Source organism: Taudactylus pleione, unplaced genomic scaffold, assembly GCF_031769625.1.
Source record: "Taudactylus pleione unplaced genomic scaffold, aTauple2 ptg000006l, whole genome shotgun sequence".
NCBI lineage: Eukaryota > Metazoa > Chordata > Amphibia > Anura > Myobatrachidae > Taudactylus > Taudactylus pleione.
The window spans coordinates 26,320,884-26,392,972 of record NW_028284409.1 but is presented as its reverse complement, the minus strand read 5'-3'; the positions used below and the strand labels follow the sequence as shown (position 1 = coordinate 26,392,972).

General features: G+C 44.1%; 1 protein-coding gene across 1 annotated transcript; it reads left to right on the top strand.

Moving 5' to 3' along the window:
- Nucleotides 1-15,105: 15,105 nt before the first annotated feature.
- Nucleotides 15,106-59,080, top strand: ZC3H12D (zinc finger CCCH-type containing 12D). The gene is made up of 5 exons (XM_088457630.1): nt 15,106-15,419; nt 17,879-18,018; nt 36,201-36,435; nt 37,706-37,812; nt 57,802-59,080. The coding sequence occupies exons 1-5, from the start codon at nt 15,106-15,108 to the stop codon at nt 58,854-58,856; spliced, it is 1,851 nt and encodes a 616-aa protein (XP_088313756.1). The 3' UTR covers nt 58,857-59,080.
- Nucleotides 59,081-72,089: the final 13,009 nt, after the last annotated feature.

The following is a 72,089-nucleotide window of genomic DNA, read 5'->3' as shown; positions in this document are numbered from 1 at the left end:
GCACGCTGAGCCTTCAGTGCTCTGTTTGGCGTCCTGGATGTCACCAACTTCAGCGATGCCACTTGCCACTGTGTCTATGACAAAAATATTAAGTTGTATTAAGTAGACTATTACTAAGGAAATAAATACAAAGAAAAGCCTGTAGTGATGGAAAAATAAAAATGGTTTTACTTATACCACTTTCAGACAGAAAAATCCCCAAAACCCGGATTTTTCCCGTATCTTTCAAACCAGGAAGAAGAAGGACTCGGGAATTTGCTCCTAACCCCCTTTCACACAGCACATAATTCCCGGGAAATTCCTGGGTCAACCCCTTCACACAGAAGTCCGGGTACCTGGCGACCTGTTAACCTCCTGGGTTAATATGGAAGGAGTGTGCAGTGCTTAAACTAAAAGCATCTGACAGCTCCTTAACGCCAGCACACACAGCGCAGACGGCCTCCAGGAAGCAGGGAGGAGAAGTGCTGTTTATACAGAGGAGCCGTCCAGAGGGGAGCGCAGTGAGTATGATCACATGCACTTTCCCCGACTCCTGCCCCTCTGCCAGCGCTGGTTTCAGAGAGCGCTAGAAGCGCTGCTCAATGATATGCTTCTCCCCTCTCCCCGCTGATGAGCGCGACTAGCGGCTCCTTCTCAGCGGGGCGAGCGCAGGGGGGAGGTGATAACAGCGTGGGGGCCATTTTACAGTCCCTCGGACTTGAGAAGAAATGGGGCGGAGCCTAATAGCGCGGGCTCCCTGGTCTAATTAACTTGGCAGAGGCTGTTAGAGCAGCTTGGAGCCGCGTTTTTAACCTGTTGTTTGCCTGCATCTCTCCACTACAGGTAGTGTGCAGGCACATGCTGAAGGCTGATTCTCCTGTCTACATCCCTGGCAAGAGGCTGTGAGTAACACTGGGGTATCAGTGCAGGGAATCTAATCTGTGGGAGGGGGTACCTCTTCCTCTGTGTCCCAACCAGCCTTCTGTTTTATTTCTCATCACTGCTGTGTGTCTGGGTGACTGTTGTTTATCCATGTCAAACAAAACAAAAGCGGCTCAAAAGATATTTGTCTGTTTTAAGTGTAACAACAAACTATCTAAGCCGCATGCCGCTGGGTCCACGTTATGTGATGCTTGTATAACAATTGATCCACCGATGGCTATTCCTGACTCAGTTGCTCCGCCGTGGGCCGCTGACATGGTAGGGGTTATGTCAGACTTAATGTCAGAGTTAGCTGAGGCACACAAGTCTCAACCTCCCTGGGTGGCGGGGCTAACTAAGTCTCTAGACACCTTGGTACAGGTTATGGGCACAGCGGCATCCGCACCCTCCACTTCCTACCAGAGACCGAAACGTACTTTGATGACTGTTCTCCAGTCAGAGGAGTCGGAGGAAGAATTCCTTACTATGGATACCGAAGAAGGGGAATTGGAGGTTGCGTTACAGGACGACAGCCTTCAGGAGTTAGAGTCCACCTCTCCCGGGGTGGAATCTTTAATTTTGGCGGTCAGAATTTACCTGAGGATATAATTCCTCCATTACAGGAGTTTGAATTATTTAACGAACAACCGAAGAGCTCTGCAGTTTTCCCATTCTCGCAGCAACTTCAGCAACAGCTCTCGGTAGCTTGGAAACAGCCGGATAAGAGGTTCGAGATTCCGCGCCGGTTTTCATCTAGTTACCCTTTTCCTTCATCCATGATGGAGAAGTGGGAAAACCCTCCTCCAGTAGATGCATCTGTCTCCCGTCTCTCAAAGAAAACAGCACTCCCAGTACCGGGAGCTACAGTACTAAAAGATCTGTCGGATCGTAAGTTGGAGACAACGTTAAGATCTATTTATACAGCAGCGGGTGCTCAACTCAGGCCCACACTTGTTACCGCTTGGGTTATCAAGGCGGTGGTTTCCTGGGCCGATCAATTGATTACAGGATTGGTAATTCCAGAGCAGAGTTACGTCTACTAGCAGACCACATCCGTGAATCTGCAGTTTACATGGGAGAAGCTTCAAAGAATATCAGTCAGATTAGTGCTCGCATATCTGCTTCGGCGATTTCGGCCCGCAGAGCCCTCTGGCTACGCGCTTGGCAAGCTGACGCAGAATCCAAGCGTGCGGTGGAAAGTCTACCATTCACTGGCGAGATGCTATTCAGGCCGGAATTAGACAAATGGATATCCCAAGCCACAGGGGGTAAATCTTCTTTCCTCCCGTCAGCTGCACCGGCTCCCAGAAGAAATTACACGGGACCTTCGTTTAATTCCTTTCAGGCGACGCATTCCTTTCGTGGTAGGACCAGAGGTGCGCCCACGCAACCAAGAGGTGGCAGAGGTAGAGGTCATCCACACACGGTTGCTCGTAGACCAGAGCCTAAACCAGCTGAGAAACAAGTGGCATGACGGTCTTCCGTCCCACCTGGGACCATCTGCAGTGGGGGGCCGCCTGCAAAGATTTCAACGAGTTTGCAACCAGACTTCCATAGAACCATGGATCCGAAGACTAATTACCCTGGGGTACCGAATAGATTTCGAGACTTCCCCCCCACCTCGCTTCTTCACTACAAGTCTGCCAATACAGGCAGAAAGAGCCAAGGTTCTACAGGAGGCTATCCAGTCTCTAGTAGTATCTTCTGTGATAGTTCCAGTTCCAGAACTTCAACGACGTATGGGGTTTTACTCAAACCTGTTTGTAGTACCCAAGCCGGATGGCTCGGTCAGGCCCATCTTAAACCTAAAGTCCTTGAACCGGTATCTGAAGATGTATCGTTTCAAGATGGAGTCTCTAAAGTCAGTAATAGCGAGCTTGGAACCAGGGGAGTTCCTATTATCCCTGGATATCAAGGACGCATATCTCCATGTTCCCATTTGGGAACCACACCAGGCCTTTCTGCGTTTCGCCATTTTGAAGGATCATTATCAATTTCGGGCATTGCCGTTCGGGTTATCCTCGGCTCCCCGCATCTTCACCAAACTCATATCAGTCATGATCGCTCTCCTTCGGTCATCAGGAGTGAACATAATACCTTATTTGGATGATCTGTTACTCAAGGCTCCATCGGTGCCTCTTCTATCAGATCATGCCTTACTGACATATCACATTCTAATCCAACATGGTTAGATAATCATCTTCAAGAAGTCGAATCTCAGTCCGTCCCAGAAACTTGTATTTCTGGGCATGATATTGGATACGAAATCTCAGAGGATTTTTCTTCCAACAGACAAGGCCAAGGATATCCGACTGTTAGTTCAGCTGGTCCTCAAAACAAAGACTGTGTCAGTGCTTCTTTGTCTGCGTCCCATGGGGAAAATGGTAGCTGCTTTCGAGGCACTACAGTTCGGCCGGTTCCACTCCAGGGTGTTTCAGCTGGACCTGTTAGCACAGGGGTCAGGGCCTCATCTGTTCCTACATCGACAGATCCGTTTGAGCCCGGTTACCAGAGTAGCCCTTCTTTGGTGGACACATCCAGCAATCTGTTAACGGGAAAACTGTTCGGCATGTGGGACTGGATCATCATAACCACGGATGCCAGCCTTCGAGGATGGGGCGCAGTAGTCCTCGATTATCACTTTCAGGGTCGATGGTCCCCTCTAGAACAGAAGTGGCCCATAAATGTGTTGGAACTCAGAGCGATTTACAATGCTCTGTTAGAGGCAACAGAGTTGCTAAAGGCTCGTCCGGTAAGAGTTCAGTCCGACAACGCGACGGCTGTCGCTTACATCAACCGCCAAGGAGGGACTCGGAGTCGCATGGCTATGCGAGAGGTAACTCGGATCCTCCGGTGGGCCAAGAATCAGTCAATAATCCTGTCAGTGGTATTCATTCCGGGTGTGGACAACTGGGAAGCAGATTACCTAAGTCGACAGGATGTCCATCCCGGGGAATGGAAGCTTCATCCAGACGTGTTCAACGCGCTGATACGTCGATGGGGATGTCCTCAGGTGGATCTCATGGCATCACGATTGAATTGTCAGCTTCCAGTATACGTGTCAAGAACTCGAGATCCGCAGGCGGAAGCAGTAGACGCTCTGACAAGTCCATGGACCTACGACTTTGTTTACCTTTTCCCTCTGATTCCACTTCTTCCTCATCTTCTAAAAAGAATAAAACAGGAGTCAGCCTCTGTAATTCTCGTGGCCCCGAACTGGCCTCGGAGAAGTTGGTTCTTGGACCTTTGGTCCCTATTATCAGACGATCCGTGGCCCCTTCCTGTGCGCCCGGATCTTCTACAGCAGGGCCCTTTCATACACCCCAACTTAGTGCAGCTCAGTTTAATGGGGTGGCTCTTGAAACCAATATCCTAAGACGTAGGGGTATCCCAGACGCGGTTATTCCCACCATGCTATGCGCCAGGAAGCCAGTTTCGGCTGTGCATTATCATCGCATCTGGCGTGCTTATATCTCATGGTGTTCTAGTCGGGATCTTCCATCTAGGACATTTCGCTTATCCCGGTTTCTGCTTTTCCTTCAGACAGGTCTGGATTCTGGCCTTCGTCTGGGAACCTTAAAGGTGCAGGTTTCTGCCCTTTCCATTTTCTTTCAAAGGAAATTGGCCCTCATTCCTGAGGTGCAGACGTTTCTTCAAGGGGTCTTGCGCATGCAACCTCCTTTTGTACATCCAATTGATCCTTGGGATCTTAATCTAGTTCTTCTGTTCCTTCAGTCGGCCATGTTTGAACCTTTGGAGGAGGTTGATCTTAAGTACCTATCTTGAAAGACGGTCATCCTCCTGGCTCTCGCTTCGGCTCATAGGGTTTCGGAATTGGGGGCTCTTTCCTATAAACCTCCTTACCTAGTGTTTCATGCGGATAGAGTGGAACTCCGGACGATAGCCGCTTTCCTTCCTAAGGTTGTGTCGGCTTTCCATATCAATCAGCCTATTGTGGTACCATCGTTGGTGGAGGACTCTGGTTCTTCTAGTTAGGGCTCTCCGCATCTATGTTGAAAGGACTGCTTCCCTTCGTAAGTCTGAGTCGCTTTTTGTCCTGTATGATGCGGTTCGGAGGGGTTGGCCAGCGTCTAAGCAGACTTTAGCACGTTGGATTCGGCTGACTATTCATCAAGCTTATGTTAGTGCTAACCGTCGGCATCCTTCGTCAATTTCGGCTCATTCCACACGTTCTGTGGGTGCATCGTGGGCGACCGGTAGAGGAGCATCTATGTCACAATTGTGCCGGGCGGCTAGTTGGTCTTCAGTTCACAAATTTGATACGTTTGCCTCTTCAGCGTCCCGTTTTGGCCGCCTTGTTCTACAGGCGCCACAGAGCACTCCTGCCCGTGGGGATAACTTTGGGACGTCCCCAGCGTAAGCACCTCCAGTGTCCCCTAGTGGATGAAAGAGAAAATGTGATTTTGGTACCTACCGGTAAATCCTTTTCTCTGATTCCACAGGGGACACTGGACGCCCACCTCTGCGCTCTATGCCTGCCTGTTTTGTTCTGTATGTTGTATGATTCAGTTATTGTGTGTTCTTCTCTCCCTTTCACTCCGCTTGTTCTCCACCTCCTCTTGGTCTTCATTTTCTAAACTGAGGGCTGATGGGGCATAGAGGGGGAGGAGCTCCACACTTCTAAATTGTAAAGTGCCAGCTCCAGCTATCCACGCCTCTATACCTCAGCGTAAGCACCTCCAGTGTCCCCTGTGGAATCAGAGTATAGGATTTACCGGTAGGTACCAAAATCCCTTTATTGCTGGAAAAATTGTCTATATATTTTGTAGATTTGTTTCCTAATGGGACCATTGCTTTATACTGTTATGTAATACATAGAACAGTGTTATCTGGTCAAACCAGTTATGATACACTACTCTGTCTAGGTTCATGAACAAATTAACTTCTGAAACTGTTTTTTTTTTTTTTTTAAACCTAATGAAAGTAGAACATTGCACGGTAATGTATGCTATGTGTCATAATAACAATAAACTATAATCAATAAAATACTAATGTTTTTAGCACATTACTTGTGCCTTATTTTGTAGGTTTTGCAGTAGGAAACAACATATGTGGCTGATATAGATACTTAATTAAATATGTTGCTAACACTACTTACCTGCCAATAATCCCTGAGCTACAGTATAAGGAAGTAGAGAGCTAAAACCTTGTTGGTCAGGCTAATTTGTGTAGCACACTTGTAAATATTGTTCCTCAGTTTCCTGGTACAATTCATGCAGAATGTTTTACATTTTAATGTGCTTCTTCCACAAAATGTCTATCTTAGAGAGGGGTTTGGATTACAGTGAAGATGCATTGGCATACTGTAAGTATTACAGTCTTATTAATCTTCCCTTATATTTTTAAGTTGTGTTATTATAAATATTTGCTATCACTGATTAGTAGATCATTCAAATACTATTCTGCTCTGGAGGCAATCTGTAGATTCAAAGGGAATGAATGCGCTAAAGTATATTATATATGAATTTGAAATACACTATATCAATGATATGCAGGTGTGCACTTCACCTGTTGAATGCAATATAATTCTTCCTTGCTATTACTAAATACAGATTACAAGATCCTTGTGTCAATAACCAGTACCTAAGATAGCTATAGAAGAACCTGACTAGTAGAACACTTGTACACAGACAGAATGAATGCCTGTTGGAGTTTAACACTTTCAGGGAAATCAAATAAATGCAACTGCCTCTAACTGCAAAATATGAGCCTTCAAGGATACTTTATGGCTGGTTTTAGCGGAGCCTGCAACATAGCATTTAAAATTTCTGGTAATGGAAAGAGGCATTGTTTATTTTAACAAAATGCCTGCAAGTGACTACTATGAACCATATTCAGTTATATAATGCTATTATATCATTGTCAGTCTAGCAGTTGTGCACTAGAGAGGGTGGGAAGCATTGCTCCCCTCAGAGCTCTTAGTGCTGTCAGACTGGCATAGAGAACAGGCCCTTCTGCTCAGCGGGATTTTTCTGTCCTCCCTGAGCTCGCCTTAGGACACCTGCGTTACGGTTTGACAGGTGCACTGCCCCAGTCAAACTCCCCACCTGCCACTGTCCCCGGAGCTGGTCCAACTCCTCCAGCCCTACCTCTGCACTACCTGAGATGAGAACATTTCATTTCCACATAACAGCAGGTCCTATTCTGCTGGTAATGAGCGCCCACATGTTGATGCCCCCATCTATCCAAGCCCACAGCCACTGTATGATAGGAGTGGTCCTGCCCCCTCACACCTGCTTCTGTGCTGCCTTGTCCTGCCCATAGCCCAATGGAAATAGACATAGTGGGTCTTCCACTTCTCCTTACATCCCGCCCCTGCTTGCTCCTGGAAAACAAACTGTTCCTGTCTCACCTTCCCAGGTCTAACTCAGCTTAAAAGGTGGGGAGAAAGTGTGAGGGGCACAAAGAGAAAAGCAAAGAGAGAGATATATTTTGAATAGGCTGAAGAGTTGGTGGAGACAGTATAAACAGAAGATAGAATAGGGGGAGATGGGAGATAGAGAGAAGAATAGTGTGCGATAAGTGAATAGGGAGAGGCAGAAAAAAAAAGGGTAGATGGGGGTGTGGTCTCATAGAAGGGTGTGTGGTCTTGCTGTGCTCACATCCCATGCAGCCTCATTATCCCCTTATGTCTCTCCAGCCCCAGCACAGCTTCTTCTTTCTTGTTTAAAAATATTTGTAATAAAACAATTATCTTTTTTCTTCAACTGTATGCTTCTTCTGTCTTCTTCTGGGCACTCCTTTTCAGGCTCTTGATGTTCCTCTCTATGTGTCAGGTTCTTCTTCAGCCAACCGCCATTACAAATCCTCCGGCTATCTTCTCTCATTATGGCCGGTACACACTAGACAATGTCTAGTGTGTACCGACCTTGTCAGCGTCGGGACCTGGCGGGGTTCCGGCAGCGGCAGGTGCGTACACACTTGCCGATGCCGGGAGCGACGGAGCGACAGTGGGGCCGTGCTGCATTCGCCAGTATGGCTCCCACTAACAATATCGCTGGAGCGTGCATCATCAGTGACACACTAGACGATGTGCCCGATATGTCGCTCCGATCCACTGGATCGGACGACATGTCATCTAGTGTCTACCCGGCATTAGTGTAGTGCATCTGACATTCTATAGGACACATTCTCCCCTCACAGCAGAGCACCCCAGGCTCTCCCCTCACAGCGCCTCCCTCCTCTCACTGCAGAGCACCCCTCACCCATCACAGCACTAATCACTGCACAGCATCCCTCACCCATCACAGTACAGCACCCTCTTCCAGCACATCACAGATCACAGCACAGCACCCCTCTCCCAGAACAGTACAGATCACAGCACCCCTCTCCCAGCACAGCACCCCTCACACAGCACAGCACAGCACCCATCACAGAACCCCTCTCCTAGCACAGCATGGATCACAGCACCCATTACCCAGCACAGTCAGTACCCCTCACTCAGTACAGCATCCCTGGCCTCATTAATTATGCACCCCTTTCCCAGCACAGTCAGCTCAGCACTTCTCATCCAGCAGAGCACCCTGGCCTCATTAAGTATGAATGAATGAATATTGTATTAACTAGCTGGTGTATAAATAATGGTACTAATGTGCTGGGTTAGAATCACAAAATAACAGTTCCTGCATGGAAAGATTCCAGATGCTTCAGATGAAAAGCGTTTAGACACACTTTGCTAGTTAATAGCTTGATTTGGTAATATTGTAGCCGCTAGCCTGCAAGTACTGTGGGCCTGCTTCAGACCCGGTCGCAAGCACTGAGCACTCGCAATCGGGTCGATGGTGGCCCAGAGCGCATGCGCACGACGGAGCCATGTTGAGTGACAGCACGCCCCCTTTGGTGGGCGGGCCGGGGGTGGCTGCCCAAACAGAGGCGTTCTGGAGCTTGCTGCAATGAGACCCTACTACAAGGGTCTCGTCGCAAGCCCGATGGTCGCGATGGTCTTGACCATCGCGACCATCTTCCTGGCCGTTCGCTATAGCTGTGGGTGGTCACCCACAGCTATGCGAGCGGCCAGGAGGCCGTTCTAAAAAAAAATAAATAAAAAAGACCGCCCCTGATTCAGAGCTAGCGCTCTGTCAGAGCGACCAGCTCTGAATCAGGGCCTGTATCCATTGAGAAATCCACAATAGACAATCTGAAGCTTGTAAAGCAAAGGCAGTTAATAACTTGTGGTATACCCAAAGTGTTATCCCGTCGGGCACATAATAATAGGAACAAGATAGGAGTACTGACCGGTCTCAAGATCTCAGACGGCTAAAAAATAGTGGTAGCGTTGTTTTCTCACCAGCTGTACTGTGGAGAATGCTGACCAGGTCACCCTTTTGTCCAGGAATGCTGACCAGGTCTTTTGTCCAGGAATGATGATGTTCGTCCATGTAAGGTGACGTTTTGCCTCGTTCTGAGTTCCGTTTTTTTGGAGGGAAAAATCCGAACTCCACGTGCAAACTCGAACCTATCCGAGCCTGCACATCCCTAGTTTAATGTGTACTGCGTTAAGTGTCACGGTGCTGCCGTGCAATACTTAGCTCCTCAGGGGTGATACTGGTTACCGCTGTATATTACCTGCATTACCACTGATATAGCCAATGCTGTATACTGCTGTCACTACAGTGTGTGTTACCAATAGACCTGCAAGCCTCATTATGGACCCACTGTGGGTGGACTAACCTCCATTTCACTTTCTGCTGGTACATATTGTAATCACCAATAGGTCATTTCAATAAATGGCAGCACCCAACAAAGAGGGGTCCACCTCTCTTAGACAATGGATTAATATAGATATAGATATCAGGTGCACTCAACTGATTGGAATTTGTGTTAAAGAAAACTAGTCTTAGACTGTAGTGTAAAAACAAAAACCAATTTATTGATTTGTACAATATCTAAATCTATATATAAAACAGGATAAGTGTGTTTGACACCTGTGTCCTATTATTCCCTTGCTCACTTCGGGGGGGGTCAGTTTCTCTGGCAGGGATCAACTTTCCATATGATCTGTGCTATAAGCAACTCTCATACATTCCCCGAAAAGATATTAAGCCGTCTTCAGTGAGTACTAAATAAACAATCTAATATACAGTATATATGAGGTACTTCTCTCCTTGTTTCACTGTGGGGTGTCAGCGTCTCCTACAGGAATAGCTCTCTGTATGATCTCTGCTTTGAGGCCTGGGGAACGTGTGAAAAAGGCCGTGGGGCATGCTGGGAGGGATCCGATCGGATCCCTCATAGCAGCGCCATGCGGTAGAAGCCCATAGGCTTCTATAGGGTAACCGTAGCAAAGCCCCAGAAGAATGATGCATACGGAAAATGCGGTAAACAGGGTTTTTACTGCATTTTCCGTTTAGTGCATCCTGCCCAAAGTCATGGGTCTTAAGGCAGGATAGAAGAGCAGAAGGGCTGAGCAGAGAAGAGAGTTGAATGTGGCAAATAGCCATTGGGGTGAAAATAAAAGGCTTGAAGATTTGTTTAGAGAGCAAAATGGCACAGATGTAAGATAAAACAAAGTGAGAGAAATAAATGTTAAAGGAAGACTTCTTCTAGCAGCACTGGAAGGAGGACTTTTGTCAGTAACAGGTCATTTTGGGGTTTAGTGGTGGCAGGCATAGTTGTGCCATAGGCTTAGGAAAGAGTGCAGGTATATGAGAGACAGCCCAATTTTAAGATGACAATAGTGATTCAAGTGTGGAACAAAGGAAAACAGGATCAAAAATAACAAGATGTTACTGGGCACATGTGGATATGATTTACAGGACAGTGGAAGAAGTGGGGAAAGGCTGAAGAAGGTTGTGGAGCAGAGAGGGTAAGTCTTAAAAATCAGAGTTAGAAAAGAGACAGAATAAGATGAAATCAAGGAAATGACAGCAGCAGTGGTTGGGAGTGGAAGCTCACTGGCAGAGGCCAAAAGTAAGAAGAAAAGGAAAGGAGTTTGGCAGTGGCTTAGTCAGTGGGGTTATAAATAGTAAAATACATATCACCCAGCATGAGGGAGGATGACAAGTGAGGGAGAGGGCAAAAAAATGGCTGGGAAGGTGGTAGTTGACTGCAACATGAAGGTGGATTGGAGGCTAAGTGGACTTTGAAGGGAAAGAAAGATGGCAAAGGGGGACATACCTGTAAGTGCAGCCAAGAAACAGTAGGATACTACGTATGCTGCCTGAGTGGCTGCCGTTCTGCAAGCTGTGATTGACTCGCGGCCGGCAATATGTTTAAAATGCTGCCGGCGCTTTCACCATGCCCAGCTGAAGCAGGCACAGCTGCCTCTCAGGCCCCCCTCTCATTCGTTGATGGCCTTTCATTAAATATGGGCGATCGGTGAACAGGAATAATGGGTGATCCGGTACACCCCCGGACCACCCCCCAGTTTTGCCTATGGAGACTAGGGGATAGAGATAAAACAAATTTGTGGTCTCCCTTATCTAGACTCCATTATTTTTGGTCATTTATTAAAATGGCATTTACAAACACTTCCAATACTAAGAGTCAGAGCTTCTATTAGACAGCCACCACTGTTTATGAAAGAAAATATAGTGTCATTGTTAGATTATATTACCATTGACCTAGCTCCTATGGCACAGCAGCCATACGCCACATAGTAGTGCACTGGTGCATAGTACACTGTCAGTGGCACAAGCAAGGGGGGTTCTGAGTACCTAGACCCCCCCCTGAATGGGGCCGACCCGGCAAATACTTTTAGCTAGAGCGTTGAGCAGAGGACTTACAGAGTGCTGGACATGCCCCCAGAATGATGAAAATGGGACAAGCCCACATCAAGGTCCCTCTCTGCTTTTCTGAAAAATTATGAGGTATGTGATGGCCAAAAATATAACTGGGATGAAAAATATATAAGGAAGATGATAGGCATAGAAATATACAGCATCATCACTGCTGGAGAGGTAGTTGAAATCCCTCTGTCGGTATGCCGGTGCTCTGAATCATGGCGCTAGCATCCAGATGGTAAGTAGTGGGGTTAGGGGTTAGGCACTAGGGGGGGAGGGTCAGGCTTAGGCACTAGAGGGGAAGTGTTAGGTGGTTTAGGCACTGGGGGGAGGTTAGGTTTAGGTTGCGGGGGGGGGATTATGGTTAGTGGTAGAGTTAGGATACTTACCAAGAGGTGTTGGTATCCTAACCCTGATGGGATGGCGGCATCGGAATTCTGACCGCTGACATCCCGTACCCAACCCTACTGCTGTCTTTTGCAGTAACACCTGGATAACAGTGGCTCTGGCAGTTTGAATAAAGGGATCAGATCCCTTTCATTGTCATATGGGACAAACCAGAATGTCAGCCACTTATTAAATAGAGGCTTATGATTTCCGATTTCCTATTATATTGGGTATGTTCACTCAGAACTGGGTACAGTAATCATTGCACATTACTTTCTGTATACAACATTTTCATTTTTGCAACTATTTGAACACTTCCTTGATAAAAGGAAATTCACACTGCTCTGATTCTTCTTATTAAATTTGATGCACGACAAGGGCTGTTTTAATCTATATGGTTTATGTATTGAACATTACACATATATTTCTGAATATACTAACAGGGGTAAATTTACAAAATACGTGTTTTTAGAAGTAGAGGTGTTGCCAATCAGATTCTAATTATTTTTCTAGCAGCTTCTAGAAAATAATAAAATTTGATTGGTTGCTATGGGCAACAACTCCACTTCTAAAAGCCTGCACATTAATAAATTTACCCCTAAGCATCTATTTAGCGAGACTTTGTATTCGTTGTGTTTTGATGCCTAATTTGTACAATTTTTTTCTGCCATTATTGTTTATTTATTAATAAATGTGATATTTTTATACTATATATGAATATGTGTGATGTTGGTTGCACAGCTATTATTATGTAGTATCCTATATCATAAGATTAGACTAGAAAAAACATTGGCAGTTTGTTGTTTTCTAGCAGAAATATCATTTGCATGTCGGTAATGGAGAGTTAGGTAAAGTGTGTGTGATCTTTGTCCTGCACAGTACATGGATACAGGATTTTCATTTTTATGTTTGCTATTGTTTATTTATGCTGCTAAACCTAATCCTGTTATGGCATGTGGATTGTCTGGCTGCTGTTTACTGGGATCTAGGGTCACCTTGATACAATATGCACAAATTAATTTTCCATTCAAACTTTGCTATATGAAAAACATCATTAGCATGTAAAAGAATATAAAGACTAAGGGCTCTATTTATTAACATTATTTTGACTAAAATAAAGTGAAAAAGGGTGTTTTCACGCCCTTTTCACATTATTTTAGTATCACCTGTAGTTATTACAGGGCAATTGGAGTAGAATTAGTAAAATTCTACTCCAACCCCCAGTATCACTTATTTTTAGTAAAGCAGATCGCATTTCCCATAATTGTAATGGGAAATGTGATCTGTGTGCAAGTTAGTAAAAATAAATTGTAAAAAAATACCGGGGGAAGCCCTGTGATAATAACGCCACCTGGAGGTGGCGTTATCCAGGGTCTCCCCCGGTTACCGGGCTCCCACTCTGCTCTAACGGGGAGAGCAGAGGCGGGAGCCGGTACCAGTAATCAGCTATGTGGTCTAAGTAGACCGCAAGCTGATTAGTGTAAAAAAAAAAAAAAAAAAAAAAAATTAAAAATTTTTTTTTTCCTTACCTGAATCCAGGGACCGGTGATCAGGCCTCCGGTGATGGCTCCTCTCCGGTCAGCTGGTCTCCCATAGTACACTGGGGCCCGGTCATCAGGTGATTGGGTCCCAGTGCAGTATGGGAGATCACCTGATCGGGAAGCCTGGAGAAGATCACCGGAGGCCAGGAGGATGCAGGTAAGTGTAATGAAGGGAGGAGGGGGGAGGGGGGGTCGCGGGGGGTCCGCGATCGTGGGGGGCGGGGCTTAGCGCCGGGGGCGGGGCTTAGCGTCGGTGGGGGGGGTAGTAGCGGTGGTCGATCGGCGCATGCGCGGGCTCTTAGTCGCGGTATTTTTTCCAAAAATACCGCGACTAGAGTGCGTATGGGATCCGCAGGGACAGAGCTTTATCGCAAGCTCTGTCCCTGCAAGGGATTTATAGTAAATCCCTGTGATATTGCCTGAATTCGCAATGCGAATTCACTCGGTAATATCACACTACAATCCGCATTCAATATGCGGATTGTAGTAAATAGAGCCCTAAGGGATTAATTTATTAGGTTTTTCCCCAATAAGAATAAATCATATCACAATGCCTAGATCTGTTTTATCATAGTTATTGCACCTTGCACCTTTCTATTGAAAAGTCTTTAGCTGCTAACATAATTCAGTGGTGAAAGACCCCAACTTCCAGATGGGGGTTACTGCTCATGCATTGCCTTTTGGTAGTCCATTAGCAAATGGTAAATTTGAAGCTTTAACAATGGGAAATGGTAACTATACTAACATCATCTGAAGATGCTGTTAGCTGCCAGGTAGCAAGCTCTGAAAAGCTGAGCTGTCCCATAAATATTTGTTAGCTATAGTGGTATCTGCTGTTTACAATGTAAATGTCAAATAGATCAATCATATAGCTGGTACCACGATTTAATAAATAGCTCTAGTCTTACAATTACCATTTTTCCAGTGAAAACTCACTGTAGTTAAGGTTTGATAAATAAGCCCAATAAGTAAGCAGAAGATGGATTTGTGATTTCTAAGACTTTGCTAGTGAGTGATAATATACAGTATATATATAAAAAAACATGGCCTGAATGTGTTATCCAGCTATGAATTGTGATTACAGTGAGCAATACAATGAGTAAGTGTGCTCTGCATGTGTCGTTACATATTATTGTTTTCACATTGCAGCAGACAGTAGTAAAAACTTTATTCTATGCCAGATCAGCAACAATGAGTAACAGAAAATCCCCTAGTTTAATATTATTTCCTGACATGCAGTAAAAAATAAAAACAGAATGAAAACATGTAATTGGTTCTCTGGTACTTACTGTTTCCAAGCTGCTATAACTTCCAATGTTCAGTTCTAACACCATAACATATCCTATTGTGAGCTAAACTACAGAATATCACAATTGAACTTGATCAAATTATTTGTAGAAATGTATTTGAAAACAGAATGACCCAGTCCTAGAAGATGGATTTCCAGCCTTGGTTGAAGCCAAAAATATCCATATATATCAGAAACTGTGACTGACAAGGATACAGGCAAATTGGTGGGAGTCCAACTCAACAACATGGATGAACAAAGTGGAAAGCTGGTTTTCTTTCAAAAGCTTGGTTACAATGAAGAGGATATAAAGAGGGTTTTAGAAAAGCTCGGAGAGAAAGCATTGGATAATGATATTTTGCAAGAACTTATAATAAAAGGAAAAGGATCCCATATGGAAAAAGCTATTGTGTCCCCCAAAATCTCCACATTAAGACTGGTGACTCGTGGGTGCAACGGCACAGAAGAACATGGACAGGGAAATAATAGAAAAGAGGAGTCAACTAATGCATCCAATAATTTAAGACCGATTGTCATAGATGGAAGTAACGTTGCAATGAGGTATGAGTTACAGTAATCTATCATTATGGAATATCTTAGTACATTACAATGTAGAGATGCACTTAAGAGATTCTAGAGATTTTAAGCATTTACTCATTTAAAAATGGAAACTAATATACATTTAAATATACTAAATAATACATATTTCTGCATTTTCTTTTAGTGTTGTATTCTGTCTGCTGATATTATATAGTGATGACAAGGGAATTAAACAGGAAGCTTAATGGTTAAAGCAGTTTCAGGTGTCTCTATGGTAGTCACTCTGTAATCATGTGATGCTTTAACAAAAACATAACTATCCTTTTGTCTTCATAGGTTTGGGTAGTGAGCTGGATAGTATTAGTTTATGTGCCTCATTCTAAAGGTACTAGGTTTAGTATTGTCAGAAATGGTTGCTCCAGGACAGCTTCTTTCTTGTGATTTGGAAATATGGAGGATACATCGAGGATAAAAGTGGAGTGCGCCGAAAGTAAGGTTTAATAGAACATTAAAATATTTTAATATCAATCTTATATTCCTAAAAACTCAGTCTATTTGAGTTTGGCACCCCAAACTCCAAACTGCATCCATTTGGAGTTTGGAATTAGGAAACTGTACCTGGTTTTAACTGAGGGATAAGTTTCACAAAATTAGCTTAAAAAGAGGAAAAAGAAAGTAAAAAGAGGAAAAAGAAAGTAAAAAGCAACTCATTAGTGAAGCATTATGTAAACTTAAGATTAAAACACTTCAAGATGACATAAATTACTCTGTACAATTTTTATTAAAGAAAACAGTTTTTTCAATAGGGACTATTTTAATAATATTGGAAGTATCTGAATAATTATTAAAGAAATCCTAATGTTTATCCTAGAGGTTTCTATAGTGTAGTGAGGTGTGGTGAGGTAAATGGCTGGGGAGGCACTGGCTAGTATCAGAGCCAGATTTACATATACATATATGAACCCGTGGGCTCATGTGGGCATTATACAGATGTGCAGCAGTATATAGTGCTGGAAATTTGGTGTGTTTTGATCAGGGACGTGCAGAAAAGGTATACAGGGGAGGCAGTGCCTCACATGTCATATACTTTTTACTCCAGAGTTTTGACTATAAAAATTATTAGAATAATTCAAAGAAGATATTTATCATATTTTCTTTGATTTATTCATATAATTTTTATAGTCAAAACTTTGGAGTATACCTAAGTATGACAGGAAAGGCTCTGCCTCACCTGCCCGCACATCACTGTATGTTTGCCCATATATTACACAACTTTAATAGAATACCAAACTTATAGATTAACCTTTGAGAAAAAAAGTCAAATCATATTTATAGTTATCATTAAGGATTTTAAATGACAAAGCCCATGGTATTCCACCACATGAGCATTATGTGGGGCATGTAAATGTATGTGGCAGTCTTTATGAATATGATAGATATGGGGTTATATAATATGCTAAACAATCAGCTCCGTCTATACATTGTGTGTTGCACACCTTTGCTACTATAGCACAAATGTAAAGCATATATTTTTTTAATGAACCATACAACATGTTTGCGTGGTGCACTTAGGAAATACTTGTGGGCAGTATTGCAGACTTGTTTTTTCCACCTATAATGCAGTACCTGGTACTTTCTTAGTCACAAAATTACATGTTTTCATCAATACAGCTTTGTCATAAGTATGGATCACTATGCATGTAAGGACCAAAACAGAGTTGAACTCAAGTAAGCCATAAATGCTCCCATATTGTGCACAATCGATGTGTATATTCATCCGTGTGCTGAGTTGTAGGCATCTCTGTATCCAGACCAAGCCTATCCAATCTTGATTTGATAGCAGTCATGGGCCCCATAGCAGCTGCACCCCTTGCACCTATGGTAGTTACACCCATGGCACTTGCCTTATCCTTGGTGCAAGAGATCCATCTGAAAACAGGCGCAACTGCACTTCCACATAACTCCGCATAACCAACCATTCTGTTGGCATACCCTCACAAAACGCCCCATTACTTTAGCCACAAGTGGAGATACAACTGAACTGCTTATGGCTCTGAACTGCGCATAGTTGCATACTCAGTGTAAAAATACGCAAACTCTTTTGACATTGTTCAATTCTATATCAGCCCCGTAATCTGCAAAATGATCCATGTTGACTAAAAGCTATTTGGTACCTAAGGAAGCCCCAGTTGTTTCCATGATGGTCCTTCTTGTATACAATAGGTAAAGCTATGGTTACAAATCAGGTGCCCCATAATATTTAAAATAAAAAATATCAAATGATAAATACAGTGCTAGTAATATTTAATTTATAACATCCTGGTTCATAGTGCTCTCTTATGTTGTGGGCTTTGAGCAAATGACTGTCAGATGTTGCTATTACATGCAATTTTATTTGTTGCCCATGCCTTACTGGCATAACAAATAAATGGACATAAATTAGGCCTAAAGAATAATGAAGTTATCCATCTTTCTTACAGTCATGGATGCAAGAAACTGTTCTCATGCAGAGGTATAGAACTTGCAGTTGACTGGTTTAGAAGACGAGGGCATAAATACATAAAGGTGTTTGTACCTTCATGGAGGAAGGAACAGTCGAGAAATGAGACCCCAATATCAGGTACGAAAGCATTAAAAACACAGAAAGGGAACATAAGATATTCTCCATCGATGGAACAATCTTAATGGTAGTGGTCTTGCCTGCAAAACGCAATCTAGCAAATACAATTACGGCAGAAATCTTATTAAAAAGCATATTATTAATATATATATATATAGGTATTTTATTGTGGTTGTTATATAGATTGTCTTGAAAAAGGTGCATATCGGGCACCAAAACGTCGACCATTTATTTGATATAATACAAGCTTTTGAAGACAAGTCCCAGAATGCTGTCCTTGTGTACTATATATATATATATATATATATATATATATATATATATTGTGATAAGGTCAGGGTAGCGGGTCCCTCTCCGTGGGTAGATGGACACACCTTACACACAGAAGCCAGGAAACAGCACTCCAGTCATGGATTTTCATGCAAGCTGGACGGTGCCAGTTTTTATTGTGCAATTTCAACAATTTTATAAACAAAACATAAAATAAAACCTAGCTCGGCTGGGCACTAACTAGACAGCAAGTTCCCTATCTAACAGAACACTAAACAAAATCCCTGCCCACAGTACCTTCTGGTTTACAGCCAACAGTGTCTCAGAGCAAGCTAACCTGCGGCCTGCTCTCCCAGGTATGAGACACTCAGCTACAACTGAACACAGCTTAAATCAGCCAGTTCCAGGTGTAATCCCTAATGAGCCTGCTACCAGGCTGAAAGGCCCAAAACCTGGAGTGGCCTGTGGATGGAGCCCTCCCTCTCCTCACATCCACACCCCCAGGACCCAAACTGGCTTTTCCAAAAGCCAATACTCTGGTCTGTTTACAAAACAGACTTCTCCTGGGGTTTTTTAGAACACATAGGCCAAAACCCTAGGACAAACATACGTGCCATTGACCACTTTACCAGTGCTTCTATCACATATCCCCCCTTTGTTTTGACTTGTGGGGCGGAACAATTGCAGCCCCCAAACAATGGACACGTGACAAAGCATCTGCATTGGACAACTGGGTTCCAGAAATTTAAAGGTTTGTAATGGCAAGAACCATCTCATTATTCTCGCAGTACTGTCCTTGTTTTCCCATATCCACTTCAGAAGCGCATGGTCAGTGATCAATCTGAACTTCCTTCCCACCAAGAAGTACCTGAGAGTCTCTAACACCCACTTTATGGCCAATGCTTCTTTCTCGACTAGCAAAGTTTCTTTCATGTACATTTAATTTCCAGCTTAAGAAGAAAATCATCTGACATATCGTTTTGTACAACAAACTCTCTGTCAAAATCAGGGGTAATCAGAACTGGTTGGGTACATAACGCTATTTTTTAACTCCTGGAAAGCCTTCTCTGCTTCAGGACCCCATTCCACCATGACTTTCTGTTTGCCTTTGGTAAGGTCAATCAGTGGGACTGCAATGGTGGCAAAATTTGGTATAAACCTCCTATAATACCCAGTGATCCCTAAGAAGGCTCTCACCTGCTTCTTATTCAGGGGTCGTGGCCAGTTTTGTATTGCCTCGATCTTATTGAGCTGTGGCTTTATCAAACCTCTGCCAATGGTGTACCCTTTACTTCTTCCATCCCCAGACAACACTTTTTTTGGTTGGCTGTCAAACCTGCCTTATAGATGGAGTCCAACACTGCTTGTACTCTGGGCAAGTGAGACTGCCAATCAGGACTATGAATGACCACATCATGCAGATATGCAGCAGCATACTGTCTATGGGGCCTTAAAAACCTATCCATCATTCTTTGAAAGGTAGCAGGTGCCTCATGTAGCCCAAAGGGCAACATCTTGTATTGAGACAACTGTCTTTTCTTTGGCGTTCTCAGTTAACGGCACTTGCCAATACCCTTTGGTTAAGTCAAGAGTAGTTAAATATCTGGCTGTCCCTAGCCTTTCAATTAGTTCGTCCACCCTAGGCATAGGGTAGGCATCGAACTTTGACACACTGTTCAATTTCCGGAAGTCATTGCAGAAACGCACACTCCCGTCGGGTTTTGGAATGAGCACAATGGGACTTGACCACTCACTATGCCCTACTTCAATTACACCCAACGCTAACATTTTATTAATTTCCTTCGATGCTGACTTTCTTTGGGTTTCTGGTAACCTATAGGGCTTTAGGTTAACCTTAACCCCTGGGTCAGTGATTATGTCATGTTTAATGACTGTGGTTTTCCCTGGTAGGTCAGAAAACAGCACCCTATTTCTGATCAGAAATTCCTTAACTTCCTGCTGTTGACTAGTTGACAGGGTTTTTGCCACTGTCACTTCGGGTACCATGGGCCCAGGGTTTACTGGAGGGGCTCAGATGGCTGACAGTGCTGCTCTATCCTTCCAGGGTTTTATAAGATTTACATGGTATATCTGTACTGGCTTTCTTTTCCCCGGCTGGTAAACTTTATAATTGACCTGACCCACTTTTTCTAAGATTTCAAAGGGTCCTTGCCATTTAGCCAAAAGTTTACTTTCTACTGTGGAAACCAACACTAACACTCTGTCCCCAAGAGCAAAGTTGCGTAAGCGAGCATTGCGGCTGTATACCCTCTGCTGTGCCTGTTGGGCCTGTTCCAAGTGCTCTCTTACTATCGGCACAACAGCAGCAATTCTTTCTTGCATTTGACAAACATGCTCAATAACTTTTATACAGACTGGACTGCCCCTCCCATGTCTCTTTGGCAATGTCAAGTAATCCCCTTGGACGTCTCCCGTACAATAAATCAAAAGGGGAACACCCTGTGGAGGATTGGGGAACCTCTCTTATGGCCAACAGCAAATAAGGTAACAAGTAATCCCAATCTCTACCATCTTTGTCCACTACTTTCCTTAGCATGTGTTTTAAAGTTTTATTAAATCTCTCCACTAACCCATTGGTCTGGGGATGGTACACAGAGGTTCTTAACTGGTCAATTTTAAACAGGCGGCATAACTCCTTCATGATTTTTTACATAAATGGGGTACCTTGGTCAGTCAGGATCTCCTTAGGTATACCCAACCTGTTAAAGACTTGGACTAATTCTCTAGCAATGGTCTTGGTTGACATATTGCATAATGGTATCGCTTCTGGGTACCTGGTAGCATAATCCATTATCACCAGAATATATTGATGGCCCGGGCAGATTTCATTAATGGCCCAACCAAATCCATAGCTATTCTTTCAAACGGAACCTCAATAATGGGTAATGGAAGCAGGGGACTTTTGAAATGTGGCCTTGGAGCATGATACTGACATTCAGGGCAGGATGCACAATAGTCAGATATCTGTTTATGGACCCCGGGCCAAAAAACCTCTGCACAATTCGCTCAGTGGTTTTCTCTAGGTGGCCTGCCATTATACAATCATGGGCCAGATCTAACATTGTTCTTCTGTATGCTTTGGGTACTATTAATTGTTCCACAATATCTTCCCCCTTCTTAGTCACCTGATACAACAAATCCTGACATACTGCCATGTGAGCATATGACAAAGGACTATCGGGGTCTATGGGTTTACCATTGATCACCTTGACATTCTCCCTGGCTTTTACCAGAGTAGGGTCATTTAACTGCTCCACGGCAAAGACCTCTCTTCTGACCTCTAAATCAGGCAGATGATCAACTGGCTCAACAACACTACCCACCTCAGTGGGAGGCACATCACTTGACGAGCCACAATCACACTCCGCATTCTCTTCTTCGCCAATCATACTAGAAAAAGGGAACATCTCTGACTCTGCTACTAAGCCAGTAACCCTCTCAAATGAGTCAGGGCGATTTACCTCTGTGCAAAATCGGCTTTCCCATAACTTCCAGAAGTGAGCAAAGTCTCTCCCCAATATTGCATCGTACATTAAGCCATGTACTAAACCCACACAGACTATCGTGGAAACACATAATGTCTCAATGTTCACTTCTGCAGTAACATAATAGCGAGTGTCCCCATGTATGCAGGTCACACCACCAGTTTTCCCCTTACACTTCAAGGGGTTCACCAGCTCCGCTTTCACAAGTGTCACCAGGCTACCAGAATCTAACAGAGCCTCTACACGGTTGCCTTCTACAGTAAGTACACACATGTACTTATCAGTCTCAGCCCGGCGGTCGGCAGTACAGGCTGGCTGTCACGCTTGGCGCTGGGGGAGTGGAAACTCTGGGTCCAGGTTGCAGGAGGAAACGAAGGCAGGGGGCCTGGATATATGTTCTCCTCATCCACAGCTCTCGAGTGTTGATGAGACCTGGGCAATGGTGCGGAGTCTAACCCACAGGATGGTGTTCGCCAGTGACCCCTCCAATCGGGATTTGGGCTTAGCTGCACCCTGTGAGCAGGTCGCGGTCCTTTGACCAGGTATCCGAGCTCAGTGGGAATTGGAGACACAAATAACCGTGGCCCTAATAAGAGATGCCTAAGGTTTAAGGCACTGTGGAGTGATCCACAAACAACGTAAAGAAGTCTGGAAATACTGTAGCACAAAGTTCACTAGTGACACGTTTAGCACACAGGCAGATATGGTAATTCACTGTTGTATGAAGTTCACTAGAGGCTCGTTTAGCACACAGGCAGATGGTAATTAACTGTTGCACCTGGTTCACTAGAGACTTGTTTAGCACACAGGCAGATGGTAATACACTGTTGCATGAAGTTCACTAGAGACACGTTTAGCACACAGGCAGATGGTAATTCACTGTTGCACAAGGTTCACTAGAGACACATTTTAGCACACAGGCAGATGGTAATTCACTGTTGCACAAGGTTCACTAGAGACACGTTTAGCACACAGGCAGATGGTAATACACTGTTGCAAGAAGTTCACTAGAGATACGTTTAGCACACAGGCAGATGGTAACTCACTGTTGCACAGGGATCACAGTAATGTCTTGGCACACAGGCAGAGATGGAACACACTGTAGAGGAAATAGAATGCCAGGAACCTGGACCGGAACTCAACTAGGGACTAGGAGACAACCGTTGTTCAGGCAGTTTGCAGAAAGGTGGAAGCAGGCTATATACCCCTCAGAACCCTTTGATAGGTGCACAGCGATCAGCTGACGCTCACCTATCCCAGGCCAGAAGTACAGTCACATGGACCGACTGACATGGCGGCGCCCATGCCGGGAACCCCGAGTCCAGACACCGGACCGCACGCAGTCCCCTACGCATGGGGAGAATGCTCAGCGTCCTCTCAGCCGCCGCGCCAGCTGCCCGACCGCCCGGGAGATCAAAGGAAGCCGGCGAGGAGGTAAGGCCGCGCTGATCCCCAGCAGAGCCCTGACAGTACCCCCCCCTTTCAGGGTGGGCACCGAACACCCCATAGGCTTATTTGGAAATTTCCTATGGAAGTCTCGGACCAACCGTGGAGCATGCACATCGGAAGCCTTGACCCAAGCCCTTTCTTCGGGACCATAGCCCCTCCAATCGATGAGGTATTGAAGAGTATTAAACTTAAGGCATGAATCCAAGATCTTCTCCACTTCAAACTCAGCACCCTGTAGAGTCTGTACTTGAGGCAATTTGGGAGGAACAATTTGAAATCGATTGAGCACCAGAGGACGTAAAAGAGAAATATGGACTGAATTGCAGATTTTCATTTGTGGAGGAAGTTCCAACTTATACACTACTGGATTGATTATCTTAATGATGCGATAGGGGCCAATAAAGCGTGGAGCAAGTTTCATCGTGGGTACCTTCAAACAAATGTTCTTGGAAGATAACCAAACCCTATCCCCAACTTTTAAAAAGGGAACAGCCAAACGTTTCCTATCGGCAAATCTCTTATAATTCTTTGAGGATTCTACCAAGGAATGGTGAATCTTATTCCACAGGGTTGAAAATTACTCAATCTCCTTGACTGCTGCCGGAACTTCTACCGCTGGAAGATGTTCGAAGTCAGGGACTCGGGGATGTCTACCGAAGACAGTGAAGAAGGGTGTGGACTTGGATGATGAATGATACTTAAAATTGTGAGAAAATTCTGCCCATGGTAGAAGGTCCACCCAATCATCCTGAGAAGATGATACAAAAAGCCTGATGAAGGTCTCAAGTTCTTGATTAACCCTTTCGGTTTGACCATTCGTCTGAGGGTGGTATGCTGAAGAAAATTTTCATTTAACTCCACATGTATTGCACAGGGCTCTCCAAAATTTGGCCATGAATTGGACCCCACGATCAGAGATTATCTCCTTAGGGAGACCGTGTAATCTGAAGATATCCCGGATGAATATTTAGCCAATTGAGGAGCCGATGGAAGACCAACCAGAGGAACAAAATGTGCCATTTTTGAGAAGCGATCCATGACCACCCATACCGTATTGTGTCCCTTGCATCGAGGTAGCTCGGAAATGAAGTCCATAGAGATATGAGTCCATGGGGCAACTGGAACCGGTAATGGGCGTAATGGACCCATCACCCTCCTGCGAGGTGTCTTATGCTGCGCACATTTAATACAGGACAGGACAAATTCTCTGACATCTCCCTTCATGGTGGGCCACCAGTAGGAACGTAGTAGGAATTGATACGTTTTAGTGATTCCTGTATGACCAGAAAATAACAAAGCGTGAGCCCATGTCAACAGTTTTTTACGTAAACTGGGAATAACAAAAAATTTTCCCGGAGGCGGAGAGGATATCTGTGTAGGAGCGAAAACAATTGGATCAAGAATTGGACGGATCTGCGGATGGTCCTCTTCCTCTACCATAGTCATAAAAGAACGGGAGAGAGCATCCGCTTTTTTGTTTAAAATGCCTGGGCGAAATTGAAGCCTTAGATTGAACTTGGAAAAAAAAAGAGACCATCGGGCCTGCCTGGCATTCAATCTATGAGCAGTTTGTAGATAAGTTAGGTTCTTATGGTCTGTAATGACCGTAACTGGAAGTCTAGCTCCTTCCAGAAGATAACGCCATTCCTCTAGTGCCAAGCGTATAGCTAATAGTTCCTGATCTCCAATAATATAATTTTTCTCTGCGGGAGAGAATTTCCGGGAGAAGAATCCGCAGGGGTGGATCTTCCCATCTTCAGCGATCTGAGACAATACGGCCCCAATTCCAACAGAGGATGCGTCCACTTCTACCGTAAATGGTTGATCCAGCTGAGGCTGGCGGAGAATTGGGGCTGTGGAAAATGCCATTTTTAATTTTTTAAAAGCTTGTATTGCTGGATCAGGCCAAGAGGATGGGCTGGCTCCCTTCCTTGTGAGAGAAGTGATAGGAGAGACCAATGTGGAGAAATGTGGAATGAACCTCCTATATTAATTTGCAAAACCCAAGAAACGTTGAGTAGCTTTCAACGAAGTAGGCTGAGGCCAATCGGCAATAGCTTTCAGTTTATCAGGGTCCATTTGAAGAATTTTTCCAGAGATTATATGCCCCAGGAAGGGTACCGAGGTTTGATTAAAGAGGCATTTTGACAACTTTCCAAAGAGACGATGATTTCGGAGACGAGACAACACTTCTAGTACATGCCGATGATGGTCTTGTAAGTTTGTAGAAAGAATTAAAATATCATTGAGATAAACTACCAAAAATTTATAGAGAATGTCCCGAAAAATCTCGTTGACATAGCCTTGAAATACAGCTGGCGCGTTACAGAGTCCAAAAGGCATTACCAGGTACTCGAAGTGTCCATCCCTAGTATTAAAAGTGGTTTTCCACTCATCCCCTGCCTTTATCCGAATTAAATTGTAGGCCCCGCGTAAGTCTAATTTGGTGAAAAACTGAGCTCCCCAAACCTTGTCGAAAAGTTCGGAAATCAGGGGTAGTGGATACCGATTCTTTATCGTTATTTGGTTTAGGCCCCGATAATCTATACAAGGGCGGAGCCCTCCGTCCTTTTTCCCTACGAAGAAGAACCCTGCTCCAGCAGGAGAGGATGACGGCCGGATAAATCCTTTAGCAAGGTTGTCCTTAATGTACTCTGCCATAGCGGTAGTCTCAGGAACAGATAAACACGGCCACGAGGAGGGGTCTTCCCCGGAAGCAGGTCAATAGCACAATCCCATGGTCGATGTGGAGGGAGTTTATCTGCCGCTTGTTCGCAGAATACATCAGCGAACTCCTGGTAGGGTTCTGGTAAATTGGAGTGAGAGGGACCCACAGAGATAGAGGGTGGAGAGAACATCTCGGATGGACAGGTAACTGTGGTTAACTTACGCAAAGGAACCACCTTAATCAAACACTTCTGTAAACAACTTGATCCCCAGGACAAAATTTGCATCTTATTCCAATTGAACACAGGGTTGTGCTTTTTTAACCAGGGTAGCCCCAACACCAGCTCATAGGGAGATTTAGGTAACACAAATAATTCCAGCCATTCCTGATGAAGACATCCAATCTTGATGGATACTGGATGGGAGAGAGAAGAAAGAGATTCTCCTAGCACTGTTTTACCATCTAAGCCGGAGAGTACTAGTTTATTGGGTAATGGAACGACAGGAATACCTAGAGTCCGAACGAGAGTATCTGAAATGAAATTGCCTGCTGCTCCGGAATCAATTAGAGCTTTAACCCTCTTTGTCCTGGACCCATGGGAAAGCGACACTGGTAGAAGACTGTCTGTTATTTGGGATGACTTGGGCATAACCCCTAACTGAATGCTCCCTACTTCAGTCAGGGTCTCGCATTTCCCGCAAGCAGAGGACAATTCTTCAAAATGTGGTCGGGAGCAGCACAATAAATACATAATTTATTTTGGAAACGCCTGTTGCGTTCTACAGCTGTAAGCTTGGACTTATTGACCTGCATGGGTTCTTCTTCACTACTAGGAGAGAGAGAAGACTGGTTCACAGGAGGAGTACGGACCTGAAAGTGTTCCCCTCTGCCTCTACTAGCCCAGCATTCCCGATGGCGAAGGTCGATCTTGATGCAGAGGGAGATGACATCAGCAAAGGACTCCGGTAAATCTCTGGAGGCCAACTCGTCCTTCATCCTTTCTGATAGTCCATGGAGGAAGGATGCCTTGAGAGCTTCCTCATTCCACTTTAGCTCAGATGCCAGAGTTTGAAACTGAACTACATACTGACCAACAGATCGGGTCCCCTGGCGCACACGAAGCAAATCGGATGAGGCTGAAGTGGAACGGCCTGGTTCATCAAAAATCCTTTTAAATGCTGAAACAAATCCTTCATAATTTGACACAATGGGGTCAGCTCGTTCCCACAGGGGAGAGACCCAGTCCAGAGCAGCCCCGGTCAACAGGGAAATAACATATGCCACCTTTGCTCGAGAGGTGGGGAAATTCTGGGGGAGACATTCAAATTGGATCTCGCATTGGTTAATAAACCCTCGGCACCGCCTGGGATTACCATCAAATATCTCCGGGGTTGCCAACTGGAGACGAGATTTAGATCCCGAAGCCCCTTGAGGCAAAACAAGTGGAGGGGGTGCAGCGGCTGCAGCTGGTGGTACCGGGAGAATAGATGCCAATGTAGTTTGGATCGAGACCAGCTGTCTAGAGAGCTCCTGCAGGTACTGGGCCACTTGCTGTTGGGCTGCCTCCTAGTTATCCATCCGAGAGGCCAGGTCCTGAAGGGACCCTGTACCTTGGGACCCAGCAGCTTCCATTGTGCGGCCTGAACAAACTGTCACGCTTGGCGCTGGGGGAGTGGAAACTCTGGGTCCGGGTTGCGGGAGGAAACGAAGGCGGGGGGCCTGGATATATGTTCTCCTCATCCACAGCTCTCGAGTGTTGACGAGACCTGGGCAATGGTGCGGAGTCTAACCCACAGGATGGTGTTCGCCAGTGACCCCTCCAATCGGGATTTGGGCTTAGCTGCGACCTGTGAGCAGGTCGCGGTCCTTTGACCAGGTACCCGAGCTCAGTGGGAATTGGAGACACAAATAACCGTGGCCCTAATAAGAGATGCCTAAGGTTTAAGGCACTGTGGAGTGATCCACAAACAACGTAAAGAAGTCTGGCAATACTGTAGCACAAAGTTCACTAGTGACACGTTTAGCACACAGGCAGATATGGTAATTCACTGTTGTATGAAGTTCACTAGAGGCTCGTTTAGCACACAGGCAGATGGTAATTAACTGTTGCACCTGGTTCACTAGAGACTTGTTTAGCACACAGGCAGATGGTAATACACTGTTGCATGAAGTTCACTAGAGACACGTTTAGCACATAGGCAGATGGTAATTCACTGTTGCACAAGGTTCACTAGAGACACGTTTTAGCACACAGGCAGATAGTAATTCACTGTTGCACAAGGTTCACTAGAGACACGTTTAGCACACAGGCAGATGGTAATACACTGTTGCAAGAAGTCCACTAGAGATACATTTAGCACACAGGCAGATGGTAACTCACTGTTGCACAGGGATCACAGTAACGTCTTGGCACACAGGCAGAGATGGAACACACTGTAGAGGAAATAGAACGCCAGGAACCTGGACCGGAACTCAACTAGGGACTAGGAGACAACCGTTGTTCAGGCAGTTTGCAGAAAGGTGGAAGCAGGCTATATACCCCACAGAACCCTTTGATAGGTGTACAGCGATCAGCTGACGCTCACCTATCCCAGGCCAGAAGTACAGTCACATGGGCCGACTGACATGGCGGCGCCCATGCCTGGAACCCCGAGTCCAGACACCGGACCGCCCGCAGTCCCCTACGCACGGGGAGAATGCTCAGCGTCCTCTCAGCCGCCGCGCCAGCTGCCCGACCGCCCGGGAGATCAAAGGAAGCCGGCGAGGAGGTAAGGCCGCTCTGATCCCCGGCAGAGCCCTTACACTGGCTTTGCAAAGAAAGACCCCTGCAGTATACAAGAGCAGTATCACATTGCGTAGGTTCAGAGATAAGTGGACAATAAGCTGCAATATGGCCGAAGCCACCACATTGGAATCACTGAATCACATTATAATCTAGTCTTTTACGAGGAAGGAACCTTCCTGGCCTGGCTGGCCTGTCTCCAGGTTCCTCACCCTCAGTTTTGGGTACATTCCATCGCCCAGCACCCTTCTCCCCTGCAACAGTCTTACCAGTGCCGATGGGAGTGCGCCGATGCACCATCAGGGCTCGGTGGGGCACACTCATCAGCTCCTCAGCCGCTACGTACCTCTCCACCAGTTTGACTAGCTGGTCTGTGGACTTAGGGTCTGCATGGCTCACCCACTTGCGCAGAGACACAGGTAGCGATCGCAGATACCGGTCCATCACGACTCTTTCCACAATCTGTGGTCCTGTCAGCATCTCAGGCTGCAGCCATTTTGTGGTTAGATGGACGAAGTCATGCATCTGTGAGCATGGAGGTTTTTCCATTTGGAACTCCCAGCGGTGGACTCGTTGGGCCCGAACAAATGAGGTGACTCCCAAGCGGGTTAGTATCTCCTGTTTTAACTTTGCATAGTCCTTGGCATCATCCAGACATAAATCATAGTAGGCCTTTTGTGGTTCTCCAGACAGGAAGACTTGCCCACTGCTCTTTAGGTCACTGCTCTATTTTGGCAGTTCTTTGAAAGGCCGTAAGGTATGCCTCCACATCATCACACTGGGTCATCTTTTGCAGAAAGTGACTGGCCCGTATGGTGTGAGTGTTAGTAAGAAGAGCAGGGGAAACATATCCAGACCGGACTACAAGCTGTTGTACCACCTCTTTTATGGTCTGGCTGTTTTCCGCTATGGCCTGGCGGGTTTCCTCGATGGTCACTTGTTGTAGCCTCTGGGTTGCCTCCAAGGCCAATAGTTGCACCTGGGTGGATTCCTGCTGAGCTCTGGTAGCTTCCTGCTGAGCCCTGGCAGCTTCTTGCTGAATTTTGTTCATTTCCTGCTGAGCTGCCGTAGCTTGGAGCAAGGCCTTTACAACGTCCTTCATGTTGTCTTTAGCGGTCGGCTGAAAGCAGAACCTGGCCTCTCTGAGCATCTGCTGATGCCACCCTCATGGATTCCACAACTTCATGTCTGTCCCTTTAAATTTTAAAGGAAATTTTTTTTTTCTTGCTGCAATTTTAGTGTGTGATTGCCCGCATTCTCCACCAATTGTGATAAGGTCAGGGTAGCGGGTCCCCCTCTAGATGGACGCCACCTTACACACAGCAGCCAGGAAACAGCACTCCAGTCGTGGATTTTCGTGCAAGCTGGATGGTGCCAGTTTTTATTGTGCAATTTCAACAATCAAATAAACAAAACATAAAATGAACCCTAGCCCGGCTGGGCACTAACTAGACAGCAAGTGTCCTATCTAACAGAACACTAAACAAAATCCCTGTCCACAGTACCTTCTGGTTTACAGCCAACAGTGTCTCAGAGCAAGCTAAACTGCGGCCTGCTTTCCCAGGTATGAGACACTCAGCTACAACTGAATATATATATATATATTCTAAAAAAATCACTATGGCAAACTATAAAAAGCAGCTTGCTCAGTATCCTTTTCCTTTGGTTTATGTTTTCAGACTGCTAATAATGCTTTAAAAAAACAAAACATTGTAGTCCAGCAGCGCTGTATATTGGAATACAGGGCTGCTGGACTAACATTTTTTTTTTTTTGTATTTAATGGCAACTTGTTGAACTGTGCTCATGTTAGAAACAGCTGCGGTAATCAAGGAGTGCTCTGTGGAGAACTTAATAATACAGGTTCTTGCTAATAATGCTTGATTATGCTTCAGATTTTCCCTCAGATTTTCCAGTGTCATGAACTGCAATGTAGATATCCTCCAGAAACTGAAAAATATCCCTCAAGGTACTTCAATCCCCCTCTGGTATTAAGTGGTCCTTTCCTATGGCCTTCTCTTTCAGGGCATTCAGTGCCAGCTCCACTTTCAGGTCAATGAGTACCTGGTACAACTGTGCCATTCTTCCAGTCACTCCTTCCAATCCTGAAGAATAAAGTTCCGGCTGTCAAACCGAAGCACATGACCAAGGGCAGGGCCCATGTTGACCAAAGCATGGGTCATGGGTTGTTGTCATCAGACATGATACTGCTAAATACACATAAATGTAAGAGCTGGAAGGGTCCCTTAAGGGTACTTGTGTTCCAGTTGTTAATGCTCCGGAGGACAGTTTCTGAGATCGACCTGCCCAGAATGGCAAGGCAGAGGATATGATCAAGAATGTCTAGAAGAAAGGACAATGCATAAGTACGGTGCCATTTTCGGCCGCAATGCCCTATCAGTTCGATTTTCTACCCAGTAGTTAATATGGAACTAAGTGGAAATCATCATTGGCACTTTTGGGCTCAGTTGCCAAGTGTTAACCTATTGGTACTGAAGATGTGTGGTTTGGTTCTCAAGAAATCTGAATCCACCTGAATTTTCATGAATCCGGACAGATCCGAGTCGCGGTTCTAATCTCCTCAGGAGATCCGGATAAATCCGAATCGCAGTTCTGATATTCCAGCGATTCGGCATTCAGATTTTAAATCTGAATTTCGTGTTTTGGATTGCAAATATTACATGATTTTAGCTGTTTAATTTTTTTTTAAAATCTAGATCCAAAACACTTGAGGGTGGTTTTGCAAAACCAAAACACAAAGATGACTTCAGATCCATAACTAGCACACATCTCTAATTGGTACTGGTATACCAGATGGAAAACCGCAAGCCTTTACCAGGGTGTAAGTCACACTCAAGCCCAGAAGAGGAGAAAGACATCGAAGGACAATACGATCACTAAATGTTCTTGCCGGGTTTACTCTTGTCACTTTGATACGCTTGCTCTCTTACAGATACATGTAAGTAGACAAATACTACCGTGCATGACCCTAACTTAAAATAATACGTATCGCAGGGCTATGTAGCTTACTTACAATAAACAGGGCCCTCAACTCACAAGTCTAATGTAGTAAAATAAATAAATAACATAACCATGTCCATGTGGTGTGTAACCTTATCTTACAGCAACTCTTATAAATTTAACCTGCATGGACACAGACACAAGGCCTGATTCAGACCCATTCACTAAGCTGCGGAAGCTCTCTAGGGGCGATTATCGCACATTTGCGTCAATATATGCATGCGCAAACCAGTCTCTATGGCCGGGAATTGTGCGCTTGTAGTACACAGACTGGACGCTAATTTGAGTGACAGCGCCGTTTGTGGGTGGTAACAGGGGAAGGTGCTTGTGAACGGGGGAGTGGATGTGTGGACGCAGGCGTGTCTGGGTGTCTAAACAGCGTTTTAGGGGTGTGCATAATTAGCAAAGAAGCGTCATTGTACACGTCACTTAGTTGTTTATTAGCCAGCACTGATCGCAGTGCTTGCGGTGGGGTAGGGTCTACCTCAAGCGCTGCGTGCAGCTCCGATGGGTCTCGATGTTACTGATTAATCAGACACTTCCTGAAGATGACATGTGCTAAGTAAGAAAGGTGGGCAGCTTTATACCGGCGTGTGTTTGCTCTGCCATCGCTCTCTAAGGCATGGAGGGCGTCCTTCCACCAGACAGTGCGATCGTGGCATTTGCATACCCGGCCCCTTTTTGCTGCATAAGAGCGCAGCTTAGCGTCCGAGTCTGAATCAGGCCCACAGTAATAAAGTAAATCTCTAACAAACAGTGTATGAGTAACCACAGAAGAAAATTGAGTTACAATTGAGGGGCATGGCATAATAACCTGGGCCTAGTGACCATGTTCACTTAATGAGGGCATGGTCCTTCTGCCCGCCTATATCGTGTAACAGGGCGTAGTGCATGACAGCTCTGGTGGTCTAGGGGGATATATAAATAAGTACTGGTGGCCCCAGGCCACCTACCAGTACCACAGGGAGAGGCTGAGTGTGGAGCTTCTCACCACTGCAGGCCTCCCCAAGGCATTCAGCCTTGGCTTTCACCAACTGCCACCATCCTCAATGCTCAGGTGTCACTTCCGGGTCTTCAATTGTTGCCCACACAGTCTTCTACCTTTAGTGTGCAATATTATGGCCTCTTCCCCAGCTGTTTGTTGGAATATTTCTTCAAAAGAAGCTTCCACTTCTTTCTCCTCGGCTGAACTGAACTCTTTGCTACTGCGGCATCTGATATAAGATGCCACTGTAGGGGGAAGCTATGACGCAGCAAGCCGCAATTGTCTCCCTGTGAAAGCTTGTGATCGCCTGATCAGCTGTGAGCTGCAATTGACTTCGGGTTGAAGTCAAATTCAAAACAGTGAGCGCTCATTGGTGGAGCTTGAATCTCACCAGATTCAACCTCCACCATGCTGAAGAATCCTGCAACATCACTGCCCAACAAAGATCCAGCGCTGACCTCCTAACCTACAGATTCTCAGATATACTTGAACTGCAATTGGCTCATGGCTGGCGCCAAATTCAAAACAGCGAGTGCCTATTGGTGCAGCTTGAATCTCTCCAGATTCAAACTCAACAAAGCTAAGGAATCCTGCAACGTCATCGCCTGACAATATCCAGCATTGGCCTCCTAATCCACGGATTTTTGGATGTCCCTCATCATTTCCTGGGGCAGGTGAGTGTTGTCTTCAGCCATACTCACCTACCTCATCACACAATACATGGTCACATGATGTAGTGAGCAGAAGGGATGTGAAATAAGCACTGTTTTCACTCTGACATCCGCTCAGATCTGTCTGAGCCTGCATCTGTGTAATGAAATTCAAATGTTATACCCACAGACACAAGAACAGTAAGAAATGAAAAAAAACAACAACAAAAAACATAAAACAAAATAAGACACTCCACAAAACTTCTTGTGTATTAAAAACGAGTAATATAGCAATGTCCTGGATGGTATTTTAGGGGGTGGCGTCCCACACCTCTAAAATTTAAGTTATTATGATTATGAGTCTCTTAGTTTGGCCTTAAGAAACACAGACAAGAATCCTTAGTTGCAATTCATAGTTAAAAAATTATAATATATATATATAAATATATATATATATATATATATCTATGAAGTCTTGATAGATTTTCGCTGGTTTTATATGAGAGGGGTACCTCTACGGATGTGAGCGGGGGAACTGTAAGTGTAACAGTATTGGGACTCCGGACTATGCTGCCCACCTAGGGGACAAGCAAACAGTGTGTAACCTATGTCTAGTTATCATCCTCTGTCTCACTAGAATGCAGCTGCAGCCTGGGGAGGGGATGTTCCTACCTTCAGGTCCCTATAGGGGACTCTCCGCCGGGCACTCCCTCCTCTAACAGAGTCTTACCTGCTGTTTCTTCTCCATATGTCCCGTTACCTGCTTCACTTTGTGTTCCTGTCCTCTCAGCCCATGGTAGTATCTAGATTCCTTTCGCAGAGAGGTCCCTGACATCATCAGCTACTGTCCAAGATCATTCCCTACAATCCACGTGGACATAGAGTGGGAAGATATTATCTTGCCCGAAGCGCGGCGAGCGAACAAGTTTCTTCTTTAGGTAGACTTTATGGGCATGAAACTGCACTTCCGCCCTCATTGCACGTCACTTTCAGGTCCCTAGCGCAAAGGGGAAATAAGCTCAACACTCAGCCCACGTTGGTGTTCTCTGCAGCCTCCGATGCTTTTCTGTTTTGCTCTTCCGGGTCCCGTTATATCAATAACGTGACCGCGTCTTCGCCGGCTGTCAGGGGTTAGAGAATAGAGCCTCCGATTGAATTTCTCGGGTTAGCCCAGAAAGTTCTATGTAAATGAAAATAACGAGAGTTCTTGGTATGCTCCTCCTATGCGTATCAGCCCGTCTGGGCCTTCGTCAGGGAGATTCTCCCTGACGATATTCCCATTTTCCACCATTTTATTCTAGGCTAGGGATAAGCTAAAAATATATTTCTGCAGTGAAACGTTGCTTTGCCCCTATCATGTTTGTTCAAACCTGGAAATTCCCTATCATTTGTGTTGTGCCTGTACTTGTCCCTAATTATACCCCAACCGCAACACAGAGCAGAATGAATTGACACCTTTGTTGTACCTGCTCCATTTTATAGCCTATATAATTCATGGAATGCATAATTTACAAATTACACAAAAAGAGCCCAGGCGCTTATTAGAGTTCTAAAACCTTACAATCTCCAATCGACTGAATGAGGTAGTCAGCCTCATAAGACGAACAAAATGAAAATGAAAGCCTACAAAATGAACAAAAGCAGTCGTGGAGATGAAAGAGTAACAATTAAGTATTCAAGTCAATACAATACAGATTAGGGGCCTGAATTATTTTTTATTTATAAAAGATAAATCACACATGTGGTCTAGCATGTACCACAATAAAAACGGGATAGTTACCCGATGTATAACAATACATATAATCACAGTAAAAACAACACTGATGATCTCAGAAAGAGATTATGATTGCATTGTTCCTCCAACAACACTAAATTGTGCATGTGTTGCTGTAATGATACAATCCCCTGATATTTAAAGGGCTGATATGGCAGGATATCTTAAAGCAGTAGTATGCGGGCTCCAGCACATTGCAAAAAATGAAGAGGGGGATATGTGCACCCCAGTACCTCCCCGTTACTGCGCTCAACCTCGACCAGCGGAGGGCAACTTAGTTGGTGTACGGAGGATTGTGGAAAAGTACTGTATGTATTGGGTGTACCTCCGTGCTGTCCTATCTGCTCCGGCAGAGTGAACGGACAATTCCCTGGGGCTCCCCAGAGCGTACATCGTGCTCCTGCTCTCCAGAACCAGCGCCGTCAGGTGTGGAATCAATCCCGATTGATTCCACACCTGACGGCGCTGGTTCTGGAGAGCAGAATTGTTTTTGTGGTACATGCTAGACCACATGTGTGATTTATCTTTTATAAATAAAAAATAATTTAGGTCCCTAATCTGGTGTATTGGCTTGAATACTTAATTGTTACCCTTTCATCTCCACGACTGCTTTTGATAACTTACAAATAATGCCGGAAGCAAAGCAGAACTGAAATACCTTATCACTGTATATATAAATAGAAATAAATAAATAAATATATATTTGGACCCCACCCTTCCTTATAAATCCTGCATTTCCAGGTGGGGGGGTGGTGGTGGTGGTGGTGGTGGTGTCCCTGTATATATCGGGTCCAGCAGCTCTGAAAGTGGCCTTTCAGTGAATGCAGTGTGTTTTGGTGCATAGAACAGGCTCCAATCAGCAAACTTCAGACTTTGAAACATATATGAGCTTGTTAGCAAACAATTTTAAAATTGCACACTCAGCGCTCACTAAACTGAAGTGACTTAAGTTGCAGGAACATACTCCACCGGCAGGGAACTTGGCTGTCAAGCTGCAACACCTCTTATTAATCTTGTGGGAAATAAAAAATACTCTTGTTTGTGTATAATTTTTTGTTTGTCTACCATATCTTTATTAGACCAGCACATACTTGATGAGCTGGAAAAGGAAACAATTGTAGTTTACACTCCGTCTCGAAAAATTAATGGCAGGAGGATTGTATGCTATGATGATCGTTATATTGTCAAATTGGCCTATGAGAAAGATGCCATCATCGTATCCAATGATAATTACCGTGACTTACAAAGTGAGAATGTTGAGTGGAAGAAGTTCATACAGAGAAGACTATTGATGTACTCCTTTGTGAATGATAGGTAGGTATAAACAGAATAACTACTTTTTAATAAACTTATAATTACAGGAATAAACAAAACCCAAAACAAATAGAGTATAATTGGCTAAAAAATGAAAGTGTATATTCAGGGGAATATAATCCACTTCTGGAATATTTTCCACTTTCTCATGTTAGTTGTTTTTTTTGCCTATGTCACCCATAGAGCTTATAGGTTGTATTAAGCCAGGGGTGGGGAACCTTTTTTCTGCCGATGGCCATTTAGATATAAAGAACATTATTCGCGGGCCTGGTGCAAGCCACGCCCACACTGTGTGACATCACATGGGGTGGGACCACAATTGCCGGTGATTACAGCAATGCCCGGAGCATTCTGAGGATGCTCTGGGGCGCTGTAAGACCGTGTGAAGCATCATAAGGACTCTCCAGGCAGCACTGCTGCATAGATTCTGGCTGCAGGGTGCCATTCTAGACCACCATGCTAGCCAGATGAGGCTAGCAGAAAAAACCTCAGAGGGCTAGACCAAATGATTCCGAGGGCCTTATACAGCCCCCGGGCCTGAGGTTCCCCATCCCGATATTAAGCTGTCTACACACTGATGGATATTGGTCAATCAATTGATCGACCAATATATCTGGTGCCCGTTGGCCAATGTGTATCATCTACAGATATATCTGCAGATAACTCAATCTGCAGATATATCTGCTAGTTGTGTACCCACCTTTAAACTCTATCTATTATCTGACCAGGGCAATAATCTGCTGCAGGGTAAATTTGACAGTTTTGGAAGTTGATAAACTACATTGATTGTACAGGAGATTAAAGAAAATCCAGAGCGCTATACAGTACTTGGAATTTAAGGACATTGCTTAGAAGACTATTGCTTACTTCATAGTTTGGGTTCCGTGAGACTATCAGTGAATCTCTGCAGTAGCAAAATATCTCCTTTGATCCTTCAATAATATTTAGTAGCCACCTTTCTTTTTACTGGCTATTAAGTCCTTTCATATTATGGGAGATGTAACCTTAGAGAGAGATAAAATGGAGTATATGTCCTTAGCAACCAATCAGCTTCTAACTCATTTATCTATAAAATGAAAGTAAGAAGTGTATTGGTTGATATGGGCAACATCTCCTTTTTACCTCTCTTGAAGATTTGATACATCTCCCCCCATGTTAGAGAATGTCTATGGGGTCACTCATACTTGTTTTTTTTTTAGATGTTTTCTTATTATCATAATGATGTTTTGTTATTATAGTAGTGACATACATCATGCATATGTTTCTGTAGATTTATGCCTCCGGATGATCCTTTAGGACGCCATGGACCTACACTTTATAATTTTCTCATGAAAAAAAATGCTTCATTTGACCTAGAAAAGAAGATTTGTCCATATGGTAAGTTTTTTTGTATTTTTTACCATTTATTTATTCTTTTAGGACTGCATGGACCTCTTTTTTCTCTCTTTATAAGAACACCAAAATCATAGAAGAGACCAAAGTTGTAGCGTTATAGTCGGCACCCAAGCAGTAGTGGTATTTCATTGTGAATAATGAAAGACTTCTGATTGGCTGTCTGTCTACAAAGTAGCAGGGCTTGCCAAATTTCAAATTTCAAAACTCTAGGCATTGTAAAGTTCTAGCAAATTGTCTGCTCTTTTTGTTTGGGCTTTGGTTTCTTCTTTCTTAAACTATTGGATTGTATTGGATCAAGAAAAGAAGTAGCAGGAAGACAGGCTGATGTACCCGGTTTCACCCAGGTAGACCTTAAATATTTACTGTTTCCATTTCCATCTCGCCACTTCAATAACACATTAATCCTTCACCTTTATAGTAATGCACCACTGCTATAGTAAGACATTACTTTCCCCCACCTGTGTACTAACACATTTCACTCCCTCACCTCTGTAGTAACACCTTTCCCTCCCTCAACCATATTGTAACACATTCAACATTCCCCTTCCTCAACTGTGTAGAAATATAATCCCTCCCTCACACCTGTAATAACACATTACCCTCACTCACCCCTGTGGTAACTTATTCCCCGCCCTCACCCCTGTTGTAACACATTACTCTACCTTGCCCCTGTTGTAACACATTCCCTTCCTTCACCCCGGAGTAACACATTTCACATTCCCCTCTCTCACCTCTGTAGTAACACATTTTCCTCTCTCACCTCTGTAGTAGCACATTCCATTCCCTTACTATTTAAATAGGGGAGCCACACCAACTGCCAGTGATGTTTGGCAGCACTTGGGATGACAGTTGGTGTTTGAATATGAACTGAATTTTGAAAAATGCCTTCTTAGTGGGTACCTACGTCATGGAAGGAATATACTCCCCAATTATCATGTTTCTAGATCCAGTGGTTTGGGCTGGGCGTTGATGAGTCAGTGAGTGAGTCAGTCTGGACATCTGATTTTATATACAGTATATAGATTAATACAGGGGCACAGAAAATTATTCAAATAAGGGGATACAAATATTAATAATAAAAATAAAGGAGCACATAAACAAATTATAATTAAAGGGGTGAATAATTTAAATATTTGAGCGGACACAGAAAATAATTAAGAAGACATAACATTTTAATAATTAAAGGGACATAGAAGATAAGCTTAATAATAAAAGGAAATGATCATTTCATTACATAATGGAGAACATACTAGTTTTAATAAATTATAGGAGACCCTACATGTCCCTCCCTTTGTCCCCTCCATGTCTCTCCCTTTGCATTCTCGATGTCTCTCCATTTTCCCCCTCAATGTCTCTCGCTTTGCATCCTCGATGTATCTCCATTTGCCCCCTCAATGTCTCTCCCTTTGCATCCTCGATGTATCTCCATTTGCCCCCTCAATGTCTCCCCTTTCTTAACCTTAGTTGTGATCATCAGCGCTGTTCTGCATCATCTCTCCTCAGATCAAATCCGACACTTTCTGTCTGATCTCCCACAACACACTGCATTGTTGGGCCCCATTAAGCAACATGCTTTACAGTGACCGCTCTTTCAACGCTTATTCCAAAACCCCTTGCCGCTCCGTTCTACTCCACGCCGCCAACCCCTCTCCCACTCGTGCAATAAAATAAATTAAAAAGTATGCTACACAAAAAAAATACGCTGGCCGGCCTCTTTAGGCCACTGGCGGCCGTGGCACAGTTTGGGAACTACTTGTCTGAACTATGTTAACATAACAGTAGCTATTACTGTCATGGTCCTGCGGGCCGACCCTCAAGATACACCAATCTGAATTGCTGCCTGTGACTTTTACCGGTTACCTCAGCACATGTGGTACACGAAACCTGGTAACTGCCACCAGCAGAAGAAGAATATACTGTAATGCTGAAGCATAAGGTGGGCTTCTGCTCTCACCTGCATCCACAATTATCAATACTTAGAAAAATAGGTAACATGTGCCATATGAGGCCTTGGGTCATAAAAACACTAGAATGAATGTTTAATTCAAGAATATCTTCAAAGCTTATCTAGAAAAAGTTACAAAGATTATAATAATGTTAAAGAGAATAACACTGTTACTTACAATTTCCAGAAAATAAAATAACAAATTGGATAAACAAACCATTCACATCATGTTGGATTAAATGGTTCTTGGATGAGGCCTTCCCAATAATGAATTAGGGATCATCTGTATCCTTTGATAGCCTCATGCAGAATGAACAATGGGCCAGGGTTGAGTCACATATTTATGCCTGCCTTTCCAGTCAGTAAGGCAGTGTGGGTGTACATACAGCTACTGTATGGGGGCAGTATGTGTGTGTGTGGCTATAGGGCAGTGTGTGTGTGGCTAAGTGGGGAGTGTGTGTGACTATGGAGGCCATGTGTGTGCGGCTATGGGGCAGTGTGTGTGTGTGTGTGTGAAGCCTTGGGTGCAGTGTGTGTGTGGCTATGGGGGCAGTGTGTGTGTGAGGCTATGGGGGCTGTGTGTGTGTGTGTGTGAGGCTATGGGGACAGTATGTGTGTGTGAGGCTATGGGGGCAATGTGTGTGTCAGGCTATTGGGGGCCATGTGTGTGTGTGTGGCAATGGGGTAGTGTGTGTGCGTGAGGCTATAGGAGCAGTGTGTGTGTGTGCAGCTATGGGGCAGTGTGTGTGTATGTGAGGCTATGGGGGCAGTGTGTGTGTGTGCGGCTATGTGGACAGTATGTGTGTGAGGCTATGGGGGCAGTATGTGTGTGAGGCTATGGGGGCAGTATGTGTGTGTGCGGCTATGGGGCAGTGTGTGTGTATGTGAGGCTATGGGGGCAGTGTGTGTGTGTGCGGCTATGGGGCAGGGTGTGTGTGAGGCTATGTGGACAGTATGTGTGTGAGGCTATGGGGGCAGTGTGTGTGTGAGGCTATGGGGGCAGTATGTGTGTGTGCGGCTATGGGGCAGTGTGTGTGTGAGTCTATGGCAGCAGCATGTGTGTGTGAGTCTATGGGGGCAGTATGTGTGTGAGACTATGGAGGCAGTGTGTGTGTGGCTATGGGGGTTGTGTGTGTGTGTGGCTATGGGGGCCGTGTGTGTGTGCGGCTATGAGGGCCGTGTGTGTGTGTGTGTGGCTATGGGGGTCATGTGTGTGTGTGTGTGGCGCTATGGGGGCTGTGTGTGAGGCTATGGGGGCCTTGTGTGTGCAGCTATGGAGGCCATGTGTGTATATGGCTATGGGGCAGTCAGTGTGTGTGAGGCTATGGGAGCAGTGTGTGTGTGTGTGTGGCTATGGGGAAGTCAGTGTGTGAGGCTATGGGAGCAGTGTGTGTGTGAGGCTATGGGAGCAGTGTGTGTGTGAGGCTATGGGGGCAGTGTATATGTGTAAAATTGTATGCAATTGAGGAAGTGTAGCCTGAAACTGATATCTTCCTTAGGGCCCCATGAGGTTTAAATCCGCCTCTGCTACATATCCACGGTACTACTAGTACTGGCAGTAGTGGACTCCAGTTAAATTTTTTCACCTTGCAAGCATTGGCTCATAATACTTGACTTTTAATTCACTGGATACTTTTTATTCCCAATGTAGCCATTAGGAGGTACACTGTTGCCATTTGAGATACATATTACTATTTCCAGCTGGTTTCTGTACCATTGTATTCATTCAAAGCTATTCCTAGCTATACGCTTATACGTCAATGCTATATAAAAATTTTAATATATGATGATAATATAAATGTGACTGCATTTTATCCTTATGATCTAACTATTGTATTGTAATTTTTTTAGATTATGCATTAAATACTGTTATCACTTTATCATAGCGTTTGAGTTGTATGTGTTTGCAGAGTTTCACCTTTTTCTTATTGGACATTTAGTTTTTGGAGAGTTGTTGCAGTACTCTCAGGTGAGGACCAGTAGCCTTCACAGCTTGTACTAACTTAGTGCTTCCTTGGCGCCGGGTATTCTTTGTTGTAGTTTTAATATTATGGCTGATGGGTATATATAGAACTGCATACATTTCTGTACAATGGTTCATTTGCTGCTCATCCTTCTGTTTTAAGTTGTAACAACTGTTATTTAACTATTATTTAAAATATTTACATTGTTCTTAATAGTTTACATTATAAGGGGCTGTGCTGCTTGGACTGTGACATCTCTAAAGGGCTGTGCTGCTGGGGCTGTGTCCATCTCTAAGGGCTGTATTGCTGGGGCTGTGTCCATCTCTAAGGGGCTGTGCTGTCACTATGTACATCTAATTGGCAAGCTGTGTCCAGTCCCGTTAGTTTAATTCATTTTCATTGTAGTGGTGCTGCACTGACTCTGCAAGCCCCGCCCACTGCGTTCACAGTGTGACTCGATATTTGTCAAGCAAAAAAAAACTTTGAAATAGTAAAAATAATAAAAAAAAATTTAAAAAGTAAAAAAATAAATGAATAAAAATTGTTGTTTGTACTGTTCTGTGCACTGCACCCCAATACGCCATATTACCCCAGAGCATGTGCTTAAAAGTGGTCTGACTCTACACAGTGTGACCCAGGCTGCCAATTTCAAAAAAATTAAATTGTTGTATTTGTACTGTGCACTGCATCCCAGTATGCTGTATTACCCCAGAGCATGTGCGTAAAAGTGGTCTGACTCCACGCAGTGTGAGCCAAGCTGCCAGCTTTGAAAAATAAAAATTGTTGTATTTGTACTGTGCACTGCACCCCAGTATGCTGTATTACCTCAGAGAGTGTGCATAAAAGTGGTCTGATTCTATGCAGTGTGAGCCAAGCTGCCAGCTTTAAAAATTTTAAATTGTTGTATTTGTACTGTGCACTGCACCTCATAGCATGTGCATAAAAGTGGTCAGACCATATGCAGTGATCTGCAAATTTAAAAATGGATAACGATCAGTTTAGAGAAGAGCAAGCAAATACTAGCTCTCAAGCTGCTGCCACCAGTCATGATGACAATACTAGTCCTTCAACACCATCTACTAAAGCCGAAGCTTTCTGAGTGGTGATTCTGTAACTTTCAGTGAGGCATCTTTTTCTGCCTCTCATGACGATGCAAGACCTTTTCACTCAGAGTCTAGAAGAGGTGTAAAAAAATTAAAATCACTAAGGCAGTAGAACAAACTATGTGTTCAGAAACAGAAATGTCACAAATCCCTGAGGAGAGTTTAAGTGTGTCCACGAGTGCTATGGGTGAGCCTGACCTTTCTGATACTGTTGTACTTGCAGAGATGCTGCTTCCACCATTTCTGCTCCCTCTGCAAATGTGGAGATGAGCAACAGAAATATAGCTGATGACACAGAAATTGAGGATGCCACCGAGGAAGCGCCAGATGATGAGAGCACAGATGGTGTAATGGTTAGCGTTACTGCCTCACAGCAATGAGGTCATGGGTTCAATTCCCACCATGGCCCTAACTATGTGGAGTTTGTATATTCTCCCTGTGCTTGCATAAGTGTCCTCTGGGTACTCCGGTTTCCTCCCACACTCCAAAAATATACTGGTAGGTTAATTGGTTCCCCATAAAAATTAACCTGTGTGTGTGCACATGTGGCAGGGAATATAGACTGTAAGCTCCACAGGGGCAGGGACTGATGTGAATGGCCAAATATTCTCTCTGTAATGCGCTGTGGAATATGTGTGCACTATATAAATAACTGGTGATAAATAAATTAGGGGGATATTTGTATAGCCGGTGCCAATAAGGCTGATGAGGATGTTGTTAGTGTAAGTCAGGCCCCAGTGGTAGCAGCTCATCGATATGATAAGAAGGCCATTGTCATGCCTGGGCAAAGGACCAACAAATCCATCTCTTATGTGTGGAATTATTTTTTACCCAAATCCTGACATTATTTGTCAAGCCATCTGTAGCCCTTGTGAAACTACCACAGTAAGCAGAGGTATGGATGTTAAGCATCTAGGAACCTCCACCCTGTTACGTCATTTGCAGCAAGCTCATGACAAGTTTTTGATAACATCAGAAACTGGTGCTAAAAAAATAACAACAAGCAGTCCAGCATCAGCTAGCTCCCTTCTCTCAACTAGATCCCAGCATCTGCAATCTCTGCCGCCAACACCTTCATTCTCAATATCCACAGCAATTAGAGGTAGTCCTGCATCCAATTTGTTAAGGTTAGGTGACTCCTCCCCTATCCAGTATTCCTCAGAAGAATCCTTGAGCGCTAGGCTTGCTGCTGCTGGGGGTGGATCTTCATCCCAGAAGTAGTTCACTTCACAAAACAATTGACTTATAAATAATCCTTTAAAAGAGCAACCAAGTATGACAACTCTCACCCTGTCACACAGTGGATCACTGACCCCATGATGGCTATGCTAGTGTTAGACCTGCATCAAATATCCACCATTAATGCAGTGGGTTTTACACAGTTAATGGAGGTCCTGTGTCCTCGGTACCAAATTCCATCTTGGTTCCATCTTACCTGAAAAGCCATTCCTTGGCTGTACCAGGATGTTAAAAAAAACTAATTATTGGCATACAAAATTCCATTGTACCCAGATATGTGACAGCCCACTGGGTGGGTGAATCACCTTCAGCAGCAGCAAAATTAGTAACTAACAAACAACGCCAGCTTCACTAAGAGGCATACCACTGACAACCTCTTAGAAAAATTAAGGGATGTCATAGAAACATGTCTTATCCCACTTGAATTCTCCTCAGGATTTGTGATTTCTGATAACAGCACAAATATTGTGAAAGCATTAAGGCTGTTAGAATTCCAATATCCCCTGCTTTGATCACATGATCAACTTGGTGGTACAGGGTATTTTAAAAAATTACAGGGGCATGCAGGAGATGCAGTTGGTGGCCCGAAACACATTGGGACATTTTTGCCATTTGCCACAGCATGCAGGAGATTGCAGCAGCTGCAAGAACACTTGAATTTGCCCTGCCACCAACTGAAGGAAGAGGTGGTAACCAGGTGGAACTCCACTTATATGCTTTAGTGGATGGATGAAAGGCAAAAATCATCCACAGCTATACAACAAGCCATGAGATTGGGAGAGAAGAGGTAGTGTTCCTTAGTCTAGCGCAGTGGAGAATGCTTTCCATCTTGTGTAAGGTGCTCAAACCTTTTGAAGTAGCCACCTGTGAAGTGAGTTCAGACACTGATAGCTTGAGTCAGGTGATTCCCCTAATTAAGCTTTTGGAAAATCAGCTCAAGAAATTGAAGGAGGAGATCAAACAAAGCGATTCCATTAAATATTTTGGACTTGTAGATCAAGTCCTTTGTTGGCTTCACCAGGATCCAAGGGTTGCCAATATCTTGAAATCAGATAACTACATTTTGGCAACCGTGCTTGATCCTCGGTTTAAGTCATACGTTGTGTCTTTCTTTCCAACTGACCGAGATCTTAAGAGATGCAAAGAATTCTGGGTGAGCAAGTTGGCAACTCAAGTGGTACACGGCACAACCACAGCTCCTCTTTCAGTTTCTCCGGCAGCTGCCATGAAAAAAACTCAGCTTTCCCAAAAGACCCAGTAGTGATGCAATTTGTGACATCTGGTACCTCGACTCCATATGATAGGGTCACATCTAAAGAATGGTGGAGGATTATTTTTATGACAAGAATGGTGGAGGATTATTTTCATGACATAGGCATGTCACTGAGGGCCTCATTCAGAGGCGGTCATAGGATGCAAGCGGTCGCTCAGAAACAGGGTGGCCGCTTGCATCCTGAACGGCCGCCTCCATGTCGGTCGTTAGGCTGTTAACACCCACAGCTCTAACGACCGTTAAGGGAGATGGTCGCGATGGTCAAGACCATCGCGACCATCGGGGCTTATGAAGAGACCCTAGGGTAGGGTCTCGTCAACCTTAAGCCCCAGGGAGCTTCCTGCTCTGTTTGAGCAGGAAGCTCCCCACTGACATCACTGATGATGTCAGTGGGGACGCCCACAAAACAGCAAGCGTTCCGAAAGGAACACCTCCGTTTGGCTGGGCATGCCCCCTGCCCGCCCAGCAAACAGAGTGAGCTGTCAATCAACATCGACAGCTTGCTCCGTCTGCTTCGAGCCCACTAACGACGGGTGATCCGCCGTTAGCGGGGGCTCGTGCATGCGCACGATGGAGCAGTCTCCGTCGTGTCCATGCCCTGTGGACCAACATCGAGTTGGTTGCGAGCGCTCAGAGCTCGCGACCGACTCTGAATAAGGTCCTGATTCCCTTGGATTACTGGAAAGACAAAAAGGCAATTTGGAGGCCATTGTACAGACTGGCTTTGCATTACCTAAGATGCCCACCCTCCAATGTGTACTCAGAAAGAGGTTTCAGCACAGCCGGAAACCTTATCAGCAATCTGTGTAGGAGGCTACTTCCTCAAAATGTGGAAAAGATTATGTTCATCAGAATGAACTGAAAATTCCACAAGGAAGACTTTACTGCCAATTATGTAAAAAAAATACAGCGGTATCTGTAATGGTAGATTCCAGCGGGGATTAATATTGTGTGAGGATGAAGTACACACTGATGAGGGTGAGGATGACAATGGCAATGACGATGAAATCTTGCCACAGTAATACTGTTAGCTTAGCTGCCTTAAGCCCATTGGTAGCTTGTTTTGTGGGGGCTCAAGCAAACCAAGCACTTAAGCCACTAAAGTGGCCCCTGTCACTGAAGTACTTGGTTTGTTAAACTGTGAATGTCCTTTTTAATATCCAACATAAGGGTGGGTTGGAGGACCCAAAGACAATTACAACTTGCACCACTTTTCTTTTCTGCTGTGTGGCAATGTTTCAAAGATGTGCTATAAACTGCTGTGTCTTGTGCCACTGCTCTGTTGCTTAGTAACCAGCCAGCTTGCTGCAGCTTTTGTCCAATATTGGTGGAAAAAATATTGTGAGCCGTGAGGTGACAAAATTGACTGGAAATGACTGGAAATTAACATCATTGAGGTTAATACTCTAGGGAAAAAAAGGCCCAAATTATGTGATTTCAGCTTTTTTTGTACATTTTTGAAAAAAATGCAAATCCAAAACCAGTCACGGCGGTTTGGCAAATCCAAATCCAAAACCGGATGATGAATCAGAGCCAAATCCAAGTCATCTTTAGTTTAAAGTAGTGGGTCTGGTATTTTGGGAGGCTGTATGGATGGGACGTGTGTTTTAAACATTGCAGGTGGTTGTTCCAGGTGAATTTTAAATTTTTTTTAAAAGTGCACTTTTATGACTCAAAAATATACCCATTTACCCTTTTTCATGTACTCCTAATTTAACTGCCACATTTATTTTGGCTTTTTATAATATTTCCAGTGTTACACAAATATGCTTATAACATTCATTTAACACAATTTAAGAATCACAAATTTGGTCTGGTGCAAGGTGTTCAGGCGCTCTAGGCAAACTTTTAGCCTATCACCCCATCTCGTCACCTGTGTCCCTGCTCCTCTGTATTGCCTTCCCCCATTCCCTTCATCTGTATTCCCGCTTTGCTGTGCTGCATCGCACCCATCCCCTCACCTGTATTCTTTGTGCCGCACTTTGGACTTGTTACTTTTACATAAATTATATATATATATATATATATATATATATATAGCGTTCCTGCTAGGCTGCTTTAGCGGGGTGCGGCACCCTGCCCTCCTTCTAGAGCGCCCAAGCCGTCCTTCTGGAGCGCCCAAGCGTCCTGCCCTTAATGCGCAGCGCCCCGCTAAAACAACCATCTCCTCCCGCTGGTCGCAGTGTCCCGCGGGTGGGGAAATGTGCGGTGACCCGGTCACCGTTGGTGAGTAGACACCGGGCGCATGCATCCGGCATCTATTCTTCCTTTCAGCAGCGCTTTGGGGCTGCCTGGCGCGTCCGTAAGTGCCGGGCACGCCCCCAGGAGTGACGAAGAGGGGATGCATCTTATAGACATGCCCCCTTTTCAATGGCCACTCCCCCTTTTTGGGAGCGCACACGCGGAAGTGCCCTCTCTAGCTAGAGTGAACTATATATATATATATATATAATATTGGGGAACGCACTCAATACTTGAATAAATACATCCGGGTGCCAGGATACAAAAAAATTGTTATAACCCAGTCCATATAGGACAAAGAATCCAGCACACCTTTTCAAAGATAATCTCCACGTGTTTAATAAAATACTATCATTGGGACCCAGTGGGTTTGTGAGCATGGCTGCCCACACACTTACTCATATGGAGGCCAGAATTTTGTATGAATTATGCTGAGTATTTATATTGATAAGATGGCTTATTTTGCCCTGATGGTATTTTATTAAACACGTGGAGATTATCTTTCAAAAGGTGTGCTGGATTCTTTATCCTATATGGACTGGGTTTTATATATATATATATATATATAACCAGCAACTACCGCCACTCACTAATATATATGTTCAAAAGTGTCCAGGTGTCCTGAACCGTGCAAGGTGACAATCACCCCCATACAAATACCACAAAAAGAGGAACGGCACTCCAGGTCTTTTAGATGCAAAAAGAATTCTGTATTAAGAAGTTTTAAAGATTTTCATGTCGACGTTTCAGTGCTCGTCGGCGTACAACAATGATAATAAAGTCAATTCCTACAGCCTGTAGTAATTAGCAATGACCACCACCAATAAAAGCAAAGAAATGTGGAGCATACAAGTGCGTGAGTACTGCTGATCTGCTTGTATATATTTCACTATATTATAGTGTAGAGGACACTTGAACATCTGTTTATGGTTACTCTATGACTGCTTGTCACTTGGATAGATAGATAGATATATAGATAATAGAAGATAAATAGAATGTCATTTGTATCTACATGTTAAACATTAATACATGCCCTTAATGAGCTCCAACAAAACATTACTACAGCCACTCACACACACTCTAGTGAAACCTACATATTCAGCATCTTCAACCACTTAACATAAACATTACTTTACCTCCTGATATGCATATAGATACCCTGCACCCATCTGAACATGCAAAGGGTGTTTGCCTAGCCAAGTGGCCCTTTTATGCCCAGCTGCCACCAGTTTGCGTAAACCACCAAAAGTAAAGAGTTAGGACATGTTAAAAAGGTACTCAGAAGAGCTAGTGTAGTTGTCCTCCTTGCTGGGACACGATGGAGAAGTCCACCTAGTTGTCCACCACATACCTCCCAATTAGCTTACCCACCTTCCTAATCAATAGCTGAGTGCCATATATGATATAGGATAGGGACCGGAACAGGCAGACTACATCTCCTGTGATGGGGACAATATGGTGTGAGGCACCATCTCCCCTTTAACATTAAAAAATTAAATTGCCATGATCGAAATCCAGTTCGCAAATCAAGTGAAGTAACGTATTACAATCCAAATTAAAGTAAGTTTTTAATATCCAAATATAAATATAAATCAAGTGAATTTTCTAAAAAGATAAAAAGTCAAAGTGTTAAGTCCTTAGCAGTGGCTTTGCTGCGCCCAGCGCCGTCCTGTGTTGCCGCCCCTTCCCTCCTCCACTCCCTCCCCCTGAGCTTACATATGTGCTATAGCGCCGGGAGGGAGGGTGGGAGTTTCCTGCGCCCTCTGGAAACAGTTGCGCTCCGGGCGACGGACCGGCTTGCCCGTGCTTGGAGCCGCTACTGGCCACACCAACTGTCACCCCAACTACATATAGGGGAGCCACACCAACTGTCACCCTACTGGCAGTTGGTGTGGCTCCCCTATTTGAATATTGGACTGTGCTGCCACCACTTGTCCCAGATAATCTGTTTACAGTCCCGCTGCACTTGGGCTATGTTGCTTTATCACCAAATCACCTCGGTTGAGAGGAAACATTTTACTCATTTTCAGCCCCTTAGGAGTCGATTTTCAAAAATGTCTAAGATTTCTAGATTTAGGGGTTTGGGCTGGGCATTGATGAGTCAGTGAGTCAGGACATATGTTTTATATAGTAAGAAGGCAATGAGAACTGATAATATGTTAAGTGGTATAACTAATATCTGGATTGTAAGAAATAGTAGATGGTGAGCAGGGCCCTCTACACTTTTGTGCTTCTCTGTTCTCTACTTTCTTCTACTTCTTACTCCCCACTAGGGCACCTAACACTTGGTTGCTTTACTCTGTTGCTTATCTGGGTGTTATGGTCACGAATGTGGCAATGTATATTATCCATGTCCTGTATTGTACTGTACTGTAAGTCACTGGTCAATATATTTGTTTATGTACTTTATAAAACGCTGCGGAACACTTGTGGCGTCATATAAATAAGCTATAATAATAGTAATAATAGGAGCTTATTTGCACTCTAGAATCCTATCATCATCTACTAATAATTAGGGATGTGCGCCGACCCCCGTGTTTTGGTTTTGGTTTTAGATCTGTATCTCCTTCAAAGTTTTGGATCTGGATTTTGTTTTGCAAACCACGCTCAAATGTTTTGGTTTTGGATCTGGATTTACAAAAAAAAAATTGATAAAAAGTTTTAAAAGCAGCTAAAATCATGTAATTTATGCAATCCAAAACCCGAAATTAGGATTTAAAATCCGAATTTCGAACCGCAAAAAGATCAGAACCGTGACCCGGATTTACCCGGATCTCCTCAGGAGATTAGAACCGCGACTCGGATTTACCCGGATTCACGAAATTCGAGTGGATTCGGATTTCTGGAGAACTGAAACGCACATCTCTACTAATAATTACAATCCAGATTTTACAGAAGTTTTACCACTTAGGGCCGGATTCAATTAAAGGCAAAAGTGCCATTTGGAGATAAGTTTCCGTGGATTCGGACTTTCCGCCTGTTTTCAAAGTATCTCCATATTCAATTCCCTGACGATTTCGCCTAAGCGGAAACTCAATGCAATGTAATAGGCGGAAAACTATCTCCTATGAATAGCAGGTGAAAAAAAGTGCAAAATCGTTAATTTAGGGTGCAAACGTGGGGAAACGACTCAGAATCCTCGGGACAGCCCCCCAAAGAACAAATCATCAAAAATGTTTTAAAAATTTACCTCAGAACACCCCAAAACAGTACTTTCATTTTGGGGGGTGAAAAAGTAAAAAGTGGGACGACAAGCATAAAAACTAGCAAAATAGACTTCTCTGCAAGGATGGGTCAGGTGATTTTAGGATGGCAGGTGCATGCCGCAGGTGCAGGGTTGCCTACCTTTAATATCCTCTTCCCGAGAGAAGCCCGGGTAAGAGAAGCAGCAGGGGGCCGACGGGGGCGGGGCTTGACCATTCGCGTCATTAAGCCCCGCCCCCTCGCGGTAAAATTGCCGCGATTGGGCACAATTTACATAAGGGGCGGGGCCAAATGCTGTGATTCATGCAGAATCACAGCTTAAGCCCCGCCCCCTTCACGGAGACCCGCGATTGCCGCGGGTATTCTCCTAATTCTGCCCACTTCACTAGGAAGTGGGCAGAATGTGGGAGAAATGCCTACCCTTCCGGGGGTGCGGGGGGTTACCCGAAAAATCGGGAGCCTCCCGCAAAAACCGGGAGGGTAGGCATGTATGCGGAGTTGCGTTTTTGACGTTTTTTAAAAGTTCACTTTAGAGACATAAACATATGCTAGCACCCATTTTCAAGTACCCCCAAATTTGACTGGACTACCTATTTTCACCAAAAAATACTGCTTTATGCCATTCTTCTCTTTTACAAAGATGCTAATTAGAAGCAATTTGAACTACTTAAGTACCCCAAACACTTTTATTACGGCTATTAGTACACATCTACATTCCCTATGTTAGTGCATCTTTTTTAGGGATAGAGACTGATTTCCCCAATATTGACAGTACTTTCCGCCTGTTCCTCATTTGCCGCTTTCCGTTTTCGCCTGTTTAGGAATTGACTAGGGTGAAAAGCGGGGAAGCGCACGGAAAGAGGCAGAAAGTCAGACAGACAAAACTTTTCCGACTTTTCGCCTCTAATTGAATATGGGCTTTAACATTTTATCAATTCACTTATTCCATACTTGCCTACTTTTGAAAAAGCATTTCAGGGAGATTTTGAAAGCAGCACCTATGAACGGGGCGGTAAAGTGGGCGTATCCTGCTACATCGGAGAGGCGTGTCCTAAAATTCACTTACATCCACATGTAAATGAGCCCCAAAGCAGTTAGTAAGATCTACTTATTGATGAAAACACACTGATACTTCTCAGAAAATACATGTAACCATAGGGATCATTGTGCCTTATAACCAATGCAGGGAAATTATACTACTGATCCCATTTGAATGTATATATCTCTGTTTTTCTTTTATATAAGTGTCATAATGGGGGTTAGGTGAAATGAGGGAGATTGGTAGACTCTTCAGGGAGACAGGGAGATTACTACTATTTCAGGGAGTCTCCCTGACAATGAGGGAGGGTTGGCAAGTATGACTTATTCACATATCATTTCCATATTATAATATATATTTTCATTTACTTTTTTATACCACACCAAATGTTCGATGAAATTGCTTCTCTCTGCATCCAGATTTGTTCTGCAGCTTTCAGCAATGAAAACATTGTCCACATGCATTTGACAATGACATAGTGTGCACCTTTTGGGGTAAATTTACTAAAGTGAGAGCTTTCAGAAGTGAGTTTTAAAAGTAATGTTGCCCATAGCAACCAATCAGATTCTACTTAACATTTAACTATAACCTTCTAGATTCTAGAATATAATAGCTAGAATCTGATTGGTTGCTATGGGCAACATCACTTTTAATACTCACTTCTACAAAACTCTCACTTTAGTAAATTTACCCCTTTGAGTCTAAATCAACGTTGTGTTTTGGTTTTGGCAAACCACCCTCAAGTATTTTGGTTTGGTTTCTTTAAAAATGTATAAAACAGCTAAAGTCATGTAACTTGGGCCTGAATTTTTTGTTCCTATATTATTATTAACATCAATAAATTTAATTATTTAACGCAAGATCTGTTTTTTTAGATTTGAGTTCCGAATTTGTCGAGAAGACTTGAGACGGGACTCGGTTCTACTCGGAAATCCAAAATGAATTGAGCTGGGACTCAATTCAGCTCAGAACTCCAAAGTACGGAGGTGTTCAGCTTTCAGCAAAAGCTCATCATTACTTTGAATCAGGCCCAAAGTCTCAGATTTAGGGGGGGAATTCAGTTAGCTGCGGTAAATTACCACTACTAATTGACCCCTTGGGGGTTATTCAATTGTCGCCAATAGCTGGCACTATCGGAGATTTTGTTTCACCTGCTCGGAGGCAGGCGAAAATAAATCCTCGATAAGGGCCATTTTTTCGTGGCTGCGATCGCAAAAATACATGGATCCGGGAACTTATCTCGTATCCTATGTGTTTTCGCCCCAATTCAGGATTTTTTTTGTTTGGTAATAACGAGAGGTAATTGAATTACCTGAACAAAAATATGGTAAAATCACGTTTTTATAATGCGAAAAATTGTTGTGTGCAATTGAATTCCCTTCATAGTATAATTTATTTTATAACTAGATAATATACAATGTGACTACAAGGTTTTAAAAGATGGGGAAATGTGAGCAGAGGAATGAGTAAGTAAATATCATCCACAAATAATTGATCCCTCAGGGTTATTCAATTGTAGCCAATAGCCGGCACTATCAGAGATTTTGTTTCACCTGCTGAGGCAGGCGAAAAAAAATCATCTCCAAGCACCTGCTCTCCTCCAAGCAGTGAACGGGACCCGGATCATCTCAAGCCGGGTTACCTGTTCACACTACACTGCAAGCCTGGTTGAACTTGTGTTCAATCCTGCTCGTTACAGGTTATTTCAACTGGGCCCTTTCACACTGCACTGTAACCTGGGTAGCTGTGCGGTCATGTGCAGTAATCCGGATTATTTGCTGACAGTGTGAAAGAGGTATAACTATATGAAATGCCTTATCTGTGTCTAAAGAGAGAAGAATGTATAGAGTTTAATGTTTATATATTTCATGAATTCTCTGTCATATATTATCCCTTTCTCGGATGCTTCTACAAGGCCTATCACTCAATTTAATCTAATGACCAAAATCTTTAAATACGCTTTGTAATATAGATTGTAAGCTTGTGAGCAGGGCCCAGTCTTACTATCTTTATTTATATGATTAAATACATTACATAGACAAGGAAGTAGAAAATGTTTTATAATAGTCTACTGTACTGTAAATCCATCTGGACCTGGAGCTATCCCCTTGTTTTATCCCTTTATTTGCATCCTGTGCCTCATCAGATGATAGTTCTTTTCCTAATACTAAACTCTGTATCTAGGCAGGGATCCAGCCAGGAATAAATGAAGATCCTTGTTTATTACAATATTTGTTGTACAGTTGTAAAATGTATAAAATTCCTTATATTTGCTGGGTCACGCACAAGAATGCTCCTTGTATCTTTTATACCGCTTTTACACCTAAATTCCGGGTCTGACCTGGAGGTTGGGGTTCCAATCCGGATCAGACCCGGAATTTAGCGGGCACCAACCCAGGATTTTCCCGAGCCGGCGCCGTTCACACCGGAGCGATGACGTCATCTCCAAGTGCCACTGAAGCCGGCCAATTGGCAGGCATGCGGCACGGTCCAGGTCACAGTGACCCGGATCGCGCCGTTTACACTGAAGGGTTTCACGGGTTATTCCCGTGTTAAACCCTGCTAGTTACCTGGGCTGGATCCAACCCTTTCCCCTTTTACACCAAGGAGCTAACCGGGTTAGCCCAGCAATAACCCGGGTTTTAGCTCTGGTGTAAAAGGGGTATAATAGAGTCTGTTCCTATACATTTTTTTTAGATCTAAAGGCATGAGCCAGTAACTTGTCTGCCTTATCTCCCTTTACATATTATTGATTTAACCATTGCAAATTCCTCTCTGAGTAGGCAGCAATTTCCACTTACCTTTGTAATAGTTTATCTTCTTTACTTTATATTTTATGACTTTTCTCCAAGTAATGGAGCTGATTGGTAAGATCAATTGATTTTCTGCTCTGTACCATTTTATATGAGCTGCTCTATATATTGCTGACTTAATGGCATCCAAAAGGACCATGGTAGTTGTATTCTACCATTGTATTAGTGCAAAATATTCTTCCATCAACCGTGTGAGTGGCTGTCTGACCCCCTTAATCTTGCAATAAAGATTAATTTAACCTTCTTGAGAAGGCAGTTTATATAAATGAAGACATTCTGCTATTGGGGAATGATCTGAATAAATAATTGGGAAAATTAGTAGTTCTAGAACTTCCCAATAGATTCAGAAAATATATATCCTTGTATAGATATTCCCAGCTATATTGTTGCCGTTGGTGTGGGGAAATGCACCATGCATAGCGCGAGACGCACGCCCTCGAGCAAATACACACACTGCGTATGCGACCACACCTGCGTGGGGAATCGCATGGCGCGATGCATGCGCACGTTTGTGAAGCGATCAGCCACAGTGTACCTGGCCGCATCTTTAAATACATTAGATACTTCAAAATACATCTGTATTAAACTGTGTAATCTTTCTGGCATGGCCATGAGAAAGGTATATACTTAACACAGACATTAGTGTTGGACAGCCTCCATGTATTAGTGTACGGAACTCTGCTGCAGATTTTTTTTATTTTTTTTTGTTTAATTCTTACTTGGGGGGGGGGGGGAGTTATCAAAGCTTGGAGAGAGAAAGAAGTGGAGAGGGATAAGTACCAACCAATCAGCTCCTTACTACCATTTTACAAGCTGCTTTTGCAAAATGACAGGTATGAGCTGATTGGTTGGTACTTTATCTCACTCCACTTTATCTCTCTCCAAGCTTTGATAACTCTCCCCCTTTGAGAGAGGAAGAGAATCCTGATTTTCTATGATAGTAACCATACACAGGTGAGTCTCCTAATCGCGGGAGGCATAGCCACGCCCCCTTAGGGAAAAAATAATAAAAATAATATTTTTGCAGCGCAGCGAATCGTCGCTGCATGCTGGGGAGGGGGGTGCTGTGAGCCCCCTGAGTCTGGCGCATAGCCAGTGGGGGCGCGATTAGTGTGATCGCTACCCCCACAGGCATAGGAGACTGCTGTGGCTACTACAGCCGCGAGCAGTCTCTCAATGCAGCCCAGCACACAGCAGTGTGCTGGGCTGCTGTAATGAAAGAACGAGGGGGGGCAGTGCCAGTCCTGGGCCTCCGACGGGCCCCTACTGGAAGCCCTGGCCCATGTAATTAGTACCCGCTCCCCCCTCCTCTTGGTGTCCTTGAGCATACAATAAAACATGGTTTGAGTTGAAGGAATGCTGACACTTTCGGTTCTCCAAGTGCCTTCATGCTCTGGCAATCATTTTTGTCAGCCGGACGTTTTGGGACCCGAGGTGCACCATGGACAAAATTTACTTTGTTATTAACCATTTATAAACTCCACACCTACTGTCCAATGGGTGTGAAGAATAGCCCTAGTGCTATTAGGGTTGGGTGAACTTAGTAGTGGGAACACTACAGGAACCTAAGGCTGGTGGAATGATGGTGGGGGTACCCCAATACTGTGGGTCTCCCCTCCATGGTAATGCCTAGTGCTGGTTAGTGGGAAATTGTGTGTGTGTGTGGTGTGGGGGGGGGATTCCACACTTTTTGGCTTAAAAGCCTAAAGCTGGTCATCAATATGTTTTGGATGGGGGCACTTCATTTTTAAAAACATTTTGCATATTTACACATTTTTAAAATATAAAGTGCCTGCTTTTAAAGCATGCTGGGATTATGGCGGGATTGGGGTTTAGAAACCAACAGATTGACATTTTTTTTAGAATGTGAAAACAAACTTTAGTAAATGCTGTGTTTGATGCTTAAATCTATGGATGAAACAGTGTATGGCTGGCTAGAAAAATATGGTCACTCCTCTTTTTCTGTCTGGTATCACAATGTATTAAGACAGCAGTGAAACTCATAGACTGAGGTTTGGAACTGGACAGTTTGAATGACCGTTCCAGTTTTTCCTTTGTGCTTGCTGAGGGATTTGTCTATCAGTCCCTGTTGAGACACTTATTTATCGAAACATGACAATGACCATAACATCAGTTGACATCTAGTAATTTGGTCTTTTGTTTTCTTCCCCATATACATTTACTATATTAAACTAAAAATTCCAATATGAATTTATTGTATCATGCAAAATTAAAAAATTAGGCAATTGAAAATCAGCAAGAATATTTACTTTATTTAAATTTGAGTAGACTATCTTGGTGAACAAATGTTTTTCATTAAATGTTGTTAAATTTGTTAATCTGTGTTCATGTTATCCACCATTTTGACAATATCAACTTCATATACAGACCCTTACAACTTCTAGCATATTTTATGCTTGTCTGAATCTTCTTGAGGTTAGATAAAGGATATGACTAAGGGGCCTACTTTTCATCACTAATGGGCCCATTACACATGTGGAAGCATTTATTAATTGTTAGAGGTCAGATGGGGCCACCTGCTATTCGGCAAACTTACCGATTTTCAGAGTCTGCCTGTGGGAACCTATTCCACCTTCAAATAGTGTTGGTTCCCGGAGCCCCACACATTCCTATAGGAAGGAGGCCGAGGTTGCAAAGAGGGATCGATTAAGATCCCTTTACCCTCTCCATACTGCGTGCCCTCTGGCAATGCACATGGAACTCACATGTGCACTAACACTGGTGTGTAAAATTCAACTGATACTAATTACAGGGGGAATCTGCAGTGACAGGGATAGCGGGCAAGCTGCTTTTTCGGAGCAGCTGTCCCTGCAATATTGAATTACTCCCGCAATTTGGTATCTGAAACAATAATTTGCGGCAAGTCAAATATAAAATTATCAGGTCACTTAGGGGCAACTGGAAATACCCCAGGTTTTATTTTTTTATAGAATTTTGTGATTAAAATAATCTGTCAGAAGATTCTGAAAGCAAAATCAATTTCATGTAATTAAATGTGAAATTATTTGATTTAATAGATGCAAAAGGATAGCAATGATATTTCTTCTAATTTTTGTTCTCAGTTTTAATAGTTGCTTAAAATGTTAAATGGAATAAAATATCCTAAATGTTTTTTCTTCTTTATTCAAGGGAAAAAATGCACCTATGGAATAAAGTGCAAATTTAACCACCCAGAAAGGCCAAATCCACAGCAGCTGTCAGTTGCAGATGAACTGCTTGCCAAAACAAAGGCTGTCTTGATAAAATCAGAAAAAGATAATGAACTGCTGAAAAAAGGTCATGCTACGTTCAACCCATTTTATTATTATCCAAGTGGTTGCAAGTGGCCAGAACAGCTTCAGAGTGCCAAAAAATTATCTCCAAGTTTCCAAATGAGCCTGATACAATGCTTTCAACAAAAAAGGCAGCTGGATTACTGTTCTGCGGTTGAGTGGGCTGGCAGCATCCATCAGCATGGATTAGGTGAAAACACCTCACTGCAGTACAATCCTGCGCTATGTCAGGATGAGAATAGTATGATGGAACACAAATTTGCTGCTATGCATGTAACTAAAAGAGCTTATCCACCGATTAGCATGAAAAATGCCCTAGATGGAATGAGGGACTTACATCTCTCTTGTTGCTGTGATTATAATAAGAGCAATGACGTCCTCATTCCCCACGCACATAGCATGGGTTGCACACAAATAAAGCAGCATTACCTTCCAGATACTTTTATGTCAGAAACTATTCCTTATAGCAGGTTTCCATTAAAAATAATGGAATGTGGTTGCCAAAAACATCATGTTCTTCATACACAACGGATGTCTTTATATGAATGTAATGGACATACTGACAAGACGGACATTTACTCACCATGCCACAGGACAAACACAGTTTCATTTCAAACTAGTGACCAAAACTTTTGTGGGAATCAGAATTGTCCTTTTTCTCAGCCACAACTTCCAGTTATTATAACACAGCACCCAAGCAGGAGGCACCTAAATGGGATTGATTGCTGCTCTGCAGGCATGAAAGGTACCAATTGTCCTACAGAAACTCATCTGCAGAAGAGGAAAGAGATTTACACTCTGCTATGTGGCCGCTATGCTGCCGATGAGGTGCATCGTGCTATGGCCGCTCACCCGGAGACTACTAACATCATGCAATTAAGTGACCAAATTCAAATGGACAAATATTCATGATTATTTCTGGAACAGAAGAAACATTTATGTTTCAACAAAAAAAAAAGTCCATTAGCATTTATCTTACTGTATAAATAAACTATAGGCCAAAGCCATGTCTAATTTTGTAAACGAATTGCATAATCTGCTGGTTGGTTCCTGAACACTTCTAGAATCAAATAATGCAATTATAAGACAAAGATCAAAGGTCTTATGACTTATTTTAATTTTGAAATAAATTTATACTTGCCGACTCTCTCTATGCCCTCACTGGTAGAGTCCCAAAGGGGACAGGCCTTCTCTGATAGGGGGTATTGCCTAGTTCTCGTAATTGTGGCTCCCCATTGTTTAAAGTTGCAAATTGCAGCATTTTACAGTGGGGGTTGGGGCTACACATCATCGTGGCCCCGGCCCAGTGTTTAAAGGTGCAGTTTTGCATCATTCTACAGTGGGGACGGGGCTAGGATGACACAATTCGATGTGATTCGCGTCATCCATCCTCCAGAAAAAGCAAGTTACAATGCTAACACAGAACAAACTAGTCACAACAAGAGGGAAGGAAGGAGGGTTGGAAACTCTGTAAACGAAGAGGAAGTAGAAATATGAGCCAGTCATTTGACTGTCAATCTTAGGGAAAACTGAACAAAAACATAAACCTGTTACTACCATTCCATCTACTCCCCACCAAATTAGTCGCTTACAGCATCAACCTTAATACAGCATTTAGGTATCTTAAACATAAAGTAGCTAATCATAACTGACTTATGGATTCTTCTGTCTCAGGCACAAGGCAGCTAAGTGACCTCATAGCAATCTAATATACAGATTAGTTTGGGTCTTAAAATCATTGCTTGAATTCATTTAAGGTTAACTGCTGTTTCTGGAACTGCTGACATTGGAATGCTGGGACATAATCCATATAAAATTGTATGGAACCACGTTATTTCTCAAAATTGTTTGAACTATTGGGGCAGCACAGACAGTGTAATGGTTAGTATTACTGCCTCACAGCGCTGAGGTCATGGGTTCGATTCCCACCATGGCTCTACCTGTGTTGAGTTTGTATATTCCTGTGCTTGCGTGGGTTTCCTCCGGGTACTCCAGTTTCCTCCCACACTCCAAAAATATACTGGTAGGTTAATTGGTTCCCAACACAAATGAACCCTAGTGTGTATGTGTGTGCGCATGTGATAGGGAATATAGATTGTAAGCTCCACTGGGGCAGGGACTGATGTGAATGATTAAATACTATCTGTAAAGCGCTGCGGATTATGTGTGCGCTATATAAATAACTGGTAATAAATAAATAAATAAATAAACTATGCAAACCATCTAAAGACATATAGGCTGATGCTGAATAGGACATCCATCCATCTGTGCAGTGCAAAATTTGTACTGTTCACACCCACCAACAATCTGCATGTATATGAGTGTATGCAGATTTCCTCAGCTGCCACTAGCAACAAAGATGGGATGCGGGAAGAAAGGGCCAATCTAAATATGTAGACTACAGTTAACAGAGTTGCCTACCATCCCGAATTTTGCGGGAGTCTCCCGAATTAAGATGGGAGCTCCCGCCACCCCGCAAAGTAGGCTGAATCCCCCGCATTCACAAAGCCCTGCATAAACATCCGGACTGCACATGCGCAAGTCCGGAGGTAAAGGGGGCGGGGCCTGAGCTTAGGACGCAGGGGGTACTCACCGGGTGCAGGGAGTCAGAGGTGTGTCTGCTACTGGCCCGGAGGTCTCCTGGGCACGCCTTCCCCTGCACACAGACTGCTGCTGGGATAGACTGATGCTCCCAGCATTCCCTGGCCAGCCAGTGATAACAGAGGGGGAGGAGCCAAAGCCGGAGGACAAGCAGTGGACACTGAAGACAGACCGAAGAGCTGCCTGAGACTGTGAGTGTAAAGTGGGGTATCCACTTGACGATATACAAACGACAGCACAATTACGACATTGCAATCGTGCTCCCGTTTGTATATCTAGTGATGTGCCTAGACTGAATGTTCACTCGTCCCGGCACATCCCTCATCCCCGCACATGCAGAACCTGACGAGATCGTCAGGTTGACTTGCATGTACGGGCGATGTCGGATGTCAGAAGCAACCTGTGGGCACGTGCATCGCTGGTCGCTTCTGACCAAAACATGCCCGATGCATGAGCGATTTGCAAGCGATTGCACGATAACGATGTAATCGCTTGGCTAAATCGCTAAGTGGATACCCCATTAGAGCTCATTGCAGCTCCTGCCAGATCTATTCATGTCAGTGCCATGGGGGAGGGAGGGAGATTTATTACTGTGTATGTGTGTGTGTGTGAGACTGTGTGGTGTGTGTGTGTCTGTGTGCATATCTATTCTTGTAAATGTGTGTGTGTGTTGGAATCTATTCAAGTGTTGTGTGTGTAAATCTATTCTTGTAAATGTGTGTGTGTGTGGGACTCTATTCAAGTGATGTGTGTGTGTAAATCTATTCTTGTAAATGTGTATGTGTGTGACTGTGTGTGGGGGAATCTATTCATGTAAGTGTGTGTGTGTGAGACTGTGTGTGTATGGGAATCTATTCAGGTAAGTGTGTGTGAACTTATAGGAATATATACGCCCATGGGTGGAACTAGACATGCCCTTTGAGTGGAGCAGACCACGCCCCCACAACGGCTCGCCACGCTGTGCGCGGCACATTCTACTCTTATCTACAATCTCCCTCAAAGTCATTTTCAAAAGTAGGCAAGTATGGTACAGTATGGATGTATTGGCATAATTACGGACAGACATAAATAATGTGTAAAATATCTGTGAAGTAATTCATGAAATTATATTGTTGAAAAAATGTACATTGTAATTTATTACAATATATTTATATGCATATTTAATGGAATGTATAATGTGTATGGGCATGCTATTGTGGTTCATTATGTATGTATATAGAGTAGACACTGAAATGTATTGTATGTACTGCTTGTGTACACTGCCTGAGGTAAAATCCAGTGCAGCACGAGCTACTAATGGAAGGTGCCAGAAATTTTCCTGCTAACATAGCATAGCATGTGAGGGAGCTTGTGCTGCAGGCGGGAATCAGGTGGGTCTCGCAGCCAGAGAGTGAGGGGTCACATGCGGCTTTAGGCACAATATATATATAAGGGTGGCAGGCAGAAGTTAGGTTGCAGCTCAGAACTAACTGTATAATATATATGCTGGAGTATTACTAAGGGGCATATGTGGATTAGCTGTGATAAATTCGCCTAATAGCGCAATGCAATATTTGAATACAACACAAGGATGCATCAAAAATCGCATGCAGGGACAGAGCTTCCGATAAATCTCTGTCCCTGTAAATCCACTTCACATACTTTTCACTGTATATTTCGCAATAAATAAAGTACGTGTCTGTGAAAGCGCTGCCACCGGCTACTGCTAAACTCACACTCAACCCCCCCCTCCCGGCGATCCCCAGGGGGTATCACTAGTGATAAAAAAAACATTTCTTGCACTTATGGCCAGGCTGTGCATTTGTGTGTATCTGGGTGTAAGCAAGCCTGCCGTAAGCCTAGTGCATATGCTATTGGTGCAGTGTTGGATGCATCTTGCGGTGTGTATTCCTCAGCATACACTATATGCCATGTGGTTTATTGCTGCTTAATTTTTGAGTGTACTGTATATATGGCCAACTCAGCATCAGCCCATCAAGTCTCCAATTACGCAGGATATAGACAGGGAGAACTAAGGCCCTCATTCAGAGCCGTACGCTCTGAGCAGAGCGCACGCCATATGCCATGTGGTTTATTGCTGCTTAATTTTTGAGTGTACTGTATATATGGCCAACTCAGCATCAGCCCATCAAGTCTCCAATTACGCAGGATATAGACAGGGAGAACTAAGGCCCTCATTCAGAGCCGTACGCTCTGAGCAGAGCGCACGCTCTGAATGAGGGCCGCCCTCCATAATTATGGAGCGTCCTCCTGGACGCTCATATAGCTGTGGATCACCACCCACAGCCTATACGAGCGTGCAGTTTGATGGCCGCGATGGTCGTGACCATCGCGACCATCGCCACTGCGAGCCGGAGCCTGCGGTTGAGGTTTTCAACTGCAAGGCCTGGAGTGATTTTGGCTCTATCAGAGCCAAAATCACTCCCACTGACATCACTAGTGATGTCAGTGGGCCGGCTTCTGACGGTAGGCGTTCCCTTGGGAACGCCCCTGTCAGGGAGGCACGCCCACCAAAGGGGGCGTGCTGTCAATCAACATCGACAGCACGCCCCCTTTGATCAGACACAAGAGCGAAGGAAAGTCCTTCGCTCGTCGCGTCTGGCGCATGCGCACGACGGAGCTCCCTCCGTCGTGCGCATGCTCAGTGCAGACCATCGACCCACTTGCGAGCGGACAGCCGCTCGCGAGTGGGTCTGAATCAGGCCCTAAGTAGCTGAACAGTTCAGATATGTTATTTTAAAGTAGTAAGCCCCCAATGGGGAGTTGCTGTTCTTCAGTTTGCAGGACAAATCATCATTTTGCTCATCATTTGCCAAGGAAATTGTCAATGATTGTTTGTGTCATTATGTATAATTCATATATAAACTAAATAATGTTGTTCAGTTTGTTGTTATATTTTAAATATTTTATGAGTGTTATTCAAAAATTCTATACATATCAGACAAATATCCCTACATATCATTTTCAAGTTGAATCAAGAACCTTGTACTAAGCAAAATATGTTGAATCCTGCAACTCACCAAGGGCCGTATTTACTACAATCCACATTAAAATGTAGATTGTAGTGTGATATTACCGACTGAATTCGCATTGCGAATTCAGGCAATATCACAGGGATTTATTAAAAATTCCTTGCAGTGACAGAGCTTGCAATAAAGCTCTGTCCCTGCGAATCCCCTCCGCAGCCTTATCATGTATTTTTCTGAAAAAATACATTGACGAGGTGCCGCACATGCGCCAATATTCTATCTGTCCCTTCCTGAAGCGAAGAGACAGGTGGGAGGTCCAGATGGACGTGGCACAGATGGTTGGTGCAGGAACGATGCCCCACCACCCACTGCGATCCTCTGCAATGTAAAGCAGCAGACAGGATTATGGTGAGGTGATTCAGCGCAAATTGCATGATCAAGCCATCAGTGATTTCCCACTTCACTTGGGGGTGGGTGGCAGCACCTGGTCACCTCCCAAGATTCGTGAGTCTCCTAGATGTGCCAGTAGCATAAGTATGCCATACCCTCTGCCATCATCTCCAACATCAGACCTTGTTAGATGAGGTGCGCTTAGTGCTACCTCTGTTCATGGCTGACAGCCAGCGTGCACTAGGACCTGCCACAGCTCTTTCCCTGTGGTCTGACCTCAGACATGGATGCCAATGGAGAAAGACGCACCGTGCATCTTTGCCCATTGGCATCCATGCTGTATGGAAACACCCCTGAGACTCTGCATAGAAGACCTACAGTGTGTCCCGATACCCTGTACCACCACCATAGAGAGCATATCACCACCACACCACCAGGGCATACGCTCCAATACTCCTCGTCCCATTACAATGTCCAGCATACCTTATACACTCCAGGCTGTATCTGGCACAATATCTGCTATCTTTAGCTATGATAAACCCTGTGTCTAATGCCACCAGTTTCTTCTTGTTTAATAAACGTTCCACCTGATTAAGTTACTTGTTGTCTGGACTAATTGCCACTTGCCTCAAGCCTGCCCCACCCGCTACATGCTGCACAACTGAGCCCTCTGAGGATCAATAGCCTACACACCGCACAACACTGTTTGTTGCCGGTCAACGCTGCAGAGATTCCCATCTGAAAAACGAAGAAGTCCCAATGGGCACACAGTCGCGGCTGTGACTACACTCGGAATGGACTAAGGGCCTGATTCAGATTTGGCAAGAGAGAGATCTCTCTCTCTCAACTGATCATCTTGGTGAAACCATGCTGCACTGCAGATGGGGCAGATTTAAAATGTGAAGAGAGATTTAGATTTGGGAGGGAGGTGTCCAAACTGACATCTAATTTGTAGAGTAATAATAAAGCTGTGCAGTATATGTGGGCTACATGTAAAAGCAGCCAGTATTTACACTACATGCAAAATAAAAATTATGTATTTACACCCATTGCATTGCAACATGGTTTGTCCAGGTTCACAGTTAAGTGCTATCTCTCTCTCTATTCCCAACTCTGAATCAGGCCCTATCTCTGGATGGCCTTGCAATGTGGAATAGTAGAACCGGATTTTACATGTTCCTAGCAGTGGTAAAAAATATCTTTTCACACTATTGTGATTTGATTTTTGCTTGCACTATTTAATTCCTATTTCCGATGAATATTCTACTGTATACTGAAGTCAGGACTTTTTCTCTGCATGCGATCCCTTTATGAGAGGAGACGGAATTAGCGGTGTTCTTTTGGGAATCTTATTTACTTCCCTTTTGAATTTTAACTTTTGTTTATTTTTTATCAGAAAAGACTCTGGAGCTCATTCAGACCCATTCGCAGCGCAGCACACTTTCGCAGCTGTCAGGGGCCGGGGATGCAAATTCCACAATTACACAGACAGGCTTAAGGACGCCCTGTATGTCTTAGAGAGAGTCGGCAGAGTGATCGCACGCCAGCCTAAAGACGCCCACTTTTCTTTCTTAGCACACGTCATCTCCTGGAAGTGTATAATTTTTCAGTAAAATCGAGAGCCATTGGGGCTGCACGGAGTCCTTGACGTAGACTCTACCATGCCGCTAGCACTGCGATCACTGCAGGCTGAAATACAACCAGGTGACGTGTACCATGACATTTCCATGTTAATTATGCATGCCTATTAAACGCCGTTAGAACACACTGACACGCCAGCGTTCGCACATCCACTCATATGCATATGCGTGCGCAGAAGGGCAAAATCACCCGGCAACAAACGAACGCAGCCTAGCGAATGGGTCTGAATTGCCCCCTCTGTGGGGACTGAGGGGGTCATTCAGACCCGGTCGTTAGCGCCGATGCGCTCGGACCGGGTCGATGGCCCCCCACAGAGCATGCGCACGACGGCGCCGTCGCCATCGTGCGCATGCGTGAGACCCGCTACGACCGACAGCGCCAGTCGTAGCGGGTCTCGATCCAAAGGGGGTGAGCTGTCGATATTGATTGACAGCTCGCCCCGTTTGGAAGGCGGGCCGGGGGGGGTGGCAGCCCAAACGGGGGCGTTCCCATGGGAACGCCTACCGTTCGGGGGCGGCCCCACTGACATCACACAGACAGGGCCGAAAGCTCTCCGGGGCTTACGACAAGGGAGACCCTACCCTAGGGTCTCGTCGTAAGCCCCGATGGTCGCGATGGTCTTGACCATCGCGACTATCACCTTAGGCAGTCATAAGGCTGTGGGTTAACACCCACAGCCTTATGACCGCAAAGGAGGACATCTTCAAAATTCAAGACGTCCTCCCCTCATTCAGACCGACCGCACGCTCTGTGCGACCGGCTCTGAATGAGGTCCTGAGACCTGTTAAAAATCCCTTTATCACTGGCTGTGACTATATTTGCATAATTTAACCCGTTCAGTTGTTGATGTTCAGAAATATAAATGAAAGACTGGAGGATTTCTAATTCCTGTATTATATCCAATTCAGGGCAATATTAACACGAACTGGCAACAGTGTTGCATATTACTGCAGATCTAATGGTGCATACACACGGTCAGATTTTTCTTCAGATCTGAACGATAACGATTGAAAAAATCATTCAATCGTTCATATCTGAAGGAAAATCTGACATATCTGTCAGATCTGTCAGATGAACGATTTGAACAATGTGCGTTCCCGATGGTCAGATAACGATATCTGACATCTGATGTGTTTGCAGTCAGACTTGGACGATTCCATTCATTTTAATGCAGTCAAAAATCGTTAAATCGTTCAAATCTTTGGTAAAATCGTTCAAATCGTTCAATCGTTCATCTGACAGATCTGACATATCTGACCGTGTGTATGCTCCATAACAATTAAGGGTACACAGGTTAAATTTTTATGAACATGTATCAAGCTGTTTGCAATTTCTAATCACACATATATTTCATTATATTTTATTATTTTTCGTATGTTAATTTCATTGCTTTCATTTATATTTTTATATTTATATTTGTTTCTTTTGTTTTTGAATTTCCGTATTTTTCTGGGTCTTCTTTTATAATAGTCTATTTAGATTTCTAATTAATTGATCATTTTCATGTTTGTATTATTTTCAATTGTATCTAGTCTCTGTTTGATCCGCTGATGGAATATTAAATAATTTTTTTATTACCTATATTTAAGTGTAATAATTAGGCCTTTATAGATAGCGCTCCATATTTGTGTTGTATGAGCAGTGGGTATGTATGCAGTAGGTATGTGTGCAGTATGTATGAGTACAGAGGACCTGGGGCCTACTGGGGCACTTTCCCCCCCCATCCCCTTACAGGGCCCCTGTAACTGACCTACACAGTGCTCCCAAACCCAGGAGCTGCACAGTTTTCCTACACCCAGGGGCAGCACAGTGCCCCCGCAGAAACACACACAAACATTTCTCCCCTCCTCTCTGTCATGCTCACACCCAGGTCTCGTACTTACCGAGAGCTGCCTCTCCATAAGTGCCAGAGACCTGTATTGTGCGGCATCCCGGTGACAGCAGGCGGCAGTGTGATCCCCTCATAGTAACAGCACAACAGCTCTGCCCTCCCCTTCTGAGCCCTGAGGAGTGCTGGGAGAGAGAGGTAGGGGCAGGCTCGGGGATAAATGGCAGCCCCATCTCCCTCATGGCAGTGGGGCCGAACATACTCAGAGATCCGTGAGGAGACAGGAGAGCTAGCCCAGCAGCATCTCAACGGTCACATGACCAGGAGGCAGAGGTCTCAGCCTTCCATTGGATAAGGAGATGCTGTCGGCCTGTTGGTGATTGGTTGGAGACACTGCAGAGGTTATTGACCGGCTGCAAGTTTGCAACATCTCCTCTCTCCACTGGCCCACAGCACCCCACACACGCTGCCCCCGGCAAACACCACAAGCACCCCCCATCCCCTACCGCACCCACACTGACTGCCAGGGGCAGATCCAGGAAAAAATGCCTAGGGGGGCACCATGATTGACGTGTGTGGCTGGGGGCTGTGACCAACTGTGTGAGAAACTGTGGCCCATGTGCTCACTGTGATTAAACTGTCTATAGTTAATTGTGTAAAATATCATAGCATATGATCTATAGTTGTACTTTTATTTTGTGCAGCTCAGTGGATTAAGTGGGAAAATAGATTTGCTAATAGGGAAATGTATAGGTGGGTCTGGGGCCCGCCTTGGCCCCCAGAAACTTAGGGATCTTGATAGTGTGAAATTAAGTTTAGATGTTTTTTTAACACTCCTGCCACCAACTGAAGCTCTAATATTAGGCTACTTAAGCAGGCTGGATTTTACACATTGACTGTAGGTGACGTTTTAAATTTCACCTGCCACCCACCAGGAAGCAGCCAGCTGTGACTGGAGTCACAGAGCACTGGTTGAAGCCACAGTTTTTTGTACTACGTTCACATCAGAAAGAGGACCCGGTTTATTCCCGGGTCATCACCCTTCATACTGGATCCAGGTCTTCCAGGGACCCAGGTCTTCCGTCTCCAGTGTGGTACTTGGAGATGTCATATCCAAGCGCCCATTGTATTTTACAATTTAGTTATTTTAGGCAAGGCTTATGTCTGAAAGGGGTATAACACAAGTCACATAGCCACCTAAGAAGACCTACCAATACCATGTCCATTATATATAAAATCACTACATATACAATGTAGTATCCAAAATACAATGCAGAGAACATTGTAGTGACAGCAATATAATAGGGAGAGGATTTTTAGATACTGCCATTTAAAAAATCCCATACTAGAGACCTTTACACAACATACACTGCATCCCAATGACTTATACACTGAGCTCTCCATATCTACTAGCCATGGACAAAACAGGGGTGTTTTAACAAACAAGTGTGCCATGCTCCCTAGTGTCCCCCCCTTTTTTTGTTGTGCATCTCCATATCCCCTCCCCAAACAGACAGTAGATTATAATTAGAGATGTGCGCTGACTGCTGTGTTTTGGTTTTGGATCTGTATCTCCCCTGGTTTTGGATGTGGATTGGTTTTGCCAAAACCTCCCTTCCGCGTTTTGTTTTGGGATTTTGGTTTTGTATCTGTATTTTATCTAAGAAAAAAATCATAAAAACAGCTAAAATCACATCATTTGGGCCTGTATTTGTTCCTACAGTATTATTAACCTCAATAACATTTATTTCCACTCGTTTCCAGTCAATTTTGACCACCTCACAGCTCACTATATTGTTTTTATCCAGTTTAGGCCCAAAATTTGCACCAAGCTAGCTGGCTGACTAAGCTAAGCGGCAGCAGTGGGCGGCACAAAGACGTGGCTGTTCAACTTACAACATCGCACATCAGGAAACAAATGTTTTTATTATTCAAGAGAGGCCTGAGGGAGTTGGAGTATGTATGTAGTTGAAGGCAGGGACAGGAAGGGTTGATTAGTATTACATTTAATAAAAATTTTTGATTCCGAAGTAAATTTATGAGGGAGGAGGGGAGGCATTTACAGAAACATTTTTACTCATTCACATTCACATCAGTCCTTGCCCAAGAAGAATCCTTGAGTACCATGCCTGCTGCTGGGAGTGGATTTTGTTTTCATCCCAGAAGGGGGACCAGGAAGACTTCTAGTAGTGCTTTTCAAAACAATTGACTGTTAAATAATCCTTTGCAAAGCTTCCACATGAAAAAACATTTCCCAACCTGAACAGGGACATTAAAAAAACATAGTTAGTTAGTGGCCTCCAAACTGGCATTTAACCAGCACAGATATGTGGACAAGCGCAAGATTTAAGATTAAAGGTTTTATGTTGTGTCTTTCTTGAGAATCTTGCACCTGCTTCTGCTGCTAGGAGCAGGAAGAGTGCTACTGCTTTCCAAAAAATTTACTGTTAAATAATCCTTTGCAAAGCTTCCACATGAAAAGCATTTCCCAACCTGTATAGGGACATTAAAAAAAAAACATAGTTAGTGGCATTCAAACTGCCATTGTACCCACTGTCCACTTAACCAGAGCAGACAGGTGGACAAGCGGAACAGAGCAGCAAGTGCAACAATTCACATTTAAGGTTTAAGTCTTACGTTGTGTCTTTCTTGAGAATTCTTGAGCATCATGCCTGCTGCTGGGAGTGGATTTTCATCCCAGAAGAGATGAAGACATTGTTTTTCTTCCCAACGGACACAGATATGAAGAGATGTAAAGAACTACTGGCAGGAAAAAGAGGCAATTTGTAGGCCCTTACACAAACTGCCTTTGCTTTACTTGAGCTGCCCACCTTCCAGTGTGTTCTCAGAAAGAGATTTCAACACAGCCGGAAACCTTGTCAGTGATCAGCCTGAGACTACTTCCCCAAAATGTGTAAAAGATGATTGATGTCCATCAAAATGAACTCCAAATTCGATGAGAAAGACCTTTACCGTCAATTACATGCAAAATTACAGAGGCACCTGTAATTGTGGAATCCAGTGGGGACAAATTGATATTGTGTGAAGAAGATGATGTATACATCACCCCAGATTATACGATAACCCAAGCCTATATCGTTATCCCATCCTGTGTTGTATATAAATGTGCTCCCTGTTAGATTGGGGATTCATTGTCCACCTTAGTGGATACGAGCTCCATTTTAGTCCATATCACCACACCCCCTACACATCTTCTGACCTGGGCTACAGGAGGAGCAGCTGCACTCTGGCATGGAGTTGCCCATCCGACTCACTGAAATTCAGGTAGAGGGGCCATGGGTAGGGACTGGGAATAGGCACTATAATCAGAGAACGCAGTTTTAGCTGCTCTATTCCATTTTTTAAACCATATCCTCTATTTTTTTCATGTTTATGTGAATCTCAGCTGAGGCGTTTGTGATGTCATTATTAATATATAATGCATGTTATTTAGCACTTTGTTGTGGTCTTGTAGTCAGTGTGTAGATTAATTCTTTAATCATAATTGAAGAAAGAAGTGAAAAGTTGCAGTTTTTTATTGCTAACTTTGTGTTATTAAATTGTAAAATTGTGAAGTTCCACTTACAGTCACAAGATTTTTTATGAATAAGAAAAGAATAACCCACTGCGCTACGACTTACAGTATGACATTTTTTTACAAATATACAGCCTGTTTGACTTAGTGTGTCAATATTTTTTACGAATACACTGCATTTTGCACTTACAGGGCTCTATTTGTCAACATTATTTTTACTAAAATAATGTGAAAAAGGGTGTTTTCACACCCATTTCACATTATTTTAGTATCACATGAATGTACTAAAGGGCAATTGGAGTAGAATTCTCAAAATTCTCCAATTCCTAAGTATCACATTTATTTAGTAAGCAGATCGCATTTCCCACAATTGTAATGGGAAATGTGATCAGCTCACATTTACTAAGCTGCAATTGTAAAAAAAATATCACCTGGAGGCTGTGTGATAATAATGCCAGGTCCACATGGCGTAATGCAGTCTCCCTCTGGGCTCTATTTACTACAATCCGCATATTGAATGCGGATTGTAGTGTGATATTACCGAGTGAATTCGCATTGCGAATTCAGGCAATATCACAGGGATTTACTATAAATCCCTTGCAGGGACAGAGCTTGTGATAAAGCTCTGTCCCTGCGGATCCCATCCGCACTCTAGTCGCGGTATTTTCGGAAAAAATACCGCGACTAAGAGCCCGCGCATGCGCCTACCGACCACCGCTACTACCCCCCCACCGACACTAAGCCCCGCCCCCGACACTAAGCCCCGCCCCCCGCAACCCCCCCTCCCTTCATTACACTTACCTGCATCCTCCTGGCCTCCGGTGATCTTCTCCGGGCTTCCCGATCAGGTGATCTCCCATACTGCACTGGGGCCCGATCACCTGATGACCGGGCCCCAGTGTACTATGGGAGACCAGCTGACCGGAGAGGAGCCATCACCGGAGGCCCGATCACCGGTCCCTGGATTCAGGTAAGTAAAAAAAATGTTACATTTTTATTTTCTTTTTTTTACAGTAATCAGCTTGCGGTCTGCTTAGACCACACAGCTGATTACTGGTACCGGCTCCCGCCTCTGCTCTCCCCGTTAGAGCAGAGTGGGAGCCCGGTAACCGGGGGAGACCCTGGATAACGCCACCTCCAGGTGGCGTTATTATCACAAGGTTTCCCCCGGTATTTTTTTA

Coding starts and splice junctions, on each gene's coding strand:
- ZC3H12D (XM_088457630.1), top strand. CDS start 15,106: ATGGATGAACAAAGTGGAAAGCTGGTTTTCTTTCAAAAGCTTGGTTAC. Junction 18,019..36,200: donor AAATGAGACCCCAATATCAG/GTACGAAAGCAT, acceptor TATCTTTATTAG/ACCAGCACATACTTGATGAG. Junction 36,436..37,705: donor TACTCCTTTGTGAATGATAG/GTAGGTATAAAC, acceptor ATGTTTCTGTAG/ATTTATGCCTCCGGATGATC.